General features: G+C 44.2%; 2 protein-coding genes and 1 pseudogene across 3 annotated transcripts; 2 read left to right on the plus strand and 1 right to left on the minus strand.

The window, feature by feature from the left end:
- Positions 1-2,141: 2,141 nt before the first annotated feature.
- On the plus strand, positions 2,142-14,302 carry TEX28 (testis expressed 28; the record flags this gene model as incomplete). The annotated part of the gene is made up of 3 exons (XM_080718310.1): positions 2,142-2,860; positions 12,841-12,976; positions 13,943-14,302. 3 exons carry the CDS (start codon positions 2,142-2,144, stop codon positions 14,300-14,302), a joined length of 1,215 nt encoding a protein of 404 aa, XP_080574436.1.
- A 436-nt stretch (positions 14,303-14,738) lies between these two features.
- Positions 14,739-31,277, minus strand: LOC308278601 (medium-wave-sensitive opsin 1; the record flags this gene model as incomplete). The annotated part of the gene is made up of 6 exons (XM_080718476.1): positions 14,739-14,849; positions 17,253-17,492; positions 19,187-19,352; positions 21,513-21,681; positions 26,228-26,524; positions 31,166-31,277. The coding sequence occupies 6 exons, from the start codon at positions 31,275-31,277 to the stop codon at positions 14,739-14,741; spliced, it is 1,095 nt and encodes a 364-aa protein (XP_080574602.1).
- A 15,015-nt stretch (positions 31,278-46,292) lies between these two features.
- Positions 46,293-47,535, plus strand: LOC308278900 (protein SET-like; annotated as a pseudogene). Its single transcript has 2 exons — positions 46,293-46,331; positions 46,798-47,535. The product of its transcript is annotated as a protein SET-like (transcript).
- The last annotated feature ends 24,554 nt before the right edge of the window (positions 47,536-72,089 follow it).

Genomic DNA, 72,089 nt, shown 5'->3' on the forward strand with positions numbered 1-72,089 from the left:
GAACCCAGAGGCATTCGACCTCCGAGCTATACCCCTTGCCCAATTTTTTATTCTTTATTTTGAAACAGGGTCTCACTGAGTTGTGGAGGGCCTCACTTAGAAGTTGAGGCTGTCCGCAAAGGCTCACACTATATTTTTTAATCAAGGTAAAATTTACATGCAATAAAATATGCAGAACCAGCTGGGTACAGTGGTGCATTGCTGTAATCCCAGTACTCGGGAGGCAGAGACAGGAGGAGGGCAGCATCCAGACCAGCTTGGGCAACTTAGTGAGATCCTCAACAACTTAGCAAGACCCCGTTTCAAAATAAAAAAAAAGTAGAGCCAGGTGTGATGTTGCATGCTTGTAATACCAGTACTTCGGAAGCTGAGACAGGAGGATCACAGGTTCCTGGCCAGCCTCAGCTATTTAGTGAGACTCTGTTTCAAAATAAAGAATAAAAAATAGGACTGGTGGTGTATCTGGGAGGTAGAAAGCCCTGTGTTCAATCCCCAATTAAAAAATAATAATAAAAATAAAAAATACAAATGTCTGGGGGTGTAGTTCAGAGGGTTCCTGGGTTCACTCCACAGGACCAAAAAATTTTACACAGACCCAAGATATCTATTAAAATATAATAATTTCTTCTTTCACCTTTAACCTATACCTCCAGCCCTTTGTATTTTTTTAAAAAAACAGTGTCTAAGTTCCTGAGGGTCTTTCTAAGTTTCTGAATCTGGCCTTGAACCTGTGATCCTCCCATCTCAACCTCCTAAGTACTGGGATTATAGGCTTGCACCACCATGACCAGCTTTAATATAATTATTTTTGACTTACCACCATTAAAGCATTTTAGATTATAAACTGCCATGAAGGTGCGCACAGTTTCAAAGTAGAAATGGAACAGAAACTCTATATGCTCTGCCACCTCTCCCTCTCCCAGCTCCGTACTCTCCCCTCTGCCTTATGCCACTGAGTTCTAGACATGCGGTTATTGATTTTACAGGTGAGAAAACTGAGCCTCAAAGGGATCCCATAACTTGCTTAAGGTCTCAGAGTGGTAGAGGCAGGATTGAACTGGGCTTCATTTCAAAGGCAATGTTATCACTCACCATGTGAGAAATTTATTCTTCTGTGTTGTGATGGAATTTTCCATCCTGGACTGTCAGCTTTCAGAAAGCAAGCAACATGTCTAGTTTCTGTATCACATGATAGGTGCTCAGAAAATAATGTATGGGATGAAAAATTGCATGGAGGAATGAACCTGTTAGGATGCAAATGTCTCTGCCTGCCTTTCCTTTTTCCCTGTAGGTAGCAGTGTAGGACACCAAATGGATGAATAGGAATGAGGCTATTCATACGTTACAAGAGCAATCTTTCCTTCTTTTTGTACTAGGGGTTAAACCCAGAGGCATTCTACCTCCAAGAAACACTCCTATTTGCTTTTATTTTGAAACAGGGTCTCACTAAGTTGCTGAGGGTCTCACTAAGTTGTTGAGGGTAGCCTTAAAGCTGCGATCCTCTTGTCTCAGCTTCCCAAGTACTGGGATTACAGTCATGTGCCACTGCACCTGCTATAAGAACAGTTCTTTATAAATGAGACCCACAACTGGTAATTCTTGGAAGAGAAATAGGAGATAAGGCCTAAGAACATTGGGCAGACATAAAGAGGAGATTCCAACTATCTGAGGATCGTAGTAAGATATACCTGTAAAGAAGCTGTAGTGTTGAACAGGAAAAAAATGGGCCTAAAGCCGGGCGTGGTGGCGCACGCTTGTAATCCCAGCGCTTAGGAGGCTGAGACAGGAGGATCGCACATGTTCGAAGCCAGCCTCAGCTACTTAGTGAGGCTCTCAGCAACTTAGTGAGACCCTGTTTCCAAATAAAGTATAAAATAGGTCTGGGAGTATAGCCCAGAGGTAGAAAGCCCCTCGGTTCCACCCCCAATACCACAAATAAATAAATAATAAAAAGAAAATTGGGCCTAGAAGATGTACTGGACCTCTCCAGTGTGTGTGTCTGGCACATCTTCAATGCCCAAATCTGGCACACATCAGTATCCATGCATATACATAAATATTTATATGGAGTAAAGCCATGATATGTCCAAGTGTACCTTTGCAGCTTGTGGAACACCTATTTTGTTGCATTTTGTTTCCCAATGCAGTCAGAATACAGCAAGAGGCCAAGTGCAACACTCCCCTCCAACGTGCCTTCCTGTAGGTCTCTGTCCATCAGTGAGGATGGTCCCAGAGGCCACTCCAGCCTTTCGGATGGGGAGCTTGCCCGGAACTTACAGGAAAGTGTCAAGCACCGCATCCTCTACCTTTCAGAGCAGCTGAGAGTGGAAAAGGTCAGCCGGGATGAGAACACTGTGAGCTACCTCAAGCTGGTGTCCAAAGCCGACCGACACCAGGCCCTGCACATTCGTCAGGCCTTTGAAAAGATAAACCAGCGTACCTCTGCCACCATAGCTCAGATTGAGCGGAAGCTCCGCCAGTGTCACCAACAGCTCCAGGAACTGGAAGAGGGCTGCAAGCCCAAGGGCTCAGCGCTCAAGGCAAAAGGCAGCCTAGACAAATGTGAGCAGCCCAGAATGAAGGGCTTGATTTCTGAGGAAGAAGGCCTGCCCTCCAGCCTGCTTGACATCACCAAACCCTTCACACTGGAGAGTCACATCTCAGGCCGGCAGCAGGGGAAGTTTCCAGAGAAAAAGCGTGTGGCCCAGCAACGAAAGCTGCTATTGCAGAAGATGAAGGAAGAGGTGACAGAAATCAAGAAGTTCCATGGCAGCCTTCAGATGTCCTGCCAGGACCTCAAGGAGAGATATCTGACAGACCTGCGGGTATCACTTGAGTCCCTTCAGGAGCAGAAATGCAGGTGAGATGGGCCCCTACTCCTGCTTTGGTTCTGGGGACTGGAAGTAAGGAGGGACAACCTGGACCTGCCTGTGAGTGGTGGGGAGGTGACGTGGAGCTGGGGCCAGGTCTTGGAGAGTCAGGGTCCAGGCAGGTGGGAAGAAAAGATTCATGTGGTCTCATGCCTGGGCCATGCAGCTCACACCTACCTTGTCTCTTGGCGGCTAAGCAGGCTTCAGATGGGAGGTGCCTTCCAGGCAGTGCTGTGGTGCATTGCAGCTTGTTGTTGGCTGGACTTGAGTGGGGTGGCAGGAGACAGCCATGTGGCATTAGTTAGGGAGGATGTGCCCCTGGTCCCCAACATCTGGAAAAGTCTGTGAAGGCTGTAGTCAGCCTGGATCCTGTCACCTGAGCGCCTAACTGAGCTGGGGCACAAGGTCAAGTATTATGTATTCCATCCCAAAATGACTGCTTTCTAGTAATCCCTGCTTTCTGTGTAGTGGCTTTGTTTTATTTATCTCTAAGACAAACTAGGGCCCACCAATTTAAAATATGGTGGTAGAGCTGGTCATAGTGGTGCATGCCTGTTATCCCAGTACTTGGGAGGTTGAGACAGGAGGATCACAGGTTTGAGGCAAGACTGAGCAACTGGGGGTGTAGTTCAGAGATATAATTCCCCTAGATTCAATACCTGGTACTAACAAAATGGATATGAAGTGGTATCTCATTGAACAAGCTTTCTTTTTTATTTTTCTTGAGTCTTCACAGGCAAAAGTTTTTCTTCTTTTTAAATTTTTTCTCTCTTTTTTGGTACTGGGGATTGAACACAGGGGCATCTATCTCAAGCTACACCAGCAACCCTTTTTAATTTTTTACTCTGAAATAAACAGGGCATGCTAAATTACTGAGGCTGAGCTGGGAGTGGTGGCCCACACATGTAACCCCAGCATTTGGGAGGCTGAGACAGGAGGATCACAGTTCACAGCCAGCCTCAGCTACTTAGTGAGGCCTTTTCCAACTCAGTGAGACCCTGTTTCAAACTAAGAATTAAAAATAGGGTTGAGAGTATAGCTCAGAGGTAGAATGCTCCTGGGCTACAACCGAGTACCTCAAAAAAATTACTAAGGCTGGCCTCAAATTTGTGATCCTCCTGTGTAAGCCTTCCACGTACTGGGATTATAAACCTGCACCAGCTGGGTGTAGTGGCACATGCTTATAATCTCAGCATTTAGGAGGCTGAGACCAGAGGATTGCGGTTCGTGGATAGCCTTGGCTACTCAGTGATGCCCTCTGCAATTTAGTAAGACCCTGTTTCAAAGTAAAGAATAAAAAATAGGGCGGGAGTGTAGCTCAGAGGTCAAATGCCCCTGGGTTCCATCCCCAGACCCGCAAAACAACAACAACAACAAAGCCCTACGCCACCACATTCCACGATTTTTATGCATTTTTGGTAAAAATTACAGAACATAAAAATTTACCATTTTAAGCCAGGCATGGTGGCACATGCTTGTAATCCCAGCATTCAGGAGGTGGAGACTGGAGGATTGCGGTTCGTGGACAGCCTCAGCTAATACTTAGCGAGGTCGTTAGCAACTCAGTGAGACTCTGTTTCAGAAAACTAAAAAGGAGCCGGGTGTGGTAGCACACGCTTGTAATCCCAGCATTTGGGAGGCTTAGACCAGAGGATCACGGTTCACGGACAGCCTCAGCTACTTAGTGAGACCCTCCGTAACTTAGTGAGACCCTGTTTCAAAAAAAAGAGCCGGGTGTAGTGGCGCACGCTTGTAATCCCCGCGCTTGGGAGGCGGAGACAGGAGGATCGCGCAGGTTCAAAGCCAGCCGCGCTGGCGTAAGAGACCCTGTTTCAAAAATATAAAATAGGTCTGGGAGTGTAGCCCAGAGGTAGAAAGGCTTCCAGGAACCCCAGTACCACAAAAAAAAATAGGGCAGGGAGTGTACCTCGGAGGTCAAATGCCCCTGTGTTCCATCCTCAGACCCGAAAAAAAAAAAAAAAAAACCAAAAAAGACTAAAAAATAGGGTTGGAGGTGTAGCTCGGAGGTACAATGCCCCTGGGTTCCATCCCCAGTACCGCAAAAAAATTAATTAATTAATTAATTAATTTAGTGGTACTGGGGATGGAACCCAGGGACATTCTACCTCAGAGCTACACCCCAAGCCCTATTTATTTTTTTTAATTCTTTATTTTGAAACAGGGTCTCACTGAGTTGCAAAGGGCCTAAGTAGCTGAGGCTGTCTGTGAACCGTGATCCTCCTGTCTCAGCCTCCCAAATTCTGGGATTACAAGCATGCACCACCATGCCCAGCTTTAAAAATTACCATTTTAGACATTGGGAGCTCGATTGTGTGTGTGTGTGTGGGGGGGGGGGTACTGGGGTTCCTGGAAGCCCTTCTACCTCCGGGCTACACTCCCAGACCTATTTTATATTTTTATTTGGAAACAGGGCCTCCTAAGGCAGCGCAGCGGCTTCGAACCTGCACGATCCTCCTGTCTCCGCCTCCCAAGCGTGGGGATTACAAGCCTGCGCCGCCACGCCCTGCGAGGAAGCTCGATTTTCTTTCTTTCTTTCTCTTTTCTTCACAAGACTAAGGTGTCGAACCCAGGCCTCATACGTGCTAGGCAGGCACTCTACCATTGAGGTATATCCTCAGCTCAAGGTGCAGGGTCTATCATAGTGGCAGTTAGACTCCAAAGGATTGGGCTGGCCTAGTGGCCCTGAGGTCTCCTCCTTTAAAGTCTTCCCACTGGACATTTCCAGGCCCTGTTACTGAAGGACTGTGACTGCTTCCTCTGCACTTGACTGGGTTCCCTGATAAACTCTACCCTCTGTGTGGTGAGAAGCCTCAGCCTGGACAGGGAATGGGGAAGGCCCAGCACTCTTCTGTTGTTGGTGTTGTGGACTTGAGATTCTGCAAAGAAGGGCATTGACCAGGCTTCCCTTCCTTTCTTGTGGAAATAAGGAGGCACTTGAGGTCTTCACAGTGAGCTGCCTATCTTCTCAGCAAGGCCAGTCTCCTGAGGGGTCAGAGGCCCTGTTCCTCAGTGTTCTATGGGCCAGGAAGGAAGAAGGCCTAAGGGATTTATAAAATGCCCACGTACCAAAGAGGTGGCACCCCAGGAGTGCTTGGGAAGTCTTCCAGTGAAAATCATGACTGGCCAGGTCTCATCCAGGTGCCTCCCAAGGGGAACTACAGGAGACTCTTGTGTCCTCTAATGAGAGTCCCGCTCTCCTTTCTTACAGGGTGCTCGGCTGACTTCTGCTTGGTGGTTAGAGGCAGCCAAGTGCCAGACAGGGCCCCTAGACTGTGCATCAACAAAACCTTCATTACCCGCTCAACCAGGCCTCTCCTCCAGCTTCAAGGGCATCTCACATTGGGGTACTTGTCTAGTTTGTTCGTTCATTCATCCATTCCTTCCTTCCTTCCTTTCTTCCTTCCTTCATACTGGGGATTGAAACCAGAGGCATTCTACCTCTGAACTATACCTCTCTAGACCCTTTATAATTTTCTTTTATTCCAAAACAGGTTCTTGCTAAGTTGCTGAGGCTGGCCTCGCACCTGTGATCCTCCTGTCTCAACCTCACAATTTCTGAGATTACAAGTTTGTGCCACAACCTCTGGCAAGTATCTGCTTTCATCCAAACAAAGCCCACACTTTCTCACCTTTGTAGCCCCAGTGGATAATTTAATGCCTGGGGCAGAATAGTTACTTGGACATCTTTACTGAGTAAATCAAATGGTCCTAGGAGGAAACTGACAATCAGGATTGCATCGTTTCTTACCCCATTCCTATTTCCTTAGACCTAACTTTGGACTTGATGGGCAGGTGAGGCCATGACATTAACTCTTTCATTGGACACCTCTTGAGTATTTCACCCTGTTGTTGCTTGTCCCTTCAACACACACCTCCCTCTCTTCACAGGGCTGGCATAGTGTAATGGGTTGAGTTGTGTCCTCTGGATTCATATGTTGGAATCCCTACCCCCAGTGCTTCAGAGTGTGACCTGATTTGGAAGTAGGGGTGCTGCAGATAAAAATCAGTTAACATGAAGTCATACTGGTGTGGTCTCTGAGCAGACTCTACCATTCTTCTGCTCTACAAATACTTGGAATCAAATTGACAGGAAAATAGGTTATATTAAAAGCTGACTTTAAAGGAAGATAATGAGAACTTTCTTGTTTTAAATATCTATCTTATGAGAACTCAAGGGTAAGGGACACTTTTATTAGAAGATTTGACAAAGTTAAAAGAAGATCAAAAGATTATCTCGGCCTCCCAAGTACTGAGATTACAGGCATGTACCACCATGCCCAGCCATTTCTAACGTTAAAGCCACCCAGTCTGTGGTACTTGTTCTTTTCTTTTCTTTTCTTTTCTTTTCTTTTCTTTTCTTTTCTTTTCTTTTCTTTTCTTTTCTTTTTCCTTCCTTCCTTCCTTCCTTCCTTCCTTCCTTCCTTCCTTCCTTTCTTTCTTTCTTTCTTTCTTTCTTTCTTTCTCTTTTTTTTTTTGCAGTACCAGAGATGGAACCTAAGGGCATTCTACCTCTGAGCTACACCCCCAGCCCTATTTTTTTTATTCTTTATTTTGAAACAGGGTCTCACTGAGTTGCAAAGGGCCTCATTAAGTAGCTGAGGCTGTCCGTGAACCACAATCCTGCTGTCTCAGCCTCCCAAATGCTGGGATTACAAGCATGCACCACCACGCCTGGCTGTGGTACTTTTTTAGGGCTGACCCAGTACACTCACCCAATGACTTTATCTTTAGGCATCACTTGGGGCTTAAATACAAATATTGACTAAGCCAACAGATCCAGATGCTGAACATACTTGCCAACATTTGGTGTGGCCAGACTTTTAAATTATTGTCTCTAGATGGGTGTGGTATTTGGGAGGCTAAGACAGGAGAATTGCAGGTTCAAAGCCAGCCTCAGAAACTTAACAAGACCCTGTTTCCAAATGAAAAATAAAATAGGGCTGGGGGTATATCCTGGAGGTAGAAGGCCCCTGGGTTTATTTACTTATTAAATAAATAAATAAATGAATAACTGTCTCTTCAGTTCAGCTGTAATTTGGTGAGCTAGCTCATATTTTCTTAACTTTGGCACTCTTGACACTTAACTTTGGCACTCTTGTTTTTTTTGGTGCTGGTGATTGAATCTAGGTGCATTCTACCTATGAGATATAGCTCAGCCTTTTTAAATTTTTATTTTGAAATGGGATCTCACTAAGTTGCTGAGGCAATTACAGGCATGTACTACCACATCTGGCACTACTGATTGTTGCAAGGGCTGTCTTGTGCATTGTGGGCTGATTAGGTGCATCTCTGGCCTCCACCCACTAGATGCCAGTAGCACCCTATGTTAGTTTTCTATTGTTGCCATAACAAAATGCCCCCAACCTGGTGGCTTAAAATGACTGGAATTTATTCTTTCATATTTCTGGGGCATGGAAGTCTAAAAACACTTTCACTAGGCAGTAAACAAGCAAGGCTTCACTCCCTCAGGAGGCTCTTGGGGGGAATTATTATTATTTACTTTTAGTTTATATATTTTTTGTACTGGGGATTGAACTCAAGGACAATCTACCTCTGGTCTACACTCCCATCCCTTTTTAGTTTTTATTTTATTTTATTTTTATTTTTATTTTGGTACTGGGTATTGCCCACGGGCATTCTGCCTCTGAACTACACCCCCTGCCCTTTTTATTTTGAAACAAGGTCTCACTCAGTTGCTGAGGCTGGTCTTGAATCTGCAATACTTCTGTCTCAGCCTTCCAAGTACTGGGATTACAGGCATCTGTCACCATGCTGAGATTTATTTTATTTAGAATTTTATTGGTGCAATATGCCTGCCAGTCTTCAGTACCTTTCTTTCTATTTTTTACATTAAAATATTTTATTAGTGCACTGTAGTCATACATCTTAATGGGGTACAAGATGGTAGAGGCATACATGCACACATCACTCATTTAGCCCTTCCCCAATTCCCACCCCATTCCCTCACCCTCTCTCTTTCTAATTTTTGGCTTAGTGATTGATTGATATGTTTGTGAATGTACATCATGTACATTAGGGAGTTTCCCTCTTCCCCCCTCCATCCAAATCGGATGTTCTAATATATGGAAAATAGGGAGAAAAAATGGGTCATAGGAGGATCTTCAGTATCTTTCTAAAAGATTTACAGTTCTAATACTACAGTGATGCATGCATACCTGTGATTATAGCACCACAATTCACAACAACCAGGTTGTAGAATCAATCATGGGGAGAATTTGTTCCTCTTATTTTCCAGTTTCTGGTGGCTGCTGCAGACTTTCCTCAATTTGAAGCCACATCATTGCCAGTCTTCAAGACCAACATCTTCAAATCTCTATTCTGTCTTCACATGGCCTTCTCCTCTCTGTTTTAATTTCCTCTTATAAAAATATGTGAGGGCTTAGGATATAGTTTAGTGATAGAGTAGTTGTCTACCATACCCATGACTCTGGGTTTGATTCCTAGCCTCCCCACCCCCACCAAATACATGTGGATTGCACTTAGGGACTGGCAGGATAATCTCAACATTTCACCATCCTTACCCTGATCACCTTACTTTGATCACCTCTACAAGACTCTTTTGGGGGCCATATAAGGTAACATTTACAGTCTTCAGGTATTAAGACATAAAACTATTTGGGGGGGCATTTTTAGTCTACTTTGCCCCCCTTAATCTGTGAAGACAAAAAATGCCTCCAGACATTCCCAAATGTTGCTTGGGAAGGATTTTTTGGGGGTACTGAAGATTGAACCCGGGGGCATTCTGTCTCCAACATACACCCCCAGCCCCTTTATTTTTATTTTGAAATGTGGTCTTTCTAAATTGCTGAGGTTCTTGCTAAGTTGTTAAGGCTGGCCCTCAAGTTACAATATTCCTGTTTCAGCCTCCCAAATCCTGGAATTGTAGAAGTTGCCTGGCAGGGAGCAAATTGTCCCACATTTAGAGCCCCAGCCTCACAAAACTGTGGGTGTGGCTTAATATTCCTGTCTCTTAATGATGCCAAGCCCTTTTTCATCTGCTTATCAGCCATTTGCATATCCTCCTTTGTTAAATAGCTATTCAAGTCATTGGCTCATTTTCATATTGCGTTGTCTTTCTATTGTTGAGTAGTAAGAACTTTTTTACATATTCTGAATACCATTACTGTCAGATATGTGACTTGAGATCTTCAGTCATTCTTCCCATTACTCTTTTTTCTTGTACTACTCACCACCTAAACTTATTTTTAACGATATTCATTTATATTGCATTGCTTTCATAAAAATATTCACCCACACCCAGGCGTGGTGGCTCATGCTTGTAATCCCAGTGCTTGGGAGGCTGAGACAGGAGGATCGCATGGGTTCAAAGCCAGCCTCAGCTACTTAATGAGGCTCTCAGCAACTTAGTGAGACCCTGTTTCCATATAAAATAGAAAATAGGTCTGGGAGTATAGCCCGGAGGTAGAAAGCCTCTGGGTTCCAACCCTAGGACCACACACAAAAAAATAAATAAAAATATTCACCCACTGGGGGCAATTACCATGGTTTTCTGAGTCATTACTAAAAGCTTAATATATGATGGCTCTTTTGTATCTGTTTGATAGATAAATCTAGATGCTTCTTTTCCTCCCTTCCTGAAGGAACCCCACTCTCCCTCTGGACCTGCCACCCCCTCTTCCTCTACGTGTACCAAGACCATATTTGTGTATGTGTTGGGAACAGTAGGTCAGGAGGGCTGATTCTGGATTTAGGTCTCGCCCAGCCTCCTTTCTACCAAGTATTTACTAAATGAACTTAGACAAAGAACTTTAAGTTTGCGTTCTTCCGTTTCTACATCGGTAAAATGGAGGTAATAACAACCCTACTATTGTTAGAACCATTGTGGGGATCTACTTAGTGGTTTTTTTTGTGTGTGTGTGGTACGGGGGTGGGGTGGGGGTGGAACCCAGGGTCTTTTCTACATTGTGCTATACTCCCAGACCTATTTTATACTTTATTTGGAAACAGGGTCTCACTAAGTTGCTGAGAGCCTAAGTAGCCGAGGCTGGCTTCAAACCTGTGCGATCCTCCTGTCTCAGCCTCCCAAGCACGGGGATTACAAGCGTGCACCACCACACCCAGCTTACTTAATGTTTATGTTTAAGCTCCAAGTGGATGCGCAAGAAACTTCATGAACTTTTCTTTTTCTTTCCTGCTTCCTGTCTGTAAACTAAGCCTTTGAAAGAGTTAAGATAAAAATTGTTGCCAGTTTTTGATGAATTCATTAGTAAAGTACCATGGGGTGAAGATCTGAGGGGTTTTTACCGGGATCTTGTCTTGACCTTGTCTTTCTCTTCTTTTCCTCAGGCAATGCTTTCTGGGTTCCTCATCCCTTCTCTCTCCTCTCTAGCAACTTCTCTAGGACCATTTCTGTATATCAAATGATTCCCTTTTCGCTCTCATTCATAAATTGCTGGCAGAGATTTAGAGATAAGAATCTGCTCAAGCTAGGTGCAATTGCACATGCCTATAATTCCAGTACTTGGGAGGGTGAAACAGTAGAATCACAGGTTAATGGCCAGCTTGAGAGACTTAGTGAGACACTCTTTCCAAGTAAGAAAGTAAACTGGGTATAGTGGTGTATGTCCATAATCCCAGTACTTGGGAAGCTGAGACAGGAGGATTGCAGTTTTGAGTCAGTCTCAGCAACTTAATGAGGACCTCAGCAACATACTGAGACCCTGTTTCAGACTTTAAAAATAAAATAGGACTGGGGGTGTATCTCAGAGTTAGAAAACCCCTGGGTTCAATCCCCAGTACCACAAAATAATTAATCTTAAAAGATTCAAGTGGAACTCTCCAGTTATTCCTTCCCCTACTCCACCTGTGTGGCCTAGTAACTCTCATTGGGTGTTTATGTTTTCCATATATGTTTTTATACTTCTACTACATACATATTTATGTACATGATAGGTAGTGGTGTTTTACTTGTGTTTTGTAACATGTCTAATAAGATAAAATTTTCATGTCATAAAATGTACCATTTTAACTGTATTTCTGTGTATGGAGGGGGGAAGTACTGGGGGTTGACCCCAGTGGTGTTCTACACTGAGATATATCCTGACCCCTTATTTTATTTTTTAATTTTGAAACAGAATTTCACTAAGTTACCATGCACTGGCCTCAAACCTGTAACTCTCCTTGTCTCAGTCTTCTGATGACTGGGATTACAGGCGTGGACCACCATACCCAGCTTCAGTGGTTTTTTATTAAATTTCCTGAGTTCTGCAACCATTACCACAATCCAATTTTTGTTTTTGTTTAACATCTTTGTTATGATGTAATTCGTATCCCATAAATTATGTCCATTTAAAGTTTAAGACTCAGTGGTTTTTAGCATATTCAGAGTTGTTCAATCATCACCACTCTTTAATTATACAATATTTTCACCATCCCCTATAGGGACCCTGTAACAATTAGCAGTCAGTCCCTTTCCTCCCAATCCTGAGCTCCTGGCACCCACTCATTTGTCTCTGTCTCTATAGATGGGCCTATTTTTGGATATTGCTTATGAGTGGAATCATATACAACATGATCTTTTATGACTATGCAAGTTTTAAATAAAGGTGGTTTTATGGAGTAACTACTGCATGCTAAACACATTTCCTGGGATATTTGTAGAATCTTATAGCATATACGGTAGTTTCAATTTTCATGTGTACAACTTCTGGTTTACAGCAGTTTTTCTAAAGCAATTACATGAAAACAACTATATGTAAGATAACATCTGCATATCAGTGTGCATGTGAGTGATTTGTGTTTGGGGCATTCCCAGGTAGACATGGAGGAGGAGATTGTCTTGGATTGGAGCCCAGGATGAGAGAATGGGGGCAGGGAAAACCCAAATCTAATCTAGGCACGTAGCACTTGCTGGCATGAAATCTGAATGAAGTGCTAAGGGAGTGTTCCTTTCTCTCTTCCTCCCAAGACAAATGCTGATGGAACGACAGGTAAATGTTCATCTACAGGCACATCTGGATGAGATTTACCACCTCAAACAGAACCTCTCCTGTACTGAAGAGAAAATGGCATATTTGTCCTATGAGAGAGCCAAGGAAATATGGGTGAGAACCTTGAGGGAGCTTTCTGACGAAGGGTCAGTGGGAAGGATGTAGGATGAGTGTATTCATTCTCTTTTTTCTTTTCTTTCTTTCTTTTTTTTTGCGGGTCTGGGGATGGAACCCAGGGGCATTCTACCTCCTAGCTACACCCCCTGCCCTATTTTTCATTTTTTTGTGGTACTGGGGTTCCTGGAAACCCTTCTACCTCTGGGCTACACTCCCAGACCTATTTTTTTAACTTTATTATGTGGAAACAGGATCTCTTAAGCCAGAGAGGCTGGCTTCGAACCTGCGCGATCCTCCTGTCTCTACCTCCCAAGTGCAGGGATTACAAGTGTGCGCCACCACGCCCGGCTGAGTGTATTCATTCTGATGCCCCTAAAGGCAAGACCTGGAGCCTCCAGTTGTATCCTTTCTGAGGGTGCAATGTCAACTTACACCTTTGCTTTGAAGTTGGCAGCACCTAACTCTTTATGTTTGTATGATTTCCACTATTTCCCCTTCCCATCCATCTCAGCTTTGGGAAGGTTGATGCTTTGGCTCTCACTCTGAAGCGACAGTTGCCAGGTCCTAGTCGAAAGCCTGTGACTTGGAGAGCTAGGGTGGGGCCTGACAAATCCCTGGGCATGCTGGTGCGAGGAGGGCCTCAGAGAACCCCTCCTTTGGACCTGGCTTTCTGTCCCCCCAACTCTCTTCAATACCTATAACTCCTATTTCTGTCCTTGGTTAGCCCTGTCCCAAGTAGGTCCTCAATTTCAGGGGGCAGGGGATGAGGGAGCATGACGCAGTCAGCATGGATCTCCAGAGCAATGCTTTCTGCCTCTCCTGTGCATGCTCTAGAAGTTCTCCATGTCCCTCCCAAAAGATTTGACTCAACATCACTTGTCACACATACCGAGCAAGGCAATGAAGTGTCTCCAGTTCTGTTCTGACTTGTAGTAAGTGTGCCTATGTGTTTGTCACCTGTAGGAGGTCATGGAAACTTTCAAGAGCCGAATATCCAAGCTTGAAACTCTACAGCAAGTCACTCAACTGGAGATGACAGCAAACCTTAGAAACCGTCCCCAGGAGTTGTTGTTCAAATTTGTGAGCATGATTCTCACAATGGCTACTGTCCTCTTGGTCCTCATCTCCACTGTGTGCTCCTGCCCCTTGCCTCTACTCCACTACCGCCTCCGCACATGTACCGTACTCATGCTGCTTTTGTTTGGGGTCCTAGCCTGGCAGAAGTTGCGGCACACCATCCCCGCCACACTCTGGCAGGCATGGGTCCCGGCAAGGTGGAGATTAGACTCCAAGGACCCCAAGACCCCAACAGATGGACCTTAAGGAACTGGGCACACCAACCACTTGAGTTATCTAGTTTCTTTCCCTCCTCTGGGCATCCAGGGTATCCACTGAGCCTTCCCCAGACAGCCACTTGACAGCTGACATTTTCTGATCTCATAACCACCAGCCAAGTGAGATGTACACAGATGCCCGCCTGCCTCAGTACTTCCAGTTTGCTGCAGTTTTCTCATGCCATCTGTAGACATGGGGCTGGAAAAACATTAAAGTTCAAGATGTGTTACTCTGCTCTTTCTCTCTCTTACACTCTCTCAACAACCATGGTCTGAACTCAGGTGGTGGTGGGGGGACTGAAGTAGCAACCTCTATGACTTTGTTTGTCTTGGCAAAGAGAAATTACATTTATTTCATAGGGATGGTAAAGAAGAGGGGAGAGGTGAACATATCTCCAGTGAGTAGGACATGTAGGAGGCAGGCCTCATGCAGGTGACACCGAAGAGACAGATGAAGCCTCTGTTTTAGAGGCACTGGAAATTTCGGAGCCATCATCAACCTTCTTCCCAAAAAGCTGCAAAATGCAGTTTCTAAACTGGAAGGACAGAAGGTGTTATTTAGCAGACCATGCAGCAGTGACCCATCTCCAAAATGTCTAGCAAGACTCTCAGAGGTATTCTAGAAAATAGGAATATGATTGTCATCTTATTTCTAGTCCATCAATTTTGGGGTAAGGACTAAGTCAATTACAGTCTGGTTGCATTCCTCATCTCTTAAGCCAAAAGAGTCTTTTGGTAAAAGGAAGAGTCTTTGCTGGTTGACTCCGGAAAAGATCTGGGCCATATTAATTTCTTAATTATGTCTCAGATCATTACTGAACTAGCCACAATGTTTCAGAACCTGGACCAGAAGCATTCCATAAATAGTTCAGACCTTTTACTTACCTCCAGCTCCCTTTATCATAAAAACTCTCAAAAACAAAAAACATAATTGCTGAAACTAATAAAAAATGGGCTGATTAGCAGAATGGACTCAGCAGAAAAACTGGCAGAGAAGTCTGAGGAATTCATTCAGCATCTACTTACTGAACACTTACTCTATGCCAGACTCTGGGCTCTAGGAAGATATAGCAATGAAAAGAAAAATATCCTGACTGGGTATTGTGACACATACTTATAATCCCAGTACTTGGGAGACAGAGACAGGAGGATTCGAGTTCACAGCTAGCCTTAGCCACTTAGTCAGGCCCTCCACAACTTCGACCTTATTTAAAAAATAAAGAATAAAAACTCAGATTGGGAGTGTAGCTTAGAGGTAGAATGCCCCTGAGTTAAGTCCCCAGCACCTATATAGATATAGATATATAAATATAGATGTATATTATAGAATTTTATTCCAGAAAATTTTCTCAGAATGCAAAGACAGGATAACTGTAGAATGGCTGAAAGCAAAATTTGAAAGCCTGGTAGGGTGGAGAAGTATAGACATCTGTCTAGGAGGTGGAACCTTGGCAGGGAAAATGAAAGAATCAGATAGAAAATAAAGATCTGGGCATGGTGGTGCACACTTGTAATCCTAGTACTTGTGAGACTGAGATAAGAGTATTAAGGTTCATGGCCAGCCTGAGCTACTTAGTGAGGCCCTCTGCAACTTAGTGAGACCCTGTCAAAAAAAAGAAAAAAACTGGGGCTTAGGGTATAGCTTAGGGGTAGAATGCCCCTGGATTCAATCCCCAGTATCACTACCACCAAAAAAAAAAAAAGGAATCAGGTAGAGATAGTACTTGGCAAGACAGTTTGGAACTCCAAAACTGAAATCAGACCTAAACAGAGATCCTTGTGAAAGATGAACCAGGCCAGAGAGAACTACATTCTGTAGTCACAGACATGCTGACAACGGAATTCCCAGGATTTAATTACAGGACTGGTCCTACATATATATTTAGAATATGCCATATATTTAGAATATACTTCTCTATTTAGAAGTTTGCCAGGAAGAATAGGTGCTTAATGAACTACACAGACTTCGTACCTGGCTTGTCTGAGTCAGGGCCAAGCTGAAAGGGATGGTGCCATGGGTCAGCTCTAAGATGGAAGAGGAGGGTTGGGTGTATAGCCTAGTGGTAGAACACTTGGGCTAGCCACTAGCACACATGAGGCCCTGGGCTTAATATCCAGCACTGACAGAAAAACAAATGGAAAATAAAGAAGAGTGAATTGAAAGGCATGCATTGGGTCATTGAAATGGGAGACTCTGAAGACCTTTCTGGTCATTCTCATGTCACATCACAGTCGCACCTTACTGAAACGTACATGAAAGTTCATGTAAAAGGTTAGTTGCACTCAGGTGATGAAACTCACGAGGTCACCCATGGCCTACTGGTCTAGGAGTCACGGGCGACTTGCTATGAAAGCCTGATATACCAACTAGGGATGATTGCTATTGGGCAAGATCTTGGCTAAGACCACTGCATGTTCACCCTAAACTCATGAAAGCTCTTACACTCTTGGTCACTGCAGTCAAGAAGGTCCTGTTGGGGGAAGACAAATTCAAGAAGGTAAGCTTTGAATGTGGGAAAATGAAGAGAAGAGTTGAATCTGTAAAGCCAAGAGGGGCTTTATGTAGATGTCCTAGAGCAAATGTAGATGTCCTCACTGAACCCTAGAGCATTTGAATTCCAGGAGACACCTTGAAGCTTGGTGGGCCTTTTCTTGGGGACAACACAATGCAAGAGTTTGTAGCACATAGACATGTTGGTAACTACCTCCCTTGGGCAGAGGTGATATAGAGGGTGTACCTAAGCCTTCCACTAATGGCCAGATGAAGTTCTGACTATAACTGGGTCACATATTGAGCCTTTTCCTGTTCATTTTTCTGGAGGGTCATTATTGGACTCCATAGTTTCTTTTGTGGGCTGCTTATTGTAGACATGATCCCAGGTGGGAGTCATCACTGAGTTCCTCTAATTCTCCTTTGATATACCCATGGTGTTGCTTACCTGCCGGTTCATAAAGACATAGATGATGGGGTTGTAGATTGTGGCACTTTTGGCAAAGTAGGATGGTATGGAGGCCACCAGAGGATGGAAGGCATAGCCAGGGTGAGCAGTAGCAAAGCAGGCAAAGAAGGTGTAGGGCCCCCAGCAGAGGCAGTAAGCAAAGACCATCACCACCACCATGCGTGTCACCTCCTTCTCAGCCTTCTGGGTGGATTCGGATTCCTTCTGTTGCTTTGCCACCTGGGGGAGATAGGGTCAGTGAGTAGGGAGTCATCCAAGGCTCTGTATCTGAAGGGACTCTGTCGCCATAGCTTGAGAAGTGAGTCAGAAAGGCAGCAGGAGGGTGAATAGGGGCAAGGGAGCTGAAGGTTTCCACTCCTGTTTGGAGCATGATTTTTCTGGGGACACAGAGGTCTTCTTGAGCTTTGAGGTAGTAAGCAGCTGGCCTGGCCAAAGATGAGCCTCAGAGCCAGGCTTTTGAACTCTTTGGATTTCACCTAATGGAAGCTTGGGAAGGAGAACTAAGAAGGCTGATCTCCATAGCCTCACCTAATCCTTTATCAGAGTGTCCCCTCCTCTGATCAGGTCTAAGAGAGGCCTAAATGGATCACTGAGAGTTAAGAATGAGAGAGCCAGTGCTGGGGGTGTAGCTAAGTGCAAGATAACTTACCTGGCATGCATGAGGCCCTGAATATGATTCCCAGCACCACACACACAAAAAGAAACAAACAAATACAAGAGAGAAAGGGTAACATGATGGAAAATGGTGGGGGAGGATAAAGTAGTTGGGGTTGATTTTGCTAAGCCAGGGGCTGACGGGGTACCCACCAGCAATGCCAGAACCACACGCATAATTCCTTTGGACTTTCTAGAGCAGGACAGGCCAGCCACCACCTACCACAGACAGAGGACTTATGACAGGCAACTAACTGAGGAGGAATGAATGAGGAACCACAAGGGCTGGAGGCTTAGGAACGCAAGGCCAGGCTCCACCAACCCACAGCAGCTACTGCTGAAGCTGTGGTTAGATACCTGTGGAAGCCAGCTAAGTTGGTTCTGATACGTGACCGTCAGCCCAGGGGACCAAATTGCAGCCACCAGCCCAAGACCGTGAGGAGAGTGGGGCTTATGGGTGTCCATAAAATGAGCATATAAGCAGTTGCTGAACTAATGGTGGACATATAGGAAAGGCACCACTCTGAAGGGCCTTCTGCCACCTGTGCCAGGCAGGGTCTTATAGGTTAAGAAATAGAACATCAAGAGCTCTTGGTAGAAGAGATGATTGACAAAGGGGTAACTTGTGGTGTGGGGAGAACACAGAACTCTCAGCACCCAGGACCGAGCCTCTCTTCCCTCCCATGCTCTTACTTCCTGCAGGGGCTCGCTAGTGGTAGTCCAGCTGGAGTGGGGTTGGGGGTGGCAGAGGTGGTGGTGGACAGGATCAGTTTCCCAGGGCAGAGAGCCAGACATAGGATGGTGGAGAGTAGGTCTAGGGGGCAAATGGTACCTTTAAGTCTACCCTTTGGCCTGTCCCAACAGCCCTATGAAGGGGACAAGGGTACTTTGATGGCTCCACTTTGTGGAAAAACTATCCCATGCCAGGAAGAAGGCCCAGCTCTGCCCTCTCATGGGAAGCAGGCAGGCAGGGAAGTCCCTTCCCATCCTGCAGGTGTGAGGACAAGAGATCCAGGGTTGAAACTGCAAGAACTCCAAGTGCACCCTAAAGTAGCTGCCTGGTTCACATCACTGGGTTTTACTATTTTCTTATGGGGTAGAATACTCTTAGATGAGGATTTGAAAAATAGTTTTAGAGTCTCTGTGGATTGGTATGGGAGCAGAGCAGCTTGGAGGCAGGAAAGCGGGCCAGGTGATCCTTTGTCCCCACCTAGACATGCTGCCAGCCAGAGGTGAGGTCAGGAGGACGAGGGACTTACTGCTCGGATGGCCAGCCACACTTGGAGGTAGCAGAGCACGATTATGCTGAGTGGGATGATGCAGCACGTGATCATGAGGACCATCATGTAAGACTGCACTCCAGGGTAGGAGGTGCCGCTGAATACATCTGGGCCACATGATGTCTTCAGGCCGTAGGGCCAGTACCTGAAAAGAAGGGCCAGTAGCCTATCTAGATGCAGTCTGGGGCAACCTGGGGCCCCAGGCTAGGCATACCCCTGACTCAGAGTTTTTTTTAATTGAGGTGAAATTGACATGACATGAAATCAAGCATTTGGAAGGGAACAATTAAGTGGCATATTATACATTCACAGTGTTGTGAAACTATTGGCTCTACTGCCAGAACATTCTCATCACCCCAGAAGAATACCTTGGGGCAGGGTTTTAAGAAATCATTGTCCAGCTGGGCGTGGCGGCGCACGCTTGTAATCCCTGCACTTGGGAGGCGGAGACAGGATCGCGCAGGTTCGAAGCCAGCCGCGCTGGCTTAGGAGACCCTGTTTCCAAATAAAAGTATAAAATAGGTCTGGGAGTATAGCCCCAGGGGCATTCTACCTCCAAGCTACACCCCCAGCCCCATTTCTTCCTTTATTTTGAAACAGGGTCTCACTATGTTGCAGAAGTTATTTTCATTATATCTCCCTTTTTCAAAAGGATGGTTGGGCTCCTCTCTTGTTCTGACTCTGTGTGTGTGTGTGTGTGTGTGTGTGTGTGTGTGTGTGTGTGTGTGTGTGTGTTAATAGGGATGGAACTCAGGGAAATTCTATCTCTGAGCTATACCCCCAGCCCTATTTTATTCTTTTTGTGAGTGTGATACTGGGGATTGAACCCAGGGGCATTCTACTTCTGAACTACACCTCCAACCCTATTTTATTTTTATTTTGAAACAGGGTCTTGCTAGGTTTTTGGGAAGTAAAGACAGGAGGATCACAGGTTCAAGGACAGTCTCAGTAAGTAGTGAGACTCAAGTACTGGGATTACAAGTGTATATGCCACCATGCCTGGCTGGCTTGCTTATTTATTTATTTATTTATTTATTTATTTATTTACTGTACTAGGGATTGAACCCAGGGGCATTCTACCTCTGAGCTACATCTCCAGTTCTGTTTTTTATTCGTTATTTTGAAAGAGAGTTTCACTAAGTTGTGGAGGATCTAAGTAGCTGAGGCTGGCTGCAAACATGCAATCCTCCTGTCTCAGCTTCCCAAGTACTGGGATTACAAGTGAGCACCCTCATATGGGTCCAGCTTTTCTCTGATCTTCTAAGAACTCCTGTGACTACCTGAACCTTTTATTCTGAGGCCAGCTAGACCATAACTGTAATAAAGGGACTTGTTCACCCTGGCATGGTGGTGTATGTCTATAATCTTTATACTTGGAAGGCTGAGAAAGGATAATTGCAGGTTTGTAACCAGTCTTAGCAATTTCGTTAGGCCTTATACAACTTAGTGTCTTGAGACCCTGGTTCAAAATAATATAAGGCTGAGGTATATCTCAGAGGTAGAATGTCCCTGGTTGTTTCATCCTCTAGTAACACACACGCACGCACACACACACACACACACACACACACACACACACACACTTGATCCCTGAGTGGCCATGAAACCTCCATCCACCGGGGCCAGCAGTTGGCCATGTCCCATCAGTGCCTGTCCCTGTTATGGAGCCTGGTGATGTGCAGGGGGTGGAGATGAAGACACTCTTTCATGTTTCACAGAATGAGGGACACTTCCCAAAAAAGAGCATTACCTTTCCAAAGACAGGATCTTATTCTTGACATTGTCATGTAGGACAGCAAAATAAATCATCTGTGTCCCGTCCCTCCAAACCAAACATATGACCCATTTTCTCATAAAGTTGGGTCTTCCCCCAAAGAAATGGCCTGTCCAGGATGCAGATGACTGGCAGGCCCAAATGCACACCCCTCTAGAACCCTCTGTCAGCAGGACGAGTGCATAAATGCCTGGCACAGAGTTGGAGAGAGGGTGGCAGAATACAAACATGCCCACAGCTGTTCTGATGGATCAAGCGCCTCAGGTTTTCTGAGTGCTCCTATGAACTGCTCATGCTTGGAGGAAACATGTTTCCAGAGACCAAGGGGACCACTGGACCATTTCTGTGTTGCAGCCAAACAGATTCCTGGATTCATAAACATTGTGCACTTGAAGGAGTCTGGGGATGGTCTTATCCTATCCATCCCTTCACTTTATGCATGGAAAATAATATGCCCTGAGATCACAAAGTCTGACCTTCCCAGCTGTCAGTCCTAAAGGAGCTGCCTTACTGGCACCCTTAAACCCTTACCTGCTCCAACCAAAGATGGGCGGGGCTGTCCACACAGCAGACCAAATCCAGGAGAAAGCAATGCCCACAATGGCCAGCTTGGCGTCAAATCTCATGTTGCCAAAGGGCTTGCAGACCACAAGCCACCTTTCCCAGGAAATGATGGCCAGGGACCAGAGGCCGGTGATCCCTATAGGAGAGAGCAGACACAGTCAAGCTTTGAGCCAAAGTGAAGGAGAAATGGCCTCCTACATCACTACTTCCTCTTCAGGGTAGCACACAGCTTTCAAGATCCAAAGACCCCCTTCCTACCTGCCAAACCGCATCCTCTAAGCAGTGTTTGCAGGTTCTGGGTGAAGTGGGCCTCTCTCCCCACTCCTTCTTCTTAACCTCATTGCTTTCTCTCTGGAACAGAAACTCTGAGCTCTCAGTTTGGCCACTAACTTTCATGCAGAATCAGTTATAGACTCCACTTCAGGATTTCCCTCCTCAGTCTCCACAGCCCAACCCCCAAAAGGCGGTGAAGTAGCTGACAATCTTGAGCTCATAAAACCTGGGGCCCTATTCCTCCTCCTCTTCCTTCTCCTCCTTTTTGCAGTACTGGGGATGGAATCCAGAGGCATTCTACCTCCAAGTGACACCCCCAGCCCTATTTTTTATTCTTTATTTTGAAACAGGGTCTCATTGAGTTGCAATGGGCCTAGGTAGCTGAGGCCGTCCATGAACTACGATTCTCCTGTCTCAGCATCCCAAATGCTGGGATTACAAGCGTGCACCACCACCCCTGGTATCTTCTTATTCTTTGGATTGAAATCAGAGGCATTCTACCTCTAAGCTATACCCCAGCACTTTATATTTTTATATAAATAAAAAATTTATATAAAGTGCTGAGACTTTCATCATTTGCTGAGGCTGACCTTGAGCCTGTGATTTTCCTGTCTCAACCTTCCATGTACTAGGATTACAGGTGTGTGCTTCTTGCCTTCTTGGCCATCAGCCCTTCCTTCCTCTGATGCCATCAGCAGAACCCCTTATGGCCATAACCACACCAGCATGATCATCCTGAGGTGCTATAGTCCCAGCCAAGATCAAGGAAGCAGGCTGTGCTGGTGACCCACGCCCCTCCTGCCAATTCCTGCTTCCTTTTAGGCCTTGATGAACCTCTCAAATTTGCCCCCCATCTGAGTTTGGCAGGTAAAATAGCCCCCCACTTCCTGCCTTTGACCCAAGTTCTGCACCCAGAATTCTAAGTTTCATGAACTGTTGCAGAAAAAGCAAGATCTTTGATTCCACTAACCTCTAAGGGACACTTGACATTTTCTTTTATTCTGAAGACAGTATTATTAGCAGTACCCCTAACTTGGTCAGCTAAGGAAGTCACAGAAGTTTTTATATCACTCTATAGAAGTGACAGATTGAAATATCACTCACATTCTTCATTACACTGAAATTTTAGTGGTTGGCAGGCTAGATCCTATTATTTAATATTTCATTATAGAACAGTGCTACCAAAGCATGCATATATATATATATATATATATATATATATATATATATATATATATATTTGCAGTACTGAAGATTGAACCATTGAACCCAGGGGCATATTACCTCTGAGCTGCATCCCCAGCCCAATTTTATTCTTTATTTTGAAAGAGGATTTCACTAAGCTGCAGAGGGCCTCACCAAGTAGCTGAGCCTGGCCGCAAACCTGTGATCCTTCTCTCTTAGCCTCCCAAGTACTGGAATTAAAAGCATGCGACACCATGCCCAGCTTAATAAATATTTTTAATACTAGTACTTCAATTAAAGAATTTCATTAATTAATATTTAATACTTTGATAACTATTTTTGTGGTATTGGGGATTGAACCCAGGGTGTTCTACCTCTGAGCTACACCCAGTCCTTCCTTCTTTTCTTTCTTTCTTTCTTTCTTTCTTTCTTTCTTTCTTTCTTTCTGGTACTGGGGATGGAACCCAGGGGCCTTCTACCTCCGGGCTACACTCCCAGACCTATTTTATATTTTTATTTGGAAACAGGGTCTTTTAAGCCAGCGAGGCTGGCTTCGAACCTGCATGATCCTCCTGTTTCTGCCTCCCAAACGCGGGTCTATTTATTTATTAATTCATTTATTTTGGTACTGAGGATTCAACCCAGGGATTTCTACCTTCAAGCTACACTCCCACCCCTTTTTACTTTGAAATGAGGTCTCACTAAGCAATACTAAGTTGCTGAGAATAACTGGGAACCTTCTATTCTGTCTCAGCCTCAGTAACTTTTTACATATAACACACTGCTTTTGTAATCCCATGAATCTCATTTTATGCATTTACAAACATTCCCAGAAGGCCAAGGGCATCTATGTCACTAAAATTTGTGCTGAAGTATGCACACCTATAGTCCTAGATGCACAGGAGACTGAACTTGGAGGATTAATTGAGCTCAGGAGATCAGTACCACCAACATAGCAAGGAAAACTGATCTCAAAAATTAAAAACTGAATGCCAGGTGTGGTGGCACACGCTTGTAATCCCAGCATTTGGGAGGCTGAGACCGGAGGGTCACAGTTCGCGGACAGCCTCAGCTACTTAGTGAGGCTCTCTGCAACTCAGTGAGACCCTGTTTCAAAATAAAAAGAATAAAAAATAGGGCAGGGGGTGTAGCTTGGAGGTCAAATGCCCCTGGGTTCCATCCCCACACCCACAAAAAAAAGAAAGAAAAAGAAAAAAATGAATATACTGTGGTGGAAGTGGAGACAGACGTGGCTGGAAATGGAGGGGGGGGGCACTACTACTTAGATATATACCTGTCACAGAGAACACTTGTACTCTGAAGATAGAATTTTTCTGCCTGATTTTCCCCAGGAACTTCCACTTCTACAATTTCGGGAGAGTGCTGGCGTGTTGGCCAGTGCCTCCTCAGGTCTGGGTTGTCATCTGGCCCAATGTGAGGCTGTTAGCTCAGGGGCAGAGAGAAAGCCAGGAAGAATGGCCAGTAGGCAAAAGCAGGAGTGACTTCTTTTGGATGTTGAGTGCTTAAGAAGGCATGTATGGGAAATGAGGCCCATTGGTGGGTTTCTCATGCCCAGTCTCCTTCTCCCAGAATAAAGTATCTGCTTCTGAGCGGAACATTCAAGGATTCCAATACTTGGATCTGTCTGCCTCATGTCCACTCAGAAGAACCATGCTGGTCCCCAGGACTCTTTTCCCCACATTGCCAGCTACCCTCACCTCTTCTCACCGCCTTCTTCTCACATGGTGACAACATGTGGCCACTATCAGGGCATAGGGCCCCTCTTCAACACAGAGTACAGCACACTGTACTTTCTCCTCTTCCTCCTCTTCCTCTTTTTTGTGGTACTGGGAATTGAACGCAGGGGCATTCTACCTCTGAGCTACACCCCCAGTATTTTATTTTATTTTATTTTTTTGCAGTACTGGGGATGGAACCCAGGGGCATTCTACCTCTGAGCTATACCCTCAGCCCTATTTTTTAATTCCTTTTATTTTTGAAACAGGGTCTCACTGAGTTGCAGAGGGCCTCATTAAATAGCTGAGGCTGGCCGCAAACCTCAATCCTCCTGTCTCAACCTCCCAAATGCTGGGATTACAAGCATGTGACACCACGCCCGGCTCTTTTTTTTGTTTTCTTTTTTGCAGTACTGGAGATGGAACCCAGGGACATTTTATCTCCGAGCTACACCCCTAGCCCTATATTTTAGTCTATTTAGTTTTTAAAACAAAGTCTCACTGAGTTATCCAGGGCCTCTCTAAGTAGCTGAGGCTGTCCATGAATGGTGATCCTCTGGTCTCCGTCTCCTGAATGCTGGGATTACAAGCATGCACCACCACGCCCGGCTTCCTACTCAGGTTTTTAATTAATTAATTAATTAATTAATTTTTGTGATACTTGGGATTCAAACCAGAGGCATTCCTCCAAGCTACACCACAAATCTGATTTTTTTTCTTATTTGGAAACAAGGTCTCACTAGGTTGCTGAGAGCCTTGCTAAGTTGCCTAGGCTGGCTTCAAACTCACAATCCTTCTGTCTCAGCCTCCTAAGTACTAGGATTTACAGGTGTGCACCACTGTGCCCAGCTTAATTTTTTTTAATTTTAAAGGGAGTCTCATTAAGTTGTTGAGGGCCTCACTACATTGCTGAAGCTGGCCTTGAACCTGTGATCCTACTGTCCCGGCTTTTTAAATACTGGGATGACAGTTGTGGACTACCATGCTTGGCAAAACACTGGTACTTCTTGGCCACTGTTTATTGGCCTGAGCAAGTTAGTGATAGGGAAGAAGAAAGGGATCTTGGACCTAGCCTTCATATCCCAAAAACTGTAATGAGAATTGTATCTTTCCCTGGAGAAAGCTCACACGGTGTGGGTGACAAGCAGACGATCTCTACCTTGAGACAGTAGTCCCCCTGAGTAGGACTTCTGTCCAGGATGCCCAAAGCCCTCAACTTCCGTACTGTTCTGAGATTATCTGGCTCCAGATCCATTGGTTTCTTCCCATGCTAATCCCAAACTAGCTGTCCCCAAGCAGAGCCTGTTTTAAGAGTAGGGATTTAGGGTGTGTTGGATTCAAGAAAATTGAGTTTAAATGTGTGCTCAGATGGAAGACTACAGTACAGCTTCTTCACACTTGTTACACACACACACACACACACACACACACACACACACACACACAGGTTTCCTTCACATGCATCAAGCTGTGGCTCCCCCTGCTTACCACACAGGGAGACGGTATAGCCCTCCACGACACACAGAGGGTGGCCCAGCACAAAGTAGCCATAGATCTGGTTCACGACACTGATAGTGCTGGCGATGACGGTCTCTGCTAGGTCAGCGATTGCCAAGTTCACCAGGATCCAGTTGAGAGGGTGGCGCAGCTTCTTGAACCTCATAGTGGCCACCAGCACAAGCCCATTGGTAAAGACAGATGCAATAACCACGAGGATCATCCAGATGCTGGTGAGGTGATATACCCATCTGGGAGCAATGTGGTAATTGGGGCCTTCGAAGGGGCCTGGAGTCAAAGGGTACAGAACACAGAAGGGAGCTGAGCAGCAGCAGAACTCATCTGTACCCACAGCCCAGTGCCACTTCTCCCTACTCAGTCAGAGTTTTCTCAGCCCTACCCTCCTGCTGCTGATTGCCCTTGCCTTTGCCCACCCTCAAACAAGCTCCCCCTTTTTCCATTTCTCAAGCCAGAGGCATCGCCTGTGGGCCACCTGCATTGGTGCCTTGAACTTAAAAGAACAGATTTCAACTGGATGTAGAGGTGGACGCCTGTAATTCCAGGATTTGAGAGGCCGAGACAGGAGGATCAAAGGTTATAGGCCAGCCTCAGCAATTTAGCAAGACCTTCAGCATTGTAGTGAGACCCTGTATCAAATTAAAAAAAAAAAAGAAAAAGGGCTGAGTATGTAGCTCAGAGGTAGAATGCCCCTGGGTTCAGTCCCCAGTAACAAAATGAATAAATAAATATAAAAAAGAAAGAATGAAGCAGCCGGGCATGGTGGCACACGCTTGTAATCCCAGCATTTGGGAGGTTGAGACAGGAGGACCGCGATTTGAAAACAGTCTCAGCTACTACTTAGTGAGGCTCTTTGCAACTCAAGTGAGACCCTGTTTCAAATAAAGAATAAAAATAGGGCTGGGGGTGTAGCTCAGAAGTAGAACGCCCCCTGGGTTCCATTCCCAGCACTGCAAAAAAAGAATGAATAAATGAATGAGGTTTTTTTTTTTTTTGTGGTACTGGGGTTCCTGGAAGCCCTTCTACCTCCGGGCTACACTCCCAGACCTATTTTTACATTTTTATTTGGAAACAGGGTCTCCTAAGCCAGCGCGGGCGGCTGGCTTTGAACTTGCGCGATCCTGTCTCTGCCTCCCAAGGGCGGGATTACAAGCGTGCGCCACCACGCCCGGCTAATGAATGAGTTTTTAAAGAAAGTAAAGAAAGGCTTCCAGATGTATTTTATGAAGCCTAAATAACCTTTCCTTAAGAGAATGTCAATGCCACAAAGAGGCCCTAGAGACTACTCTAGCTGTCTTTGTACCATGTGAGGACATACAGAGAAGGCAGCAATCTGTAATTCCACCATTTGGGTACTCTGACTTATAGCCTCCAGAACTGTAAGAACAAGGTCAGTCAGGCTCTCTCTGTCTCTCTCTGCCTCTCTCTCTCTCTCTCTCTCTCTCTCTCTCTCTCTCGCTCGCTCTTTTTCTTTTTTCCCCCTAGGATTGAACCCAGGGGCATTCTACCCCTGAACTACACCCCAAGTCCTTTTAATTTTTTTTTATTTTGAAATAGAGTCTTGCTAGGTTGTTGCAGGCCTTGCTAAGTTGCTGAGGCTGGCCTTGAACCTATGGTCCTCCTGTCTCAGCCTCCCAAGGACTGGTGTTATGGGTATGCGCCACCACATCTGGCTTGGAAGAAGATTTTTTTTGCCATCATAATTTCTGGCATACTTACCAGGATTTTCAGTTATGTGTTACAAAAACTCAATTCAAAACAGTTTAAGAAAAGGAAGGCCGAGTGTGGTGGCACCAGATTGCAATCCCAGTACTTGGGAGACTGAAACAGGAAGATCACAGATCTGAGGCTGTTTCCAAATAAAAAATAAAATAGGGCTGAGGGTATATCCTGGAGGTAGAAGGCCCCTAGATTTCACTTCTAGTGCCAGAAAAAGAAAGAAGGAAGAAATAAATAGAAAGAAAGAAAGAAAGATGAGAGAAAGAAAGAAAAGGATAAAAGTAGGGCTTTCCTGGTTGTGACTAGGAAGGACAGGTAGATCTCACCCCCAGCATGACTGGACCCTGTGATGCCTCCTCTTCCTTCTGTGAATTCCTTCTGTCCATTCTTTCCTAACACAGGGAACTCCCAGAAATCCTTCAAGGATCCCCAGAAACCTCCAATATGAGCAGCAGGGAGAGACCATTGACAATTCTAGACCTCTGTGGTCTCAGTCTCTGGGCAGAAGTTGAGAAGAAAAGCAACAGGGTTGCCAATAAACCTAAGAATAGAGAACTCCCAAAGAGACAACAGGTCTTCCACAGGAAGTAGAGCAGGTTAATTGGAGAAGAACAGGAAGGTGTTATATACACTCCAGTTTGTATGCGAAGGAAGGGGCTGAGACAATCTAAGTACTAAACCTCTCAGTGTCCTTCCCAGACAACTGATAGAGCCCAAACTGGGAAGGGCACACACCACAAGAAAGAAAGGAAGAAAGGAAGAAAGAAAGAAAGAGAGAGAGAAAGAACAGGCGTAGTAAACAGGGAAGATGGACCTCTTCAAATCCACGTCGTGTTCTAAATATTACTGTGGAAACTTAGAGCAATTATTACATAATTGCAAAGCAAAATTAAAATTTGGAAAGTGACTCCTAATTAGCAAAAACAAAACAAATGAACCTAAGTGCATATTCACTTAGTAGCATAGTTCCGCAGAGAAGAACTATTCTAAGGGACTGAAAATACACTGGTGTGACCACACGACCTAGAGGCACACACCCTATGAGTAATAAGACCTGGACAAATGTTAGTTTTTTAGTAATTATATCGTTGGTGGTAGTGTTAGGACCACTATCCTGAGAAAATTATGTGTGTTGTGAGATGCAACATGAATACCTCCATGATATTTCATTTGAATTTACTGAAGAACAGGATTCTTAGTGGGAAAGAAGAGACATAGATGTAAAACCCATTGACCTCCACTGGTGAGCCAACTCATTATTTTGAGAATAGCAAAATGAAAGAACCCAGCTTTCATCCCTCCGCTCATGTACCCTGTACCTTTTGGGAGCCCAACAGTGGAAATGGGGGCCAATTTTTCTTTATCAAAGTAGTTCAGAGATGGCTGTGTGGCACATACCTGTAATCCCAGTACTTGGGATGCTGAGACAGGAGGATCAATGGTTCAAGGACAGCTTCAACAAGTAGTGAGACTCTTATCAATCTGGTGAGACCCTGTTTCCAAATAAGAAATAAAATCGACCTGAGGGTATAGCTCAAAGGCAGAATGCCTCTGAGTTCTATCCCCAGTATCCCCCCCACACACACATACACACATATAGGTTCAGCCAATAAGTGAAGGCAGGGTCAGCATGGCATCATTTGGTATCCCCAATGGTTTAGCGGGTCTTGACATTGAGTTCCAGCCACTGTCAATACCCCCAAAATAGTCACCCTCCTAATGAAGCAGTCTTGCCATGATGCACCAACACACCAGCCTGCCTATGGTCAGACCTTCAGGTCACCTACCAAGTTACAGGAAAATGTTAGTGAATGTGATCTGAGAAGCAAGCTAAAATCACCTCGTGGGAAGCTGGAAGCAAGATCTGAAGTGAGAGAAAAGTCAGGGACAAGGAATTGTTTTCTTCCAAAAATAAATTGCAGCTGGGCACATGCCTGTAATACACTTAGTACTTGGCAAGCAGAGATAGGAGGACTGCAGGTTCAAGGTCAGCCTCAGCAACTTAAAGAGATCCTGTTCCAAAGTAAAAAAAAAAAAAATACTGGAGGTGTAGCTTGAAGGTAGAATGTGCCTGGGTTTAATTCCTAATGCAAATAAAATAAAATAAAAATGAAAGCAGACAATAAAAGAGTCAGGAGGAAAGGGTTAGTGGAAGGGTCACAAATGAAATTACAAGGCTCATGGAAGCTGAGTGGTGGGGACAGGGGTTCATTATACCCTTCCCTCTATTTGGGTACATGCTTGAAGTTGTGAGGAGGAGGAAGAGGAGGAGGGAGAGAGGGAGAGAGAGAGAAAGAGAGAGAGAAAGAGAGACAGAGACAGAGACAGAGAGAAAGGAGAAAGATCTGGGATGTGAATAGTCATGTTGATGTGAACAGCAGGAACTCAGTGTGGCCCAAGAACCTTGTTGCTAATCAACACTTGGATCTGTCGCCCCATGGCAGGTTGTTGCCAACTCAAGGCACCAGGGAGGTTTTGAGGAAGGATCTGGGGACAAGGCCAGGGGCTGGGTGGGGAAAGTCACTAGCAGCCTCAGTGCTTTGGAAAACCCACATGCCAAGCTTTCTGTCTGGGCCCATTCCAAAGGCAGAACTTGGGCTGCTCTGATGAGTTTTCAGCTCTCAGCTGGGGCTTGTGAGTCTCCCAGGACTGCTCAAAATGGAAAGGCCACCCCACGCACCAGCCAGCACTCCTTGCCAAAAGCAAAGAGCCAAAGTTGGACAAGATGACTGTTCCAGTCTCTTCCAACCTGAAGGTTCTCCAGATTACTCGCTCTCTGCAGCCGCCTTCCTCAGCTTCCCGCTTGCCCACCTGTTAGGCCTTCCCACTGCCCTCGGTGGGTCGGTGGGTCAGTGTGCTGCCCTGGACCACCCCTCCAACCTCCTTGGAGCTTCAGAAGGTTAGAAAGACAGACTGGCTCCTTCCTGATGAAGCTCAAGGTAGTGATGGCTGCAGAATGAGAGCTCACCAGGAGTACAGACAGCAACTATAGCCTACAAAGAAAGTTCGGGAACCCTTAGTGGACATATTCTCAAAGGCTTGTGGAAAACTGTGTGGTGTCTAAAAGTGTATCAGGAAAAGCCCCCCATTCATGTCATGATGAAAGCTAAGGGAGATGGTGGAGGGTGCAGAAACAAGACTCCCTGGGGTCAGGGGTGGTTGGGGGCCAGGCCTCCAGTGCCTCTTGCTCACCTCTGGTGGCGTTGCTGTTGGTATAGGTGAAGATGCTTGCCCGGGTGCTGTCCTCATAGCTGTCCTGTGGCTGCCCACCTGTGAGCCTTTGGGGGTCCCACCGCTGGGCCATGACCGTGGAAAGCCCTGTCCCTGATGATTGCTAGCCCTGGCGTGCTGCCTTGGGGGGTATGGCGCTTTATACAAGCCTGTGGGATCAGCCTGATTCTCCTCACCTTAAAAGCTCCCAAACGCTTCCCTATCTGATCTCTTAATTGGGTCCAGGACTTAGGCCTCCCCTCCCACCACTTGCTTCTCTGCTTCTAAGGGCAACCCACAAGGACAGCTTGGACGGATTTGCTGGCAACTAAACTCAGAATCCCCACCCACTGCAGGCTCACAGATGTGCCCGTGGGAGCCACTGAGTCCCTGGCTCGTGTTTCTGTGTCCTCTGTTCCTTCTACTATTCAGTACTTGCTCTTGCATCAAGGCCCCAAGGGTGGGATTCTCAGATTGGGATGGGGCAGGGAAACAGGCCACAACCCAGATCTGCCTTTCTCAGCTGGCTCTCCTGAAAGCCCTAGAGGCCTTTCAGAACTGAGACCTGGAACAGGACCTCCTAAAGTGGCACACCATTTCAGTGAGCCCAAATGAGGATGATGTGTGCCAGTGAAATCATGGCTTTTAGGTTCCGACCTCCCCCTTACTTCCCAGGAAGGTCCTTCCCTGGGGCAATACCTGAAGGTTCACACAAGATGCTCCGTTCTTGCATGTTCTAGTTCAAACCATTTTCTTAGACTGTCCCTGACCACAGCCACAGCCTCCTCTTTATTCTTTGTTGTTGTTGTTGTTGTTGTTGTTGTTGTTGTTGTTGTTGTTTTGGTACTGGGGATTGAACCTAGGAGTGTTCTACCTCTGATGCTACACCCCTGCCTTTTTTATTTTTTAATTTGAAAACTTAGGGCCAGGTGTGGTAGTACACGCCTGTAATCCCAGTACTTGGGAGGCTGAGACAGGAAGATCACAGGTTCGAGGACACCCTCAGCAAGTAGTGAGACTCTCATAAATTTAGGGAGACTCTCTTTCCAAATAAAAATAATAAAATAGGACCCTAAATGTTGCTTGGAGGCAGAATGCCCCTGGGTTCAATCCACAGTACCACACACACACACACAAAGAAAAGAAAAGTATAAGAAAACTTAGGGTCTTGGTAATTTTCTGAGGCTGACCCTGAACCTGTGATTCTCCTGTCTTAGCCTCCCAAGTACAGGAATTATAGGCATGCACCACTGAACTTGCTCACAGCTCCTTCTTGTGTTTATTTTGACTTCGTCGACAACTGCTGGCTCCATACTTGTCAGGGGCCAATTATCAACTCTCCCAATTCTGTAGCCTTTTCTCAGTTTCCAACTAAAGAGTCCTGTTTCCCACAGCCCCCCACTAGGGAACACATCCTCTCCCTTTGCTTCTGCCAGCTCTCCTCTACCTGGTCCTAAAATCCAGCTGTCTTTAGTCACCTCCTTTAGGTTAGCTCCCAAGCACAATAAGCCACATGGGCTGGTGACCTTCTTGTCCCCATTCTCAGTGTCATGATTCTTTATCACTCCTGGCTCTACTCTTTGGGTTCCCAGCAAAACAGCCTCTCTTGATCCAGGTGTAGTGATGTATGCCTCTTATTCCAGTACTTGGAAGCCAGAGATAGGAGGTTCAAGGCTCAAGGCTAGCCTCAGTAACTTAGTGAGACCCTGTTCCAAAATTAAAAAATAATAATAAAAAGGGCACAGCATGTGGGGTCTCCAAGGCCAGGATCAGAGCCTGCCAAGGGGTGGGGCCAGAGCTGGGGCCAGCGAGGCTAGGATTGGAGCCTGCCAAGGGGTGAGGCGGGTGCCAGGGCCTCCGAGGCCAGGATTGGAGCCTCCCATGCAGCGAGGATGGTGCTGTGGTCAGCAAGGCTGGCACTGGTGCCTGCCACACGGTGAGGCCGTAGCTGGAGCCAGTGAGGCTGGGATAAGAGCTTGCCTTAAGGCAAGGCTGGTGCTGGGGCCTCCAAGGCTGGGATCGGAGCCTGCCATGAGGCAAGGCCAGTGCCAAAGCCAGTGAGGCCGGGATCAGAATCTGCCGGGTGGCCAGGCCAGTGCCGGGGCCTTCAAGAGTAGGATCGGAACTTGCAATGCGGCATACATAGAGAAATATCACAGAAAAAAAAATCAGATGCTTTCCCTAATATGCAAAAACTAGGAAGAAATGGCTAATTGGAGGAAATCTAGTTGAAGAAAGGGCCCTATGGTGGAGCAATTAAGGTGACCATTCAGAGGGGATGGGATGGGGGAAGATGGAATCTCTTTAAAACACATGATGGCCGGGCGTGGTGGCGCACGCTTGTAATCCCCGCGCTTGGGAGGCAGAGACAGGAGGATCGCGCAGGTTCGAAGCTAGCCGCGCGCGCTGGCTTAGGAGACCCTGTTTCCAAATAAAAATGTAAAAATAGGTCTGGGAGTGTAGCCCGGAGATAGAAGGGCTTCCAGGAACCCCAGTACCACCAAAAAAAAAAAAAACCATGATGTACATAAACAAATATATCAAAGTTAACCACTAAATCAAGCATGGGATTGAGGGAGGGGATGGGATGGGGAGTGGATAAAGGTTAATTGGATGATGTGTGCTTGAATATCCTCACAAGTCTTGTATTCCATTGTGATGTTTGACTACAATGCACCAATAAAAAAATAAATAAAAAATAAGGGACTTCCGGGAAGATGGCAACAGAGAAAAGTGGGGCTTACGAGCCCCGCTAACAACCAATCTCTATTACCACAAAATCAGCACCTTTCATAGCCAGAAAACACCATCAGCAGAGAAACAAAAAATGTAATTACAAGGGACAGAGAAAAAGAGGGCTGGAAAAACGAGACACGAGAAAGAAACCAGACTGCAGTGCTGCGGCCGGAGCCGCGATGCGAAACAGCGGGCGCCATCTTCCCTTGCAGCACCAGGCCCCAGAGAGGAGGGGGACACAGAACGGAGCTCAGAGCCACAGAGGAGATACACCGGTCTCACGCCTGAGGACGCGGCAGCAGCGCCTTACTGCCGGCGGCAGCAGCGAATTCACCGGACAGCACCAGACCAATGCATTCAACAGCCTATCAGACTCCAGAGAGGAGTGGCGGACAGTGAGCCAAGGTGAGCCGCTGCGGATCAGCTGGGCAGAATTCGGCAGATTTCTTGGCACAGGGAGCATCTAAAGCTCCCAGGGGCTGGGCTCAGCACACCCTGCAGGAACTCAGAGCGGAGCACAAAAACAGAGAAGAAATACGCCAGCCTCACAGCTGAGGGCGTAGCAGCGGCGCCATCTTGCCACTGGCGGCAGCAGCAGCGAATTCACCGAGTCCACAACAGCTCCATCTGCACACTCAACAAGAGTGAGTCAAATTGCGGCCCCTAGAGGAGAAATCCCAGTACTGTACTCCCAGGGACTTGACCCAGTGGGGGAGTGGCAGTGGCAGAGATATCACACCATAGGAGAACGCCCAACCTGGCACCCCTCATGGTCTAAAGCAGCCTCGATTGACTCCCAGGGTCTGAAACTCTGCGATACAACCCAATAAAGGAGTAGTGGGGACCGAGATACCACAGACTCAAGATCCAGAGCACATTAAGTGAAGTCGTAGTGACCCAAGGGAAGAACCCAGAGAAGGCACAAACTTCCAAAATCATGGGAAAGAGGAATAACAATGGAGCAATGAATGCCCACAACCCCACAACATCAGAACCTGATAAAACAGAAATTCAGAGATTTCTAGAAGATCAAATCAGGAAAATAACTGTTTTGAAAAGAATTCAGAGAGAGCCAAAAAGAGATAAAGGATGCAATCAATGAAGTAAAGGCCTCAATTCAAAGTACAAACAACCGATTAGACCACATGGAGAATAGAATCTCGCTCTTAGAAGATGTTCACTCCAAAAATAAACGCATAGTTTCTAATTTAGAAAAAAAATCAGACAGCAGGAATCTGACATTGAAGAAATATGGGCCCATTTTAAGAGAGCTCACCTAAGAATAATCGGAATAGAGGAGGGAAAAGAAGGTGAAACCAAAGGGATCAACAATCTCTTCAAGGAAGTAATAGCAGAAAAATTTCCAAACATAGAGCAAGAGGTCGATATACAGGTCCAGGAAACTTATAGAACTCCCTTTAGAGAGGATCAGAGAAGAGGATCCCCACGCCACATAATTGTCAAAATGACCAATGTGGAAGCCAAGCAGAGAATCTTAAAGGCAACAAAAACAAAGGGCCAAGTGACATTCAGAGGCAAACCAAAATTAGAATCACTCCAGACTTCCCAAACCAAGTCATGAGAGCCAGAAGGGCTTGGAGTAACATATTCCAAACTCTGAAAGAAAACAACTTCCAGCCAAAAATTTCCTACCCAGCAAAACTTTCTATCAAATTAGATGGGGAAATATGAAGCTTCCACGACAAACAGAAACTGAAGGAATTTATGTCTACAAAACCAGCACTAGAGAAAATACTCAAAGAGATTAACTACAAAGAAGAAATAGGTAACACACACCAGAACCAGAGAAATAAGATTTCCATCCAACAGACAACTAAGATTGGTTATCTGTGGAGATTCATTATTTATGTTAGTCTTTTACCTATCTCTAAATTGTATTGTTTCCTTTTATTGTTGCTAATTTTTAGGATTTCTAGTTGGAATATTAATATACCTTCAGATGTAGCATTTGGAAATATTTTATCCCATTCTATCAGTAACTTTTAACTCTGTTTATATTGTCTTTGGAAATACATTTTTTATTTTTTAGGGAGCTTGTTTACCCTTTTGTTGCCTGTGCCATTGAAATCATATCCAAGAAATCACTGCCAATTTCAATGTTGTGAGGTTTTATGACCCAGATTTTCTTCTAAAAGTTTATAGTCTTAAGATTTATATTTAGGTCTTTTATCTATTTTGAGTTAATATTTGTATAACTCAAATTTGTATAAGGGTCCAATTTTATTCTTTTTCATGTAATTATTATTTTTCAACAATATTTAGTTAAAAGATTATTATTTCCTCCACCAAATGTTCGTGGAAACCTTGTCAAAAATAACTTGACGAGGACTTCCGGGAAGATGGCGACCGAGAAAAGCGGGGCTTAAGAGTCCCGCTAACAACCAATCTCCATTACCACAAAAAGAGCGCCTTTCATAGCCAGAAAACACCATCACCAGAAAAACAAAAAAACCACCAGACTCCAGAGAGAAAGCGGACTGAGAACAGAGCTCAGGGCCACGGAGGAGACACACACGCCCGAACGCGGCAGCAGCGCCATACTGCCGGCGGCAGCGGCGAACTCAGCGGATGGCTACAGCAAGCCGAGGTGAGCCGATGCGGAACAGCCAGGCGGGATCTTTCGGCGCAGACAGCATTTAAAGCTCCCAGTGGCTGAGCTCAGCACACGCTGCAGGGATTCAGAGTGGAAATCAAAACCAGAGAAGAAAAAATACGCCAGCCTCATGGCCGAGGGCGTGGCAGAGGCGCCATATTGCCACCGGCGGCGGCAGCAGCAGTGAATTCACCGAGTCCAGTACAGCTACATCTACGTACTCAAGAACAGTGAGTCAAATTGCGGGCCACAGAGGAGAAATCCCAGTATTGTGCCTCCTGGGACTTGACCCAGTGAGGGAGTGGTGGTGGCAGAGATATCACACCATAGGAGAGCGTGCAACCTGGCACCCCCCATAGTTTAAAGCAGCCTCTATCGACTCCCTGGGTCGGAGACTCTGTGATACAACCCAGTAAAGGAGTAGTAGGGTCTGAGATAATACAGACTCGAGATCCAGAGCACCTTAAGTGAAGCCATAGTGACCCAAGGGAAGAACCCAGAGAAGGCACAAACCTCCGAAATCATGGGAAAGAGGAATAACACTGAAGTAATGAATGTGCACAACCCCACAACATCAGAACCTGATAAAACAGAAAATCAGAGATTTCTAGAAGATCAAATCAGGAAAATAACTGTAGAAATAATAGAGGTGCTTCGAAAAGAACTCAGAGAGAGCCAAAAAGAGATAAAGGATGCAATTAATGAAGTAAAGGCCTCAATTCAAAGCACAAACAACCGATTAGACCACATGGAGAACAGAATCTCGCTCTTAGAAGATGAGCAATCCAAAAATGAATGCATAGTTTCTAATCTAGAAAAAGATATCCAACAGCAGGAATCTGACATTGAAGAAATATGGGCCCATCTTAAGAGAGCTAACCTAAGAATAATTGGAATAGAGGAGGGAAAAGAAAGTGATACCAAAGGGATCAACAATCTCTTCAAGGAAGTAATAGCAGAAAATTTTCCAAATATAGAGCAAGAGGTTGATACACAGATCCAGGAAACTTATAGAACTCCCTTTAGACAGGATCCGAGAAGAGGATCCCCACGCCATATAATTGTCAAAATGACCAATGTGGAAGCCAAGCAGAGAATCTTAAAGGCAACAAAAACAAAGGGCCAAGTGACATTCAGAGGCAAACCAATTAGAATCACTCCAGACTTCCCAAACCAAGTCATGAGAGCCAGAAGGGCTTGGAGTAACATATTCCAAACTCTGAAAGAAAACAACTTCCAGCCAAAAATTTCCTATCCAGCAAAACTTTCTATCAAATTAGATGGAGAAATAAGAAGCTTCCATGACAAACAGAAACTGAAGGAATTTATGTCTTCAAAACCAGCGCTAGAGAAAATACTCAAAGAGATTAACTACAAAGAAGAAATAGGTAACACTCACCAGAACCAGAGAAACAAGAGTTTCCATCCAACAGACAAGTAAGATTGGTTATCTGTGGAGATTCATTATTTATGTTAGTCTTTTACCTATCTCTAAATTGTATTGTTTGCCTTTATTGTTGTTAATTTTTAGGATTTCTAGTTGGAATATTAATATACCTTCAGATATAGCATTTGGAAATATTTTATCCAATTCTATTAGTAACTTTTAACCCTGTTTACATTGTCTTTGTATATACAATATTTTCTTTTATTTTTTTAGGGAGTTTGTATATTCTTCTGTTGCCTGTGCCATTGAAATCATATCCAAGAAATCACTGCCAATTTCAATGTTGTGAGGTTTTATGACCCAGATTTTCTCCTAAAAGTTTATAGTCTTAAGATTTATATTTAGGTCTTTTATCTAGTTTGAGTTAATACTTGTATGTGGGATTAGGTAAGGGTCCAATTTTATTCTTTTCCATGTAATTATTATTTTTCAACAATATTTAGTTAAAAGATTATTATTTCCACCACCAAATCTTCGTGGAAACCTTGTCAAAAATAACTTGACAATATAGGGAAGAAGTTAGCTCTAGGCTTGTATTTAACTCCAATGGTCTATATATGTGCCTTTAGAACAGTACCACACTGTTTCAATTATTGTAGCTTTATATGGTTTGAAATCAGAAAATATACATCTTCTAGCTTTGTTTTTGCTTCGAGATTGTTTTGGGTATTTAGAGTCCATATTCCATATCAGGATAGATTTTTTCCTGAAAAATAAATATATGATAGTTTCACCTAAAAAAAAGAAAAAAATATTCTCTGGTAAGAAAGAAAGCAAAAAGAAATATTGAAATGTTATCTTTAAGACATCAAAAGCTTGGTATCAGACAAATGAAACTGTTATGTGAGATTATCATTTTTAATTTTGGATAAATTGCTATAATACTAGATGTCAACCACTAAGCCAAGCATGGGAGGGAGGGATGGGGAGAGAATGGGGTGGGGATCGGGTGGGGGCTGACTGGGCGATGTGTGCATGTATGTCTACAAAAGTTTGTATCCCACTATGATGTATGAATACAGTGCACCAATAAAATAAAATTAAAAAAAAAATAAAAATAAATAAAAATAAAAAAAAAAAAAAAAATAACTTGACAATATATGGAAGAATTTATCTGTAGGCTTTTATTTAACTCCAATGGTTTATATATTTGCCTTTAGAACAGTACTACACTGTTTCAATTATTGTAGCTTTATATGGGTTGAAATCAGAAAATATACATCTTTTAGCTTTGTTCTTTTTCGAGATCGTTTTGGGTATCTAGAGTCCATATTCCATGTTAGGATAGATTTTTTCTGAAAAATAAATAAATGTATGATAGTTTCACCTTAAAAAAAGGAAAAAAATATCCTCTGGTAAGACAAGAAAGCAAAAAGAAATGTTATCTCTAAGTGATCACAAGTTTGGTATCAGACAAATGAAACTGTTATGTGAGATTATCATTGTTAATTTTGGATAAATTGCTATAATACTAGATGTCAACCACTAAGCCAAGCATGGGAAGAAGGGATGGGGAGGAAATGGAGTGGGGATTGGGTAGGGGCTAACTGGGTGATGTGTGCATGTATGTCTACAAAAGTATTTTCTTTATACCATTATGATGTATGAATACAGTGCACCAATAAAAAATAAAAAATAAAAATAAATAAAATAAAAAAAAATAAGCCGGGCATGATGACGCACGCTTGTAATCCCAGCATTTGGAAGGCTGAAACCAGAGGATCACGGTTCACCAACAGTCTCAGCTACTTAGTGAGACCCTCCGCAACTCAGTGAGACCCTGTTTCAAAATAAAGAATAAAAAATAGAGCAGGGGGCATAGCTCGGAGGTCAAATGCCTCTGGGTTCCATCCACAGACCCACAAAAAATAAATAAATAAATAAATAAATAAATAAAACCTAAAAAAAGGGCTCATTATGTAGTTCAGGGGTAGTATGCCCCTGGGTCCAATCCCTAGTACCCCAAACCAAAATAAAAGAAAACAAAAAGCAGCCTCTCCTGCTGGCACAAGGGAAGAGGCTGCAGACAGGTAAAGCCTTATCTTTGCTACCTATAGCAAGAATGGCTCCTAGAATCAGTGTCTGCTACCTACCAGGTGCCAGGCTAGGGACCTGGTGTAGAATCATAGTAAAGAGTCCTAAGCCATGCTTCATGGTACATATCTGCAATCCCAGTGCTTAGGAGGTTAAGATAGGAGAAGCACAGATTAGAGATCAGCCTCAATAATTTAGCAAGGCCCTCACCAACTTAGAGAGACTATGTCTCAAAATTAAATATAAAATAAAGTAAAATAGGTCTGGAAGTATAGCTCAGAGGCAGAACTTCCTGAGTTTAATTACCAGTAAAACACACACACACACACACACACACACACACACATACGAAGTAAAGAGTACCAGCCGAACATGGTGTCACATGCCTATAATCCCAGGGATTTAGGAAACTGAGGTAGGAGGATCACAAGTTCGAGGACAGCCTGGGTAATTTAACAAGACTCTGTCTCTAAGTAAAAGATAAAAAGGGCTGCGGATGTAGGTCAGTTTGAGTGCCCCTGAGTTCAATCTCCAGTACCTCCCCCCATACAAAAAGAAGTAAAGAAAGTTGGGCGTAGTGGCGCACACCTGTAATCCCAGTCCTTGTGAGGCTGAGATGGGAGATCACAGGTTTGAGGCCAGCATCGGCAACTTAGTGAGACCCTGTGTCAAAATAAAAAGGTGTGTATGTGTGTGTGCGTGTGTGTGTGTGTGTGTGTGTGTGTGTGTGTGTTTGTGTGTGTGTAGCTCGGGGGTAGAATACCTGTGCATTCAATCCCTAGCATCAAAGTTAAAAAAAGAAGAGTCCTAGCCATAACCCTGCCAGCGACCATTAGTACCCTGGAAAACACATGTCCACACAAAAGTTACAAAAACTATTCATTGCAGCACTATTTGCAGGAGGCCAGAAGTTGTGAAAACAATCTCCACATCCATCACATCCATCAACAGACACAGAAGACAAATGTGATATATTCATGCAAAGAAATCTGTGTGTGTGTGTGTGTGTGTGTGTGTGTGTGTTACTGGGGATTGAACCCAGGTGTGTTCTACCTCCAAGCTACACCCCCAGCCCTATTTTTTATTCTTTGTTTTGAAACAGGGTCTCACTAAGTTGTGGAAGGCCTCTCTAAGTAGCTAAGGTTGGCCACAAACCTGTAATCTTCCTATCTCAGCCTAAAGGAATATTATTCAACCCTCACAAGGAATTAAGTACTGAACTATGATAGGGATGAATCTTGAAACATTATTTTCAATGAAAGAAGCCAGACAAAAAGGCCACATAGTGTGTGATTCAAACTTAGAAAACATACAGAATAAGCAAATCAAACAAGAGAACCCTTTAGACATAACTAGGACATGGAAGGAGGGGAAATGAGGAGTGATTCCTGAGTACTAGAATCCTTTGTGGGTGATGAAAATGTTCTACAATTTGATTGTGATGGTATAGTCACTGTGGAAAGCAGTATGATAGCTCTTCAAAAGAAAAAAAACCATGAAATTATGATAGCAGCATTAGGCACTGTAGCCAAGAGATGGGTATGACCCGACTGCATGTGGATCCTGAATGACAAGCAGAATGGAATCTACTACATGATGGAATGGTTCAGTCTCACAAGGGAAGGAAATGCCAACATGCTATGACACATGAAGACCTGATGCTCAGTGAATGAAGCCAGCACAAAAGGACAAATGCCATATTTCCACTTCTAGAAGATCCCTAGCATAATGAAATTCATAACAAGTAGACCGTTGATTGCTAAGGCTGGGAGTTGATGGGTATAGACATTTAGTTTTGCAATCACAAATTCTGGAGATGGACAGTGGTGACAGTTCCACAACAATGTGGACATGCTTGTTACCACCAAACTGCACACTTAAAAATGGTTCTATAGTGTATCATACTTTTGCAAATGTCAAAGGCAAATAGTCAAATGGTTCCTTATCCTGTAGCTGTTAGTGGCAAAGCCCCTGCTCTGCGGCAAGGAGCCGAATGAAGGTGATAATCAGTTCTCAAAATTCCTAATAAACTCTCTCATGGAGTCACTAGGAGTATTGGGATTAGAAACTTGTAGTAGCTGGGCGTGGTGGCACACGCTTGTAATCCCAGCATTCGGGAGGCTGAGACTGGAGGATCGCAGTTCACGGACAGCCTCAGCTACTTAGTGAGGCCCTCTGCAACTCAGTGAGACCCGGCTTCAAAATAAAGAATAAAAATAGGGCAGGGGGTGTAGCTCGGAGGTTGAATGCCCCTGGGTTCCATCCCCAGACCCGCAAAAAAAAAAAAGAAAGAAAGAAAGAAAGAAAGAAAGAAAGAAATTTGTAGTAATGGTGGCACAACTCAGGGAGTAAAATAAATGTGACCACTTTCTCTTTTTGTCTCACTTTCTCTTTTTGTCTTTGTGTGTGTGTGTGTGTGTGTGTGTATGTGTGTGTTGTACTGTAACTTGAACTGAGGGGTGCTCTCTACCACTGAGCTGCACCCTAGCCCTTTTAAAAAAAATAGCGCCTCCCTAAATTGCTGAAGCTGGCCTTGAACCTGTAATCCTCTGTCTCAGCCTCCCAAGTACTGGGATTACAGGCATGCACCTCTGTACCCAGCTTTCTTTCTTTCTTTTTTTTTCTCTCGGTGGTACCGGGGGTGGAACCCAGAGGCTTTCTACCTCCAGGCTATACTCACAGACCTATTTTATATTTTATTTGGTAACAGGGTCTCACTAAGTTGCCGAGAGCCTCACCAAGTAGCTGAGGCTGGCTTCGAACCTGTGCGATCCTCCTGTCTCAGCCTCCCAAGCGCGGGGATTACAAGCGTGCGCCACCATGCCCAGCTTTCTTTTTTACTTTAAGTGTTCTGTCAGGCATTCAGTCTGGTCTCCTCTGCAGTAAGACTTTCCCGAAAACATTGGCCTCACAGCACCTGCTCTGTAGCCTCCTCTCTGGGTCTCACCAGGCAGCTATATCTACTCTGAGATCTTTCAGGCTTTGGCTTTGCTTCACCTGGGACCCTTTAATTGATTCTCCACTCTGGTCATGAACATCCAGGACTTTTGTGTTGTTTGGAAACCCTTTGTAAAGATGAAGTATATCCCTCAGGTGGTGTTTGTCAGAGCAGGGGCTGGGTAATGGGAACCCTCCAGCCTCTCTTGAGCCCTGGAGCTGGCCCTCCATGTGCCCTGAATGACCTTGTCCAGTATTATGCTAATGACTGACCTCAGGGACCAGCTATGCATCTTCCCCAAGACCCTGGGGGAGGAAGGAGCCAGTGGAAGAGGCCAACGGAGGTGGAGAAAGACTGTGAATTCTGGACCTTCCCTGGCCTGCACAGTGGGCACTAATTGATGATTAGGGTTAACAGAAGATCAAGACTCCATTTAGACTAAAGGAGATTACTGTCCTAGAAATTCCCTGGGCACCTGTAAGGGCACGTGTACGCCCCAGTGCAAGCCCATTGTGTGTGTGTGGGGGGGAGGCTCCCACACTCTTGCACAAAGGTTGAATAAAAGAGGAGAAGGTGTTGGAGAGGGACCAAGGGAATGGGGTCAATATGTGAATGAAGAAGAATAAGAGCAGCTAGGAGGTAAGAGAAAGAGCTAGGTTGTCAGTACCCTCAGCTCAGGCCCTCCCCAGCATCTCTTGACCTTTCTGCCAACTGGGGCCCTGGGCCAGCTGGAAAATTCGATGTCCGACTTGTCTCTAATCTGAACCCTCCTAAGTGACTCCACAAGAGAGAGCCGATTAAGAATTTGGGGGCTGCCTGTCAACTTCACTCAGCACTCAGCTCCATCCAGCAGGCCAGGGGCGCTGACATTAACAGTGGCTGGTACAGATCAAGGACAAAGGATCACATGGCCATTTGCCTGGTACATTTGAAAAACTGTGCTCAAATACACATAACATACATTTTTGGTGCTAGAAATCAAACTCAGAGACATCCTACCTCTGATGTCTACCCCAGCCCCTTTTTATTTTGAAATGGGGTCTTGCTAAGTTGCTGAGGCTGGCCTCAAAACTGAAATCCTTTTGCCTCAGCCTCCTGAGTACCAGAATTCCAGGTATGTGCCACTGCACCAAGCCATAACATACAATTTTCCATCGTCACCATTTGTGAGTGTACAATTTAGGGGCATGCAGCCCATTCACATTGTTGTGCAGCCGTTGCCACATCCATCTCCAGAAAGTTTTTCATCATGCAAAACAGAAACTCTGCACCCATAAAACACTAACTTCCTTCTCCTCCTCCCCTTAGCCCCTAGCAACCATCATCCTATTTTGTATAAATTTGACTATTCTAGGGACCTCCTAGAAGTAGAATCATACAGTATTTGTCCTTAGGTGCCTAGCTTCTTTCACTGAACATTCTGTCTTCAGGGCTTACCCAGTGCCTTCAACTTTGTATTTGAAATAGATTTACATTCTTTGAATCTTACTCTTTTTTTGGTGGTATTGGGGTTCCTAGAAACCCTTCTACCTCCAGGTTGCACTCTCAGACCTATTTTTTATATTTTTTAAAATTTGGAAACAGGTTGCCTAAGCCAGCCCTGGCTTTGAATCTGGGCGATCCTCCTGTCTCCGCCTCCCAAGCGTGGGGATTACAAGCGTGCACCATCACGCCCGGGGCTGAATCTTACTTTTTGGGTGGCTAATTATTACTCCGTTTCCTTTTTGGTTTCTGGCTTCTCCACCTTGCTTGAAAGGACGTGTCTACTCTAAGTTCCTCAGAGATCTGTAAACACACACATAGTCCGGAGGTGGAAAAGCCCCTGGTTCCACCCCCAGTACCACAGAAAGAAAGAAAGAAAGAAAGAAAGAAAGAAAGAAAGAAAGAAAGAAAGAAAGAAAGAAAGAAAGAAAGAAAGAAAGAAAGAGGAAAGAAGAGGAAGGAAGGAAGGAAGGAAGGAAGGAAGGAAGGAAGGAAGGAACTGCAGCTCCACTTCTCTCATCTGGCACATGTTGATGAGATGTGATCTCCAAGGAGCCTTTGTAGCCCACCCCCCAAGACCTGGTTGATTGCAATGGGTTGTATGTAAATCAGAAAGGTGAGGGTCATAACTGTTCACTATTGCTGTGAATGACCCACTGTATCCTGAATTGCTCACCTCAGAACCCAGTAGTGGTGGGATTACTCTTACCTCCCCCTCTCAAACCTACTGATGTTCCCTTCTCAACATGGTTCCATACACTTTGCATATCCCCCCAATGTCACCCTGTCTGCTACAGGCCTCCTAAGACCCTGGTTATTTGGCTGCTGCCATGCCCACAATTCTGTGGTCTTGAGCAAGGCGGACGCCTCTGGTAGTGCCAAGTCCTCATGAGGAAAATACATAGAACACTTACTTGTGACAAGGTTTAAATGAAATAATTGTTGTTGTTCTTCTTGTTTTTATCTTGTTTTTTGCTTTATTTGTGACATTGGAGATTAAACCCAGAAGCATTCTATTTCCGAGATATATCCCCAGCTATTTTTTTTTTTTTTTTTGGTGGTACTGGGGGTGGAACCCAGAGGCTTTCTACCTCTGGGCTATACACTCCCAGACCTTTTATTTTATATTTTATTTGGAAACAGGGTCTCACTAAGTTGCTGAAAGCCTCACTAAGTAGCTGAGGCTGGCTTTGAACCCATGCAATCTTCCTGTTTCAGCTTCCCAAGCACGGGGATTAAAAGTGTGCGCCACCACACCGGGCACCCCCAGCCGTGTTTATGTTTTGTTTGGAAACAGAGTCTCACTAGGTTGAGGAGAGTCTCACTATGTTACTGAGGCTGTCCTTGAACCTGTGATCCTCTTGTCTCAGCCTCCAAGTACTGGGGCTATGGGCGTGCAGCACTATGCCTACAATCCTAACCCTATTTATTTTTTATTTGAAAACAAGGTCTTGCTAAGTTGCTGAGGCTGGCTTGGACCTGTAATCCTGTCTAAGCCTCCCAAGTACTGGGATTACTTTTATTTTTATTTTGAAATGGGGTCTCACTAAGTTGCTGAGGCTGGCCTCAAACCTGTGACCCAAGTTGTGGCCAGCCTCAGCAACTTAGTGAGATCCTGTTTCAAAATGAAAAGAATAAAATAGAGCTGCGGGTGTAGCTCAGATGTAGAATGCCCCTGCATTCCATCCCTAGTATCACAGACACACACACACACACACACACACACACACACACACCCCTGTGATCCTCTTGTCAAGCACTGGGATTATAGGCCTGTGCTACCGTGTCTGGCCTGATTTTGTTAGAATCGAACTGCCTCTGATTGCTGTTGGAGAAATTCAGGGGCTGGGGCAGAAGCATGGAGTACAGTAGGTCAGGGGCTACTGCAGTGATCCTGGTGAGAAACTGTGACCGTTCCCAGCTAGGAAGAGGCAGCAGGCTGTCCAGAAGAGGCCGACTCTGGAGAGCTTCTGGAGGTAGAACCAATGTAGTTTCCCGGTGACTTAGGTGGAAGCTGTTGGAAGCAGGGAGGAGTCAAGACCAACTCCAAGGTTTGGGGCCTAGAGCTGGCTGTGGTATTGGGCAGTTGCAGCCCCAGCTTTTGGGAGGCTATGGTAAAATGATCCCAAATTTGAAGCCAGCCCTGATAACTTAGGGATACTCTGTCTTAAAAAGTTAACTGAGAGGGTAGTTCAGTGGTAGTGCACTCCTGGATTTGATCCTCAGTACTGCAAAAAAAAGCAACAAGGCTGGGTGTGATGGAGCACAACTATAATCCCAGCGCTTGAGAGGATGAGAGGCTCTCAGGTTTGAGGCCAGCCTCAGCAACTTAGTGAGATCCTGCTTCAAATTTTTAAAAAAAGGGGGCCAACAAGACCTCAGATAAAGAACAACAGGAAGCAACTGAACATATTGATGAAGTACAAAATGAAATAGATTTAATGAACAAGCCAATAAGGAGATCCTGAAAGCAGGACAGAAATATAACAAACTCTGCCAACCATTTTTTTCAGAAGAGGTCAGAATTGATAGCCCAAATCCCAATTTCTGGGTAACAACATTTGTCAAACATACACAAGTGTCTACATTGCTTAGGAAGAAAGATGAGAGGCATTGCATTATTTGATCAGAGTTGAAGTGACAGAATTTGAAGATACAAAATCAGGTTACAGAATAGATTTTTATTTTGATGAAAATCCTTACTTTGAAAATAAAGTCCTCTCCAAAGAATTTCATCTTAATGAGAGTGGTGATCCATCTTCAAATTCCAATGAAATCAAATGAAAATCTGGAAAGGATGTGGTGAAAGTTCAAGTCAGATGCAGCAGAAAGAGGCAACAGGAAGAACCAGAAAGCTTCTTTACCTGGTTTACTGACCATTCTGATGCAGGTGCAGATGAATTAGGAGAGGTCATCAAAGACAATATTTGGCCAAATCCATTGCAATACTACTTGGTTCTTGATATGGATGATGAAGAAGAGAAAGAAGATGATGAAGAAGGAGGAGGAGGATTAGAAGATATTGATGAAGGGGATGAAGATGAAGGCGAAGAAGATGATGATGAAGGGAAAAAGGAGAAGAGGATGAAGAAGATGATTAATTGGACACTGATGGATTTCAGCCTTTTTTATTTGTTCGTTTCTTCTTTTTTCTCTCCCTTTTTCTCCAGTCCCTGCTAGTAAGTTGCACTCTCTTTTTCCCCCCTTCCTTTGTTCTCAGTCTCCCTGTTCTTGAGGTCTCTTTTCTCAATACCATCATTCTCAACTTATTTTAGGGGAAAATACCTCAAGCAGAATACATTGGGAAAAGAATCCCTACACGCGTTTTCTAAATTCACTTGTATTCTTTCTTGTCTCAACAAAAACTGTAAGAAATCAACACCACTATGCTCTGTGGGGAGAAAAGAAAACCTTCTGCTCCCTTCTCTCTGCTGGAAGCTGGAGGGTGAGAGGCCCCTGTGTAGTAGTGCCTAGAATTCTAGCTTTCTTCCTCCTTTCTCTGTATATTGGGTTCAGAGACTAAACTGCATTTCTATGTGAATATGAACAGTTAGCATTTACTAACATTTATATGTGTACTTTCTCTTGTTTAAAAAAGGAAAATTCCAGCATTTGGGAGGCTGAGACAGGAGGATGGTGGATTTCAGCTACTTAGTGAGGCCCTTTGCAACTCAGTGAAACCTTGTTTCCAAATAAAGAATTTAAAAAATTGGGTTGAGGGTGTAGCTTGGAGGTAGAATGACTCTGAGTTCCATCCCCAGTACGGGAAAATAAAAGTGTAATAAAAAGGAAAAAAAACCCCAGGTGTTGTGGCTCTTGCTTGTAATACCAGTACTTGGGAGGCTGAGACAGGAGGATCACAGTTTGGGCCAGCCTCAGCTACTTAGTGAAGCCCTTTGCAACTCACTGATACCGTTTCAAAATAAAGAATAAAAAAAATAGAAGCCGGGTGTGGTGGCACACGCTTGTAATGCCCGTGCTTGGGAGGTGGAGACAGGAGGATCGCACAGGTTCGAAGCCAGCCGCGCTGGCTTAGGAGACCCTGTTTCCAAATAAAAATATAAAATAGGTCTGGGAGTGTAGCCCAGAGGTAGAAGGGCTTCCAGGAACCCCAGAACTACCAAATATATATATATATAACAGGGGTGTAGCTCGGAGGTAGAATGCCCCTGGGTAACATCCCTAGTACCGCAAAGAAAGAAAGAAAAAAAGAAAGAAAGAAAGAAAGAAAGAAAGAAAGAAAGAAAGAAAGAAAGAAAGAAAGAAAGAAGAAAGAAAAGAAAAAAGAAAAGAAAAGAGCCAGTGTGGTGGTGGCACAGGCTTGTAATCCTAATACTTGGGAGGCTGACACAAAAGGATTTCATTCTACGGACAGCCTCAGCTACTTAGTGTGGCCTTCTATAACTTAGTGAGACCCTGTTTCAAAATAAAGGATATAAAATAGGGCTGGGGGTGTAGCTCAGAGGTAGAATGCCCCAGGGTTCCATTCCCAGTACTGCAAAAGCAAACAAACAAACAAAGGAAAAAAGGAAAAAAAAATACCCTTTAGAGTCAGGCATAGTGATGCACACTTGTAATCCCAGTACTTGGGAAAATGAGAAAGGAGGATCACAAGTTCAAGGCCAACCTCAGCTACTTATTGAGGCCCTCTGCAATTTAATGAGACCATGTTTAAAAATAATTTAAAAATAGGGCTGAAGTACACCTTTTTGAAGGTGTACTTATTGAAATACTTATTGAAGTAGCTCAGAGGTAGAATGCTCCTGGGTTCAAACCCCAGTACCACAGGGGGAAAAAACTTAAAAAATGGGGATAGAGCCGGACGTGGTGGCGCATGCTTGTAATCCCCGCGCTTGGGAGGCGGAGACAGGAGGATCCCGCAGTTTCGAAGCCAGCCACCTGCTCTGGCTTAAGAGACCCTGTTTCCAAATAAAAATATAAAAATAGGTCTGGGAGTGTAGCCCGGAGGTAGAAGGGCTTCCAGGAACCCCAGTACCACCAAGAAAAAAAAAATGGAGTTAGAGAAGATCAGCAAAGGGTAGATTTAAGAAGTTTGGGTGGGTTACGTGGGCATTTTGACAACCTGGCTTCTTTTTTGGCATGTTTAATTGTGATGTTTAATGGAGATCCTTACAGTTTAAGATGACAGTTTTAAAATAAAATTCTTTCCTAATGATGACTTGAGCCCTGCCACTCAATGGGAGAATCATCAGAACATGTAGGATTTTATTTAAAATTGACGTTCTCTATTGTAATTTTGTTTATTTTTAAATTTTATTTTTTGTTTTCACTGGAAAGAAAACATGATGCTCAGTTGTTTTTGTTGTTGTTGTTGTTGTTGTTGTTGTTGTTGTTGTTGTTGTTTGGTACTGGGGATGGAACCCAGGGGCATTCTACCTCTGAGCTATACCCCCAGCCCTATGTTTTACTTTTTATTTTGAAACAAGGTCTCACTAAGTTGCAGAGGGCTTCATTAAGTAGCTGAGGCTGTCCAAGAACCCATCTGTAATCCTCCTGTCTCAGCCTCCCAAGTACTGGGTTTAGTAGCGTGCACCACCACACCGGCTTGATGCTTAGTTTTAAATGTTAAAAGTGGCCCCGCGTGGTGGCGCATGCTGGTAATCCCTGTGCTTAGGAGACGAAGACAGGAGGATCGCACAGGTTCGAAGCCAGCCGCGCTGGCTTAAGAGACGCTGTTTCCAAATAAAAAAATATAAAGATGGGTCTGGGAGTGTAGCCCAGAGGTAGAAGGGTTTCCAGGAACCCCAGTACCACCAAAAAAAAAGTTAAAAGTGTACATGTTACTTTGTTACAATAAAATGAAATATGTAACAAGAAATAAAGGACTGGTTGTGTGACTCAGAGATACACTGTCCCTGGATTTGATCATCAGTACAACAAGATTTGGAGCCTGCCCAACTAAGAGGATGGATAAGTAATGGGTCTAAGCAGTGTAGGTTTGCTTTGTGGAAGGAGGGTGTGAACATCAGTCATACAGAAAGAAAGAACTAATGTGGGGAATGGTAAGTGGCTATCACTTCAGACCTGTGGACATGTTTCAAAGAGACTATTATGAACAACTTTATCCCCATCAATGGGAAAAGTTAGGAGAAGTGGACAATTAGAAAAACACAATTTACCAAAATGGGCTCAAGGTAAAACTACAAAATCTTGAGTCCTATGTCTTTTAAAGACAATCAACCCATCAGTTGAAATCTGCCCGCAAAGAAAATGTCTATTTCATTTCTGACTCACACCAAAGTTTAAAATGATTTTGAACCTGAATATGTCTTTTTTGTATCATCTTCACCAGTCTTCATCTTCTCAGATCTTTGTGACTCATCTCCAGAGATCTTTACTGCCACATGAATCAACAAGTGATAGCTATTTATTTATTGTGGTCCTGGGGCTTGAACTTAGGCATGCTCTACTGAGTTATAACCCCAGAACTTTCCTTTTTGTGTGTGTGGTACTGGAGATGGAATCCAGGGGCATTCTTACCTTTGAGCTATACCCCGAGCACTATTTTTTAAAATTCTTTATCATTTTTTGTGATACTGGGGGTACAACCCAGGGGCTTTTCTACCTCCTGGCTATACTCCCAGACCTATTTTATATTTTATTTGGAAACAGGATCTCACTAAGTTGCTGAGAGCTTCTGGAAGTAGCTGAGGCTGGCTTCAAACCTGAGTGATCCTCCTGTCTCAGCCTCCCAAGTGCTGGGATTACAAGCATGCGCCACCACGCCCAACTTATTCTTTATTTGGAAACAGGCTTTCACTGAGTTGCAAAGGACCTCACTAAGTGAGGGTCTCCGTGAACCGTGATCCTCCTGTCTCAGCTTCCCAAATGCTGGGATTATAAGCATGGGCCACCACGCCCGGCTAAACTTTCCATTTTTAATTTTTATTTTGAGACAAGATCTTGCTAAGTTGCCCAGGCTGGCCTTGAATTTATGATTCTCCTGCTCCAGCCTCCCAGGAAAAGAAAGTGTCCAGCTTTTAAACTGATTTTTCTTCCACTTGAACAAAAAAGTGTTTTGTTCCGAATCTGATCCACATTTGCAATTTAGTTCCAAGTCAAACCTTAGATGATGAAGAATTCCCATTATAATTTAGCTATTTTGTGTTTAGTTTATAAACAGCCTTCAGAAAGATATATTTTCCAAAGCAAGTCACAAAAGGACAAACACTATAGGATCCCAGTTAATATGAGGTCCTTCGAGTAGTCAAATTCATAAAGACAGAAAGAAAGGTGGGTGTCAGGGACTGAAGAAGAGGCAAGTAATGGGATGACAGGTAGTTAGTGTTTGGTGGGTACAGAGTTTTCAATCTGGCAAGATGACGGCATTCTTCAGATGGCTGGTGGAAGTGGTTGCACAAAAATGTGAATGTCTACAGCACCACTGAACTGTACACTTGGAAATGCTTAAGGTATTAAAATTCATGTTATGCATACTATAGTAATATGTGCATATCCATGTTTAGAGCAGCACAACACAATAGCCAAGTTATGGAATGAACCTAGGTTCCATCAAGAGATGAATGGATAAAGATAATGTGGTATGGACACACAATGGATTTTTACTTAGCCATAAAGAAAAGTGAAGTGATATCATATGCAATAAAATGGATAGAACTGGAGACCATCATGTTGAAATCAGTTAGACTCAGAAAATCAAGGACCTTATATTTTCTCTCCTGTGTGGAAGCTTGAGAGAGAAAAGGAAAGAAAAAGGATGGGGGAGTCTCATGAAAACAGAAGGAAGATTAGCACTTTCAAGGAAAAAGACACAAAGAGGAGAGAAAGAGAAGAAACTGGGGAATGAAAATGATTAAATTATATATGTATTTGCACAAATAGGTAACAATGAATACCACTAATATGTATAATCAGAATGTGCCAATAAAAACATTTCCACTAAAGCCAGGCATTGGTGGCACATGCTTGTAATCCCAGCATTTGGGAGGCTGAGACAGGAGGATCACAATTCACAGACAGCCTCAGCTACTTAGTGAGACCCTGTTTCAAAATAAAGAATAAAAAACTAGGGCTGGCAGTGTAGGTCGGAGGTAGAATACCCCTGGGTTCCATCCCTGGTGCCGAAAAATAAACCAAAAAACCAAACAAACAAAATCATTTTCACTACATAATACATGGGAGACTGAGACAGGAGAACAGCAAGTTTGGCAGCCTCACCAAATTAGTGAGACCCTGTCTCAAATACAAAATCAAGCCAGGCATGGTGGCACATTCCGTAACCCCATTATTTGGGAGGCTGAGACAGGAGAATTACAGGTTAAAAGCCAGTCTCAGCAACTTAGTGAGGCTTTCAGCAACTTAGCGAGACCCTGTTTCCAAAAAAATAAAATAGGGCTGAGGGTGCAGCTTGGAGGTACAATGTCCCTGGGTTCACATACACACACACACACACACACACACACACACACACACACGCGCGCGCGCGCGGTCTAGGGGTGTAGGTCAGTAATAGAACAACCACAAAGCAAAGTTTATGTTATATGTATTCTTCCACAATTGAATAGTTTTTTAAGAATTTAAGATCTATTCCCCCATTACAATTGCATGCCAGATGGACACTCAGCTGGGAGCAGGTGGGTGGGTGGGTGGCCTTACCCTGTTCCTCCAGCTCTGAGACTGCCATCTTAGTCTGCACTGCCTTCCCTGATCTATCCCAGGCTTCCATTTTTACATTGGTATTATATTCAAATGGTTCTTCATGTCGTAGCACAAAGAAAATATGAAATTAGCTCCACAGACCCTAATCTTCAGTGTAAGAGGAAGGAGAGAGATGTGCTAGGGCATGTTAATTGGAAATTCCAATATGAACTCATTTTTAAAATGTTCTTTTACAGATTGCTTTATTCTATGCATATTTCCAAGCACTCTCTGTCAAAGGAAGTACAAAGTGAGCCCCGAGCTTCTCTGTGTGTCAGAAACTGGTGGGGAACTGGCAAAAGGACATGGGAATCAGCTTGAAGGGGCTCCCTGTGGCCAACCTGGTGACAAACTGCACATCAAAAAGAATTTATTACAGAAACAGATTCAAAAGAGTCTGAGTCGATGAAAGCCTGTCACTAGCAACGTTGTAAAACATTAGAATCCATTCCTGCTGAGCTTCTGCTGCGGCTGAGACCTTTCGCTTTGTGAGATTTTTTTTCCTTTGTACAAATGCAGCACTTGACTTTGTTTCCTTTTGTTTTTACTGTGGACGTTTGAATACACTTGGTTTCCTAGCTGCCAGCCATTAGCATAGGGCCCCTTGGGGATTCGGAGCAGGGCGCGGATGGTTGGCCACTTCCTCGACTTCCGGGCGCCCTCTTCTGGCACTACCGCGATGCTCGCACATCGAGAACCCGCTGCGCGGCCTCGCCCCGCGGCTTTCTCTTTCTGTCTTTTGTCTCCCTGTGTCAGCGCTGTCGCAGTTAGTCTTATTCAGATGTGCCCGCAGGTGTTCCTACGCAGGATCAGGCGGTGCCCTTCCTCGCCTGATCCTGGTCAGTGCGTCCTGAGGACCGCTGCGACCCTTTGTACCGCTGCCTCGCCGCACCCTTGTGGCTTGCAATAGATCGTGGATTTTTTTCTGGTCTCTTCTCCCTTCTCACCATTATCTGGAGTTTGCCAGTTGTCTCTGCATCCGGGTTTTGTGAAAGTTGCAGATTTAGGAGAAGAGGTTCTTCCGTTCTTCTTGTGTATAAATATTTTAGAACTGAGAGAATTCAAGTTTTCGTTGCTTCCCTATTCCTGCCCAAATTCAGAAATCTCATTATCTTTTTTTTTTCCTTTTTAAAAATTAAAGTAAGCCAGGCATGGTAGCACATGCTTGTAATCCCAGTACTTGGGAGACTGAGACAGAAGGATTACAGGTTCAGCCACTTAGGTCCTCTGCAATTTAGTGAGACCCTGTTTCCTTCCTTCCTTCCTTCCTTCCTTTCTTTCTTTCTTTCTTTCTTTCTTTCTTTCTTTCTTTCTTTCTTTCTTTTCTTTCTTTCTGGTGGTACTGGGGTTCCTGGAAGACCTTCTACGTCCGGGCTACACTCCCAGACTTATTTTATATATATTTCTTATTTGGAAACAGGGTCTCTTAAGCCAGCGAAGCTGGCTCTGAACCAGCACCAGCGTGATCCTCCTGTGTCCGTCTCCCAAGCGCGGGGATTACAAGTGTGCGCCACCACGCCCGGAGTCCCCTGTTTCAAAATAAAGAATAAAAAATGGGCTGGGGGTGTAGCTTAGAGGTAGAATACCCCTGACTTCAATCCCCAGTACTACACACACAAATATATATGCCAGACGTGGTGGCTCACACTTGTAATCCCAGTATTTGGAGGTCTAAACAGGAGAACCACAGGTTCGTGGCCAGCCGCTGCAATTTAGCGAGGCCTTCTGCTAAGAAATAAAATTGGGTTGGAATTCTAACTTGGAGGGAGAATGCCTCTGGGTTTAATCCCCAGTGCCAAAAGAAGAAAATTATGGTATACCATACGATCCAGCTATACTCCTAAGTGTCTTTCTAAAGGGACTAAAATCAGAATATTATATGGATATACATGCGTATCCATGTTTATAGCAGCACAATTTACAATAGTCAAATTATTGAACCAACCTAGGTGTTCATCAACAGATGAATGAATTATAAAATTATGGGATAGACACACAATGGAATTCTACCCAGCAATAAAGAACAAAATTATGTCATTTGCAGAAAAATGGATGGATTAGCCAGAGAAACTGAAAGGTCATATTTTTTTCTCATACACAGGAAGCTAGGGAGTAGGGAAAACTCCAGTGGGTGAGGGAGGTGGTCTAAGGGAGAGTAGTGTGTGGGGGGAGATTTAATCTCACTTCCTTTAATGTTATGTACCTATGTGAAAATAACAACGCCAATCTCAATATCATGTATGGGGAAGGGAGGGAGTAGGAAGGAAGCCAGGGCGAAGCTCACCAAGTGTTGTGTGCATGTATGTCCTTATCACTCTGAATTTCATTATGATGTGAAACTAATCCACCAATTTGTGTTAAATATGTATAACACAAATGTATCATCTTAACCTTTTTTTTTTGGTGGTACTGGGGGTGAAATCTAGGGGATTTTCTACCTCTGGGCTACACTCCCAGACCTATTTTATTTTTGGAAACAGGGTCTCTTAAGCCAGCACCGCTGGTTTCGAACCTGCGCGATCCTCCTGTCTCCGCCTCCCAAGCGCGGGGATTAAAAGCATGCACTACCACGCCCGGCTCTCCCAGACCTATTTTATACTTTATTTGGAAACAGGGTCTCACTAAGTTGCTGAGACCCTCACTAAGTAGCTGAGGCTGGCTTCAAACCTGCACAATCCTCCTCAGTCTCCCAAGCGCTGGGATTACAAGCCTGTGCCACCATGCCCAGCTCATCTTAACCATTTTTAAGTGTGCAATTCGGTGGCAATAATACCATATATATGAGACTTCCGGGAAGATGGCGACGGAGAAAAGTGGGGCTTACGAACCCCACTAACAACCAATCTCTATTACCACAAAATCAGCGCCTTTCATAGCCAGAAAACACCATCAGCAGAGAAACAAAAAATGTAATTACAAGGGACAGAGAAAAAGAGGGCTGGAAAAACGAGACACCAGAAAGAAACGAGACCGCAGTGCTGCAGCTGGAGCCGTGGCGCAAAGCAGCGGGCGCCATTTTCCCTTGTAGCACCAGGCTCCAGAGAGGAGGGGAACTCAGAATGGAGCTCAGAGCCACAGAGGAGATACACCGGCCTCACGCCCGAGGACAAAACAGCAGTGCCTTACTGCCGGCGGCAGCAGCGAGTTCACCGGATGGCACCAGACCAATGCACTCAACAGCCCACCAGGCTCCAGAGAGGAGAGGTGGACACCAAGCCGAGGTGAGCTGCTGCGGATCAGCCGGGAGAAATTCGGCAGATTTCTCAGCGCAGGGAGCATCTAAAGCTCCCAGGGGCTGGGCTCAGCACACCCTGCAGGAACTCAGAGCGGAGCACAAAAACAGAGAAGAAATACGCCAGCCTCACAGCTGAGGGCGTAGCAGCGGCGCCATCTTGCCACTGGCGGCAGCAGCAGCGAATTCACCGAGTCCACGACAGCTCCATCTGCGCACTCAACAAGAGTGAGTCAAATTGCGGCCCCTAGAGGAGAAATCCCAGTACTGTACTCCCAGGGACTTGACCCAGTGGGGGAGTGGCAGTGGCAGAGATATCACACCATAGGAGAACGCCCAACCTGGCACCCCTCATGGTCTAAAGCAGCCTCGATTGACTCCCAGGGTCTGAAACTCTGCGATACAACCCAATAAAGGAGTAGTGGGGACCGAGATACCACAGGCTCAAGATCCAGAGCACATTAAGTGAAGTCGTAGTGACCCAAGGGAAGAACCCAGAGAAGGCACAAACTTCCAAAATCATGGGAAAGAGGAATAACAATGGAGCAATGAATGCCCACAACCCCACAACATCAGAACCTGATAAAACAGAAATTCAGAGATTTCTAGAAGATCAAATCAGGAAAATAACTGTAGAAATAGTAGAGGTGTTTCGAAAAGAATTCAGAGAGAGCCAAAAAGAGATAAAGGATGCAATTAATGAGGTAAAGGCCTCAATTCAAAGTACAAACAACCGATTAGACCACATGGAGAATAGAATCTCGCTCTTAGAAGATGATCATTCCAAAAATGAACGCATAGTTTCTAATTTAGAAAAAAATCAGACAGCAGGAATCTGACATTGAAGAAATATGGGCCCATTTTAAGAGAGCTAACCTAAGAATAATCGGAATAGAGGAGGGAAAAGAAGGTGAAACCAAAGGGATCAACAATCTCTTCAAGGAAGTAATAGCAGAAAAATTTCCAAACATAGAGCAAGAGGTCAATACACAGGTCCAGGAAACTTATAGAACTCCCTTTACACAGGATCAGAGAAGAGGATCCCCACGCCACATAATTGTCAAAATGACCAATGTGGAAGCCAAGCAGAGAATCTTAAAGGCAACAAAAACAAAGGGCCAAGGTGACATTCAGAGGCAAACCAATTAGAATCACTCCAGACTTCCCAAACCAAGTCATGAGAGCCAGAAGGGCTTGGAGTAACATATTCCAAACTCTGAAAGAAAACAACTTCCAGCCAAAAATTTCCTACCCAGCAAAACTTTCTATCAAATTAGATGGGGAACTAAGAAACTTCCATGACAAACAGAAACTGAAGGAATTTATGTCTTCAAAACCAGCACTAGAGAAAATACTCAAAGAGATTAACTACAAAGAAGAAATAGGTAACACACACCAGAACCAGAGAAACAAGATTTTCCATCCAACAGACAACTAAGACTGGTTATCTGTGGAGATTCATTATTTATGTTAGTCTTTTACCCATCTCTAAATTGTATTGTTTGCTTTTATTGTTGCTAATTTTTAGGATTTCTAGTTGGAAGATTAATATACCTTCAGATGTAGCATTTGGAAATATTTTATCCCATTCTATCAGTAAATTTTAACTCTGTTTACACTGTCTTTGGATATACAATATTTTTAATTTTTAGGGAGTTTGTTTACCCTTTTGTTGCCTGTGCCATTGAAATCATATCCAAGAAATCACTGCCAATTTCAATGTTGTGAGGTTTTATGACCCAGATTTTCTTCTAAAAGTTTATAGTCTTAAGATTTATATTCAGGTCTCTTATCTATTTTGAGTTAATATTTGTATATGGTTTTAGGTAAGTGTCCAATTTTATTCTTTTTCATGTAATTATTATTTTTCAACAATATTTAAAGGATTATTATTTCCTCCACCAAATGTTCATGGAAACCTTGTCAAAAATAACTTGACAATATATGGAAGAATTTATCTCTAGACTTTTATTTAACTCCAAGGGTTTATATATATCTGCCTTTATAACAGTACTACACTGTTTCAATTATTGTAGCTTAATATGGTTTGAAATCAGAAAATATACATCTTCTAGCTTTGTTCTCCTTCGAGATTGTTTTGGGTATCTAGAGTCCATATTCCATATCAGGATAGATTTTTTCTGAAAAATAAATAAATAAATATATGATAGTTTCACCTAAAAAAAAAAAAGAAAAAATATTCTCTGGTAAGAAAGAAAGTAAAAAGAAATATTGAAATGTTATCTTTAAGTCATCAAAAGCTTGGTATCAGACAAATGAAACTGTTATGTGAGATTATCATTTTTAATTTTGGATAAATTGCTATAAAACTAGATGTCAACCACTAAGCCAAGCATGAGAAGGAGGGATGGGGAGGGAACGGGGTAGGGATCGCGAGGTAGGGGCTAACTGGGCGATGTGTGCATGTAAGTCTACAAAAGGATTTTCTTTATACCATTATGATGTATGAATACAGTGCAGCAATAAAAAAAAAACAAAGTAAAAATACCATATATATGTGTGTGTGTGTGTGTGTGTGTGTGTGTGTGTGTGTGTGTTGCTGGGGATGGAAGACAGAGGCATTCTACCTCCAAGCTACATTCCAGCCCTTTTGTGTGTGTGTGTGGTACGGGGATGAAACCCAAGGGCCTTCTACCTCTGAGCTACACTCCCAGATCTATTTTATATTTTTAATTGAAAACAGAGTCTCACTAAGTTGCTGAGAGCCTCACTAAGTAGCTGAGGCTGGCTTCAAACCTGAGTGATAGTCCTGTCTCAGCCTCACAAGTACTGGGATTACAAGCATGTGCCACCATGCCCAGCCTCCCAGCCCTATTTTTTATTCTTTATTTGGAAACAGGCTGAGGCTGGCTGCGAACCTGTGATCCTCCTGTCTCAGCCTCCCAAGTACTGGGATTACAAGCGTGCACCACCACGCCAGGCTAGATACATATTTTTGAGATGTGTCTTGAGATGTTGTCCAGGCTGGCTCCAAACCCCTGGGTTCAGGTGATCTTTCTGCCTCAGCTCCCCAAGCAGCTGTGACTTCAGGCGCTAGACATAGGGTCAGCTTTGTCATTTTTGTATTAAGATTATTAATCAATTTTTGGGCTGGTTAATTCCTTTTAACTCAGCATGGTGGTGCATGCTTGTAATCCCAGTTCTTGGGAGGCAGAGACAGGAGGATCACAGATTAGCAGACAGCCTCAGCTACTTAGTGAGGCCCTCTACAACTTAATTAGAGACCCTGCTTCAAAATAAAGAATAAACCGGGTGTGGTGGCGCATGCTTGTAATCCCAGCATTCGGGAGGCGGAGGCCTGAGGATTGCGGTTTACGGATAGCCCCAGCTAGTAAGACTCTTGGCAAGTCAGTGAGACCCTGTTTCAAAAAATAAAAAAGACTGAAAAAACTAGGGCTGGGGGTGTAGCTTGGAGGTAGAATGGCCCTGGGTTCCATCCCGGGTACTGCAAAAAATAAAATAAAATAAAGAAAGAGAAAAAGAATAAAAAATATGGCTGGAAATGTAGCTTGGAGGTAGAATGTCCCTGGGTTTCATCCACAGTACCACAAAATAATAAATAAATTTCTTTTAATTCTAACAGCCAGTGGAAATCAAACAAAAGATAGATTTATGTGAGATCTATGCAATTAAAAGTATCAACAAGCCTGGCATGGTGGTACACGCTTGTAACCAGAATTCGGGAGCTGGAGACTGAAGCATTGCAGTTCATGGACAGCTTCAGCTCCTTAGCAAGGCCCTTCGAAACTCAGTGAGACCCTGTTTCATCCCCGTGCTTGGGAGGTGGAGACAGGAGGATTGCAGTGGTTCAAAGCTAGCCTCACTGGCTTAAGAGACCCTATTCCAAATTTAAAAAATATATAAAACGGGTCTGGGAGTGTAGCCCGGAAGTAGAAGGGTTTCCAGGAACCCCAGTACCACCAAATATAAATAAATAAAAAGACTAAAAACAAGGGCTGGGGGTGTAGCTCGGAGGTACAGTGCTCCTGGGTTCCATCCCCAGTACCACAAAAAAAAAAAATCAGTAAGACTTATAAATATAATAAATATATGCTCCCCTTTCATTGTTTTATGTTAGGGAAGAAATTCCTAGCAGAATCCCAAGGCAAATGCATCTGAAGGGTAGTTATTTTCTGTAGTTCAGGAATCACAGTTTTTTATTATATTTCCTTTACCTGTTATTGTGTATAATTCTTCATCTGTCATCGTGTGTATTTCCTTTCTTAGTCCCACTTTTTGTACACAGAGCAAAGTGGTAATTTGCATTAGTCAGTTAATGCAACAAGACAGAGTTTTTGTTTCCATTGTTTTGGAAATGTGTTTTTACTGCTGTTGGTTCAGGAAGACACCTACCTCAAGTCCAGTGCTTGCTTGTTCTGTAAGGCTAGGTTTTTTTTCAAGTGACATTTCTGGGGAGATTGTAATGACAAATTTGATGTACCCAGTTATAGTTTGGGAGGCAGGAGAACAGGCTAGGATTGATTACTGCTGCAGATCACCACTTTAGTATCCCAGTGCTCAGGAATGAGTTGAGGCAGCCTTCATTGGTAAAGTTCCCCACAGACTTATAAAACTCCACTTGGGGTTAGTTATAAATGCATTAAAATTGGAATGAATAAAAGTCAAGATTAATTTGTTCTCAAGTCAGGCATGATGTCACATGCTTGTAATTCCAGTACTTGGGAGGCTGAGACAGGAGAATCACAGGTTTGAGGCCAGCCTCAGACATAGATAGACTCTTAGCAACCTTGGGACACACTGTTTCCAAACAAAAAAATAAAAAGGGGTGGGGAGTGAAGCTCAGGGGTAGATTGCCCCTGGGTGGTTCAATCCCTAGTAACACACACACACACACACACACACACACACACACACACACGATAGTTGTGGTTTTCCACATATTTTTTGCAGTACTGGGGATGGAACCCAGAGGCGTTCTACCTCAGAGCTAAAATCCCAGCCCCATATTTTTATTCTTTATTTTGAAACTGGGTCTCACTAAATTGCAGAGGGCCTCACTAAGTAGCTGAGGCTGGCTATGAACCTGCGATCCTCTTGTCTCAGCCTCCCATATACTGGGATTACAAGGGCGCGCCCCTCCCCAGCTGGTTTTCCACATTTTGACCCATTCATTAAGCGAGTGCTGGTTTGTAGTCATTGTGTTCAACTTTTCTTGAGCATTTTCTACATTATGATGCTCTGCTCTTGCTGTGGTGGCATCTCATAGAGCTAATGTGGTGTAAAATATCAGTGAGTCGTGTCACCCAGCCTGCACACTCTTAACCTGTTAAATAGGAAACGGCAAGAAATAGAACACCTTGAACCTGTGCTTTTTCCATCTCAGCCTCCAAAGTACCGAGATTACAGGCGTGCGACACTGTGCCTGGCTTGTAATTATCTCTTATTCCACTGGTTTGAGACCAGTACTCTACCTTGGAAAGTCCTCTGCTTCCAGATGGTATTTGCCACAGGAATCAAGCTTTAATTTAGGTCCTCCACAAGTAAAGTCTGCCAGATTTTGCAAGCTCTTTGTAAGAGTTCACCATCCATCCACACTACCATTTGGTGAGATCTCGCCCCAAACCTAATTATCTTAACAATCACAGCAATTTAGATGGGCGTGGTGGTGTGTGCCTGTGATTCTAGTACTTAGGAGGCTGAGACAGGAGGATCGCAGGTTTGAGGCCAGCCTCAGCAACTCAGTGAGGCCCTCAGCAACTTAGTGAGACGCTGTTTCAAAATATAAAATAAAATAGGGCTAGAGGAGTAACTCAAAGGTAGAACGTCCCTGGGTTCAATCCCCAACACCAGAAAAATAATAATAGCATTTTGTTATTTATTATTAATTACTGTGTTGATTAAACTTTTTGTGTGTGTGATAGTGGGGCCTGAACCCAGGGGCCAATACATCCCCAGTCCTTAATGTACCAGTATTGGGAAGATGTTTCAAAAAATGTATTAATGTACCAGTATTGGGAAAGATTTCCAATGTTAAAAATATATATTTGGGCTGGGCGTGGTGGTGCAGGCATGTAATCCCCAGGCTTAGGAGGCGGAGACAGGAGGATCGCACAGGTTCGAAGCCAGCCGCGCTGGCTTAAGAGACCCTGTTTCCAAATAAAAGTATAAAAATAGGTCTGGGAGTGTAGCCCGGAGGTAGAAGGGCTTCCAGGAACCCCAGTACCACCAAAAGAAAGAAAGAAAAAAAAAATATATATATATATATATTTGGTAGTGAAGAAAGCCAGGAGCTGTGGGGAGAGGGCCTACAGATTTCTCCATGGATAATTAGCAAAAGAATAGAAGAAGCCTAGGGTCTTTTTTACATTTCTAAAGGGAGGCAAGGTTCCTCAAGGATGTGAGGAAATCCCGGATTCCTGAGAAGCAATTTAACACATTTTGCAGTGCAACAAAAGGTGTGGGGGTCTGTGCCAGAGACAGAGCTCCCCCCTGCCTCAGAGGGGAGGGATCTGGCTGGGATGGAGACAAAGCGATACCTGGGCTAGAGATAGGGCAGCACATCTACATATCAAAGAACCTGCCCAGATCTGGTCAGGCTGCCTCTAAGAAAGCTCCACATGTTTTATCTTTGGTGAATTCTCTCAAACCTCTCCCACCCCGTGCCATTTCTGAATGGCACGGGGCTGTAACTGTCTTCTGAATTTCTTTTTAATAAACTTCTTTAAATCTTCAGCAAGAGTCCGGGCTAATGTGTATTTACCCTTATCTCAGGACAAGAACCCGCCTTTTTTTTTGTTTATCTTTTTATATTATTGTGGTTTGAGGGAAATTGTATCCGGGACCCTAACAGGGGTCCCCAGGGACAGTTTCCCCAAAACCATATCATCTCAAACCGTAACACTTAATTTTTATTTTGAGTCAGAGTTTCACTAAATAATGTTCTGTCCTCAAACCTACGATCCTCTTGTCTCAGCCTCCCCAGTACTGGGAATATAGGTATGTGCAACTACCCGCATGTCAATTGAGCTTTGAGAGGCAGTTGTTCTATTCCACATGGTGCTGGTTGTGGTCACTCTTAAATGAATTAGGTTCTTATTTCAGATCCCCCCCCCCATAAGCTAAGTCTCCTGAAAGGTCGTGGTCTGACCAGTTAAGCTACCATCCCCCTCTGACTGCACCTGGTCACTTACCTGGGAGACCTGGTGCCCTTGGCCAATCAGTGAAAGGGACATTCCCCACTGACCTGGCCGCACGACCCCTCCCATGGGACTCTAGCCAATTAGTTCAAAGGACATTTCTCCTAGCCTATTGGCTCCCAATCTGTAACCCCAAGCCCCTATATAACCCTGATCCCAGCACATGCTCCCTCTTTTCCCGGATTCTTCTTTCTCTCTCCCCCTCTGTCTCTCTGTCTGTTTGTCTGTCTGTCTGTCTGTCTGTCTCTCTCTCTCTCTCTCTCTCTCTCTTCCTTTCATACCGGACCTTCCAATAAATCTCTTGGCTACAAGGTGGTCTCTGGTGTGGTCAAACTTTGTCCTTTCAGTCACCCAAGTGACTTCACTCAGCTGTGAGTTTTGCCAAGGATAGACACTCAAGATGGCTTCATTCTCATGCCTAGTAGTTGGTGATGGCTGTTAGCTGGCTTTCAATGTCTCAGCTTCTGTGGCTTTCTGCTCCAAGTGTCCTCTTCAAGCCTCTCAGACTGTGAGTCTGCAGATCACCCAGTATCGCATCTGTCACATTCTGTTACTCAAAACAAGTCACAGGGGTTGGGCATGGTGGCACATGCCTGTAATCCTAATACTTGGGAGCCTGAGGCAGGAGAATCACAGGTTCGCATCCAACCTCAGCAACTTTGTGAGACCCTGTTCCAAAATAAAGAATAAAATAGGAACCGGGCGTGGAGGTACACGCTTGTAATCCCCGCGCTTGGGAGGCGGAGACAGGAGGATCCGCAAATTCGAAGCCAGCTGCACTTGCCTAAGAGACCGTGTTTCTAAATAAAAATATAAAATAGGTCTGGGAGTGAAGCCCAGAGGTAGAAGGGTTTCCAGGAACCCCAGTACCACACACACAAAAAGAATGTCCCTCTAACCCTCAAAGAAACCAGGCAGCCCTTCTTTTTTGGCTGTGGCCTGGGAATTATATAAGGTCTCTCCTCTCCTTGTTCTCTCTTTGCTTGTTCTCTCAAAGCCTTGCTCTCTCCCTCTTTCTGCTTCCCACTGCCCTACCCTGAACTTTATAGACTCAGCCTGATGTGGACTGAACCTCTAAAATCTCCAAAAACTGTGAGCAAATAAATCTTCCTTCCTCTAAATTGTGCAGTCAGTTGTTTTGGATTACAGCAGTAGGAATGCTGATGAAGACACCTGGTGTTTAAAAAATATTGGTTACTTAAAGACCTGTCTGTTGGGCATGGTGATACATGCCTATAATCCCAATACCAAGGAGACTGATACAGAAGGAGGGCAAGTTCAAGGCCAGCCTCAGCAATTTAGTGAGATACTGTTTCAAAAAAATAAAAAAAAGAAGAGCTGATGAAGCTCAGAGGTAGAACTCCTCTGGGTTCACATCTACTACCCTAAAATGTAAAAATAAAATAAAATAGGTCTGGGGGTATAGCTCAGAGGTAGAGTGATCCTGTGTTCAATCCCCAGTAGTACACACACACACACACACACACACACACACACACACGATAATTAATGTAATTGTGCCAGTATTGGAAATGGCCTAGGAAGATTTTAGAAAGCTCTGATTATTAATAGATATATTTCAAAAACAATTGTGTAAAAATGGCAGACCTGGGGGCAAGACTTGGTTTCAGTTCCAGTCAGGAAGCAAACAGCTATTGAAACTTAAATTGACTTAACTAAAAGTAATTAGCAAGTTGATAGGAGAGGGGAGCTAGGACTTCCTCTTTCTATAGACAGATCTACATAATAATTGGGTAATCTAGCTAGGATGGGAGAAAAGGGGTCGACCTTCATGAAAGGAGACTCCTTGGCGGGGGAGGAACCTTACAGGGACATTTACTAAGTCAGAATTACGTGAAACAAGATGGATGTCATGTATAAAGTCTGTTCCGTGCTTTGTATTTCGGTGATTTCGTTCGAAGCACCCCCTTATGATATGTAACATGAGGCTGTAACTGTCTTCTGTATTTCTATCTTTTTAATAAACTTCTTTAAATCTTCAGCAAGAGTCCAAGTTATTTCATATCTATCCTTAGCTCAGGACAAGAACCTGCGCTTTTTGTTTTTTTGTGTTTTTCGGGGATTAGTCCCAGGGGTCTAACAAAGATCCCTGAGGACGGTTCCCCCAAATGGTAACAGTCACAGTCCAAACCATAACAGTAATCTGTAAGTATAATAAGTTTAGGAAGTCCCATTTTATAGTTTCTTGTAGGAAATTAGTAAGTACATCTTAAATCTTGAAAAAATAATTTACTGTTTGTATTATATATCATACTGTAATATAATTGTGGAGAAGATATAGAACTGTCTTTTTTGTGGTACTGGGAATTCAGTCCAGGGGCATACTATCTCCGAGCTACACCTCCAGCCATTTTTTATTTTTTGTTTGAAAACAGGGTCTCATTAGGTTGCTGAGAATCTTACTATGTTTTTAAGGCTTTTCTCAAACCTGTGATCCTCCTGTCTCAGCCTTTCAAGTACTGGCGTATACCTGGCAGAAGTACCTTTTTTGTGGTACTGGGGATGGAACCCAGGAGGATTCTACTTCCTAGTTATACCCTCAGCCCATTTTTATTCTTTATTTTTTGGAACAAGGTCTCAGTTGCAAAGGCCCTCACCGAGTAGTAGCTAAGGTTGTCGTCAAACCATGATCCTTCTGTCTCAGCCTTCCAAATGCTGGAATTACAAGCGTGACCACCACGCCTGGCTCAGAAGTACCTTTTAAATAAAAAACAGGAGCCTGGAAGTGTAGCTAAATGGTAGAGCATTTGCCTAGTGAGGGAGCAGTCCTGGGTTCCATCCTCAATAACACACACACACACACACACACACACGCACGCAACATTAACAAAAATTAATTTAATTGTGGGGTTTCCTTCAAAGAAGACATACTGAAGAAACTTGGTGTACCAGTGTTGGGAAGAGGCTTCAAAATGTATTAATGTACCAGTATTGAGAAGGATTTTCAATTTTTCAAATATATTTTTGGTATTAAAGAAGCCAGGAGCTTCAGAAAAGAAGCTGCAGGATTCCAGGCACCAAGGGAGATTACCAAGACAATAGAGATAGTTTCAGGGCCTTTTTCAGTGTAAAGATAAGATTTCCCAAGAAGTAGAAGGATGCCATAAACCTTTAGGAGATCCCAGACTTCAATAATCATGGGAAGATGCCCGAAGCCTTCAAGAAAGACCAGAATCCAATGATCAAATAACACATTTGGGGGTCAGTACTAAAATCAGGACTGGCAGGAAGGAATCCCACCCCCACATCAAAAGGGTGGGCCCTAGAGGGGACAGGTCTGGTTGAGGACTGACTATAAAATACTCTGTATCCAGGAATTATTGGTGAATTCGGTCGAACCACCACCCCCATGCCACTCCTGACTGGTATGGGGCTGTAACTGTCTTCTGTATTTCTATCTTTTTTTTGTGGTACTGGGGTTCCTGGAAGCCCTTCTACCTCTGGGGCTACACTCCCAGACCTATTTTTACATTTTTATTTGGAAACAGGGTCTCCTAAACCAGCGCGCGCGGCTGGCTTCGAACCTGCGCGATCCACCTGTCTCTGCCTCCCAAGCGCGGGGATTACAAGCGTGCGCCACCACGCCCGGCTTGTATTTCGATCTTTTTAATAATCCTTAAAACCTTCAGCAAAAGTCCAGGCTATTGCATATGTATCCTTAGCTCAGGACAAGAACCTGTGGTTTTATGGGAATAGTCTTGGGGAGCCTAACAAATGTCCCCAGGGACAGTTCTCCCAAACCATAATAGCCCAAACCATAACACTTAGCATTTTAGCTTTTTTTGCTTTATTTTTACCAAATGGAGAACAATGAGTACCATAATGTGATAAGCGGGGCCAAAAAAAATTTGATCACAAAAGATTGAGGGGTCATGTCATTCAGAGATGAATACAATGACCAGGTCCTTTGCAACCCAAAGTTACCCATTTCTCAGCATAAGTGTGGGTGGAATTTCATAACTGGTGGAAAATAATGGAATCTCCCCGACCGTTCCCACCCACCCATATGCCCCAGGAGCTTTGGAAGGGCTGAGTGATTCTTAAGAGCCAGGGGATTTCCTCCTTGTTTTCCCATTCCATCAGGGTTGCAGGCCACTTCCCCATTTGTTTCTGTTGTGCTGTTTAAAACCCTTTAAATATTGGGAAGCATGTCTGACACAATAGGAATTCCCAAAGCTTATTCATAACTGTTCATTTTGGGCTGGATAATAATATCCACTTCCTTGTGTTTTAGTCTATGACTTAGGAAGCAAGACATTTTACCAGTGGAAGAAAAATCCAGTTTTCCCATTTTTTTTCTGTACTGGGGATAAAACCTAGGGGCATTCTACCTCTGAGATACACCCCAGCCCTATTTTAGTTTTTATTTTGAAAAAGGGTCTTACTAGGTTGCTGAGTGTCTTGGTAAATTGCTGAGGTTATCCTCTAGCTTGCGATTCTCCTGTCTAAGCCTCCCAAGTACTGGGATGATAGACCGCACAGCCATGCCTGGCTCCATTTTTACAGTTGTTTTAAGAGAGAGGGTATATTTAGGAAGAAGGACCACTGTTTAGACGTTTACTTACAGCCTAAATGATTTCATGTAGCTGTTTATAAATGTTTTAACTGTACATATTAGAGTGTAATAACCAAAATTCTATGGTTTAAGTGAATAATTTTCTCCTTTTTCTTTTGAGCAACTTAGGAATTACCTTTGTGAGCAGGGTAAGGTGATGCACATTTGTAATCCTAGTATTTGGGAGGCTGAGATGAGAGGATCACAAGTCTGAGACCAGGCTCAGCAATTTAGAGAGACTTTCAGCAACCTAATGAGATGCTGTTTTCAAATAAAGAAGAGAAAGAGCTGGGGATGTAGCTCAGAGGTAGAATGCACCTGGGTTGGATCCCAGTACCAAAAAAAAATTACCTTTGTGAGCTGAGTTTGGTGATGCAGGTCTATAATCCCAGTACTTGGAGGCTGAGACAGGATAATTGCCAGTGGTTTGAGAACAGTCTCAATAATTAAGTGAGACCTTGTTTTAAAATAAAAAATAAATTAGAGATGCAGGGATAGCATGTCTCCAGGTTCAATTCCCAGTACTACACATGTTGCTGGGCGTGGTGGCTCACGCTTGTAATCCCCGCGCTTGGGAGGCAGAGACAGGAGGATCGCGCAGGTTTGAAGCCAGCCACGCTGGTTTAAGAGACCCTGTTTCCAAATAAAAATATAAAATAGGTCTGGGAGTGTAGCCCGGAGGTAGAAGGGCTTCCAGGAACCCCAGTACCACACACAAAAAAACAGTACCACACATGCACAAAAGATGATAGTTTTGTCCCAACAAGATCAACAACCTCTTCCTCTTTCTCCTCCTCTTTTTTTTCTGTTACTAGGGATTGAACCACAAGGCATTCTATTTCAGAGCTATACTGCCAGCCTTTTCCTTTTTATTTGAAAACAAGATCTTTCTCAGATTCTGAGGGTCTCACTAAGCTGCTGAGGCTAGCCTCAAACTTCAGATCCTCCTGTCTCAGCCTTCCAAGTACTGGGATTCCAGGCATGCCGATATGGCCAGTAAGATCAACTTCTTTAATTTATTCAATATATCGAAGCAGGTTGCAGTATATATAGGAGGTCATATGTTAATGGATCAAAGTCTATAAAGTGGAGAGAGGGTCCTTCTTTAAGGAAAAGAATAGTCAGGCGTGGTGTCACACGCTTGTAATCCCAGTATTGGGAGGTTGAGACAGGAGGATTGCAGGTTTGTAGCCAGCCTCAGCTACTTAGTGAGGCCCTCTGTCACTTAGTGAGACCCTGTTTCAAAATAAAGAATAAAATAGGGTTGGGATGTAGCTTTGAGGTAGAAGTCCCCTGGGTTCAATTTCCAGTTAAATAAAAACAACAGCAAAAAAATAGGGCTGGGGTGTAGCTTGGAGATTAGAATGCCCCTGGGTTCAATCTCCAGTACTGCAATAAATAAAATAAAATTAGTGATAAACTTGTATATTCACTTATAAAAAGAAAATGAATTTCAAGTATTGAAAAGAGGATAAATCAAACAATAATAACAAAGGCCAACAAAATACTATAATTGTTATTCTTATCATTTCTACTTAGCTAACCTGTCTTATCTTTTCCCCTACAATTTGTCTACCTGCTCTTTGGTCACATTTTCTTATGACAATGATTTTTTAACATAATTCTCTCTGGAGGGAATAGAAAGATAAGGTAGTCTTTCTTCTACCCTGGTTCATTGAAATGTTTTATTGTTTTGTTGTTGCTGGCTTAGCACATCTCCCTCTTTTCAAGAGTCTTATCAGTAAGGCCACCTCAGGAATTTCCCCTGTGGTTTCATGTTCATGGGGAGCTAGCTCCCTGCCTCAGGATCAGCACTTTGTTTTTGTGGGGTTTTTTTTGGTTTTTTTTGGGGGGGTTGGTGGTACTGGGGATGGAACCCAGAGGCCTTCTACCTCCGGGCTACACTCCCAGACCTATTTTATATTTTGGAAACAGGGTCTCTTAAGCCAGCTGAGGCTGGCTTCGAACCTTCGAGATCCTCCTGTCTCAGCCTCCCAAGCGCGGGGATTACAAGCGTGTGCCACCACGCCTGGCCAGGATCAGCCTTTGGATGTGGCCTGTGGCATGGACCAACCATCTGCCCGTCTCCCTCTGGGGGCTTCTAGGTCACTGTCCCTACAGCAGCTTGGCCTATCCTGGCCAGTCCCTCTTCAATAACCCTGGTTCTATGCATTCCAGGCCATTTTAATGACCTCATAGCCTGGTTTCAGCCTCCTCTACTCCAACACCCTGAACCAAGCAGGGAATGAAGAAACATTTCATACATTTCCCCTTCCCAGGGTTCAAGAAGTCAGCCTACTTGATAATAGTCACAGGCACTGGGATGACTACCACCAGGGTATGTGGATGGCCTGGGCCCCTGGCGACTGGCTGGGATGGCCACCTGCTCCCTGGACAGACGAAGCTTTACCAAGGAAACCCACCTAGGCTCCCTACATAGTCTTGGCGTTTTTCCCCTAACCTTGGAAATTCTTCTCAGGGATCAGTTCTTGTACAGCAAAAGACATTTGGGCTTACTTTTCTTTTTCTTTTCTTTTTGGTACTGGAAATTGAACATAGGAGCATTCTAATTCTGAGCTATACCCCAGCCCTATTTTTTATTTATTTTGAAACAGGGTCTCACCAAGTTGCAGAGGGCCTCACTAAGTAGCTGAGACTGTCTGCGAACCTGTGATTCTCCCAAGTACTGAGATTATAGGCATGCTCCACTACACCTGGCCTGGCTTACATGCTGTGTGTGTGTGTGGGGGAAGGGTACTGGGGATGAACCTTAGGGGCATTCTATCTCTTAGCTGCAACCCCAGCCCTATTTTATTTTTTATTTTTTTATTTTGGGGGGGGGGTTCCTGGAAGCCCTTCTACCTCCGAGCTACATGCCCAGACCTATTTAATACTTTTTTTTTGTTTGTTTTTGGAAACAGAGTCTCTTAAGCCAGCACAGGTGGCTTCGAACCTGCACGATCCTCTTGTCTCCACGGGGATTAGAAGCGTGCGCCACCATGCCCGGCCCTATTTTATTTTTATTTTGAAACAGGGTCTCACTAAGTTGCAGAGGGCCTCATTAAGTTGCTGAGGCTGGCCTCGAACCTTTGATCCTCCTATCTCAGCCTCCCAAGTACTGGGATTACAAGCATGCAGCACCACACCCAGTGGATTTACATTTTTATGTGTCCCCCCCCCCCCCCCCGTGATCTTTTTTTCCCCCAGTACTGGGGATAGAAATCAGGAGCATTCTACCTTCTAGTTACACCCCCAGTCTAATTTTTTATTCTTTATTTTGAAACAGGGTCTCACTGAGTTGCAAGTGCCTCACTAAGTAGCTGAGGCTGTGTGCGAACCTCGATCCTCCTGTCTCAGCCTCCCAAGCACAGGGATTACAAACATGTGCCACCATGCCCGGCCCCCTCGGGGATCTTTGAAACCAAAGTAGAATTTCCATCACCTACAGAAACTGTGACATCTTCCATTTGTTTATTTTGCCTGAAAGTGGGCAAAGGTATCTTGCCACGGAAGCTCCTCCCCTTGAATGTAGCATTGCACCGACATACATGCAAAGAGAAAAAAGTTTCAACACACCCAGAAGGATCTGTGGCTTGACCGAAACTGTCAAGACAGTTTCCCATGAGGACATAAGTCCCTCCTCTATGATTGTGCCCAGACTGGGGATCTTCAGTGGGTATTCCTTGTGTAGGAGTTGATGAGCTTGAGAAGCCCTGGGTCAGGTATGACAGACACAGCTGCTCAGCCACAGTGTGTGTGGTAGTACGTTGAGCTGGCACCCACAGCTTCTCCTGCCATCTATAGCCCAGGCCCAATTCATTATTCTTTGGAGATATCTTCCCCTTTGGAAGAAGGAAAGGTGAAACAGTCAGGACCAGCCTCAGGGAGCTCAGCTAGAAGGCCAACAACTGGAGACTGACTCTAAATAGGAGGAGTCGGCCATGATTTAGGCTCTCCTCCTGGTACAAAATGCAGACCCCACTGCTGTGG

The sequence above is a fragment of the Muscardinus avellanarius genome, assembly GCF_963383645.1.
Source record: "Muscardinus avellanarius genome assembly, chromosome: X".
Classification (NCBI taxonomy): domain Eukaryota; kingdom Metazoa; phylum Chordata; class Mammalia; order Rodentia; family Gliridae; genus Muscardinus; species Muscardinus avellanarius.